The sequence below is a fragment of the Elephas maximus genome, chromosome 7 (assembly GCF_024166365.1).
Source record: "Elephas maximus indicus isolate mEleMax1 chromosome 7, mEleMax1 primary haplotype, whole genome shotgun sequence".
NCBI classification, from domain to species: Eukaryota; Metazoa; Chordata; class Mammalia; order Proboscidea; family Elephantidae; genus Elephas; species Elephas maximus.
The window spans coordinates 123,945,398-124,014,673 of record NC_064825.1 but is presented as its reverse complement, the minus strand read 5'-3'; the positions used below and the strand labels follow the sequence as shown (position 1 = coordinate 124,014,673).

Sequence of the window (69,276 nt, the reverse complement as noted above, 5' to 3'; positions counted from 1 at the left end):
GGTTTCACCTCCTCTCTCTCTCGTTCTGGTAGGTGAAGTCGCTGATCTTCGACCAGAGTGGCACCTACCTGGCCCTTGGGGGCACAGATGTCCAGATCTACATCTGCAAGCAGTGGACTGAGATTCTTCACTTTACAGGTGGAGACGGGCCTCAGGGTGCCCAGGGAAGTAGGGAAGCCTCACGGGAGTAGGCAGTTCAGGGGCAGGCATAGATTTGCTTAAGTGGCTTTTAAACACTCTCTAAGTGGCAAGTTACTTAACATCCCTGGAGCCTCAGGAAAGTGGGAATGGTAATACTACATATTCAGTGAGGTTGTTAGGGAGTTTAAATTAGTTTAAAAAAACATATACACACACGTACACACAGGCAGTCCCCGACTTACGACTTATTTGGGTTACGACGAACTGCATTTAACACCTGTAAGTTTTTTTCGTACATCTTATTCTTAGTAATGTGTACTACATACAGTGTTAGAGCACGTAATTTGCCCATGTTATCATTCTCAGATAGTCACTCACGGATGTTCAATCTTATGACTTACTGTTCAAAACGCTGCCATGGTTTGAACTGAAAACTAAAAAAAAATGAGGTTTTGGACTTAACGTCAGAGCTGACTTACGATGGGGTAGTTGTTGGAATGGAACCCCCGTTGTAAGTCAGGGACTACCTGTCTATATGTGTGTGTATGTATATACGTACAGGTAGCCCCCCACCAAGACAGGGTTCTGTTCCAATGATGACTCTGTTTTAAGTCGGTTCTGATGTAAGTCGAATACTTTTTTTTTTTTTCCATTATTACTGCCTTTTTAAAATTGTGTTTTAGGTGAAGGTTTACAGAGCAAATTAGTTTCTCATTAAAAAATTAGTACACATATCGTTTTGTGACACTGGTTGCCAATCCTGCAACGTGTCAACACTCTCTCCTTCCCGACCTTCAGTTCTCCATTTCCGTTTGTCCAGGTTTCCTGTCCGCTCCTGTCTTCTTGTCTTTGCCCCTGGGCTGGCGTGCCCATTTAGTCTCATATACGTGGTTGAGCTACATGCATTATCGTTTTATGGGCCTGTCTAATCTTTGGCTGAAGGGTGAACCTCAGGAGTGACTTCAGTACTGAGTTAAAAGGGTGTCCGGGGCCATACTCTCAGGTTTCTCCAGTTTGCCTTTTATTATCAGTGTTTTTTTAAGTCTGATCTTTGTCTTTGGGTTTGGAAATGTTGCATCTGAGAATGATAATATCAGGAAATCATGCTGCGACATTGTGTATACCACATATTACTAACGATGATGTCAGAAAAAAAAGGACGGTCGTAAGTGTTGTTTGATGGAACTTGAATACGTTGTAAGTCAGGGACTACTGTAAATGGTTAGCATAGCATCTGGCCCGTCACAAGCACTATGTGAGAGTTTGCCATTATCTTTATGCGTTATTGCATCTTAGTTCATTGCTGGGATTAGGACGGTGAATAAGACAGACTCAGTCTTTGTACTAGTGAAATTTAGAGTCAAGTTAGGAAGGCAGGTGTGGAAATGATTTCACAAATAATTATTTGATTGCAATTGTAAGTACTGGAGAAGAAAAACAAAAAGATGCTGAGACAGTAGGTGACAGGATTTTTCTAACCTCCTGATGGTGGCGGGACCCTGGGTATGTGATTGACTCCTTCCGAGCTTTGGCTTCTTCATTTTTAAGACGGGCATGTTGATACTGCTTGTAGATGGTGCCAGCTGGTTAGGGGAGGTAGCGTGCATGGTAACGGGCCTGACGTGCACTCAGGAGTTCAGTGAATGGTAGCTGCTGCCATCTGTTGATGGCATTGGCACGTTGTAGGCAGGATGCAGGATACTTCTCCCAACCTCCAGCCTCCACCCCGCCTCCGCCATTCAGGTCTGACTGTGTGGCCCACCAGCTTTAACCCTTCACTGGGCCTGGGTGTTTTGATTTGGGGGCAGCAGAGTTAGTTGCATGGCAGGCAGACTTTTTAGTAATGAGTTGGTTGACCCCAGGCGAGATCCTAAATCTAGAAGGAATTTGTTTTGATGTTCTGAATTACCCGAGTCCCAGGAGGAGTGGTGCCCAGCCTCGTCTGCCCCTGAACTCACTCTGCAATGTGTTAGGGGCCTGGGCTCCCTGGAGTTGGAACTCCATGAGCGTGAATGAGCTAATGGACTATTCTAGTTACAAGCAAGGAGTTAAAATTGAACATAAACGCCAGCCAGCTCAGCACTGAGGTTTTAAGCTGAACTGAGAACCCTGCAGACTTTTGAAAAAGAGCAGGTGGTGAGATGTGGCAGAACAAGACTGTGCAGATGTCATCTCTCAGTGCACTTTGCATGACTCAAAATCAATTCTCTTCCTGGCTGAATCGCGGTTGCCCGGAAGGCTCGGGTGAGAGGGAACTGATGTTCTCCTATTCATTCATTCCACCAATGAAAAATTGAGCGCCTGCTATGTGCCAGGCATCGAGTGATCCCTGGAGATAAATGGTGAGCAGGCCAGACGAGAACCCTGCCCTCGTAAGTTGGTAGTTGACAGGGGAAAGCAGTGACACTGATTGGGGAAGGACGTGATGGATTGGGAGCCTGTAATTAGGGGTCAGTGCTTAGACCCGAAGGCAGCCTTCTCATTTTTGCCTCTTTTCATTCCACAGAGCATAGCGGTCTGACCACAGGGGTGGCCTTTGGCCACCACGCCAAGTTTATCGCTTCAACAGGCATGGACAGGAGCCTCAAGTTCTACAGCCTGTAGGCCCAGTCCCTTCTGACGCAAGCTGGGCCGCATCTCAGTAGCGGGGTAGAATTAGGGCTGGGGGGTGGTGGGTGGGAGGAAGGGGAGAGAGACTACTAGGGGGAGGAGGGTCTGGGGATTGGGACATTCACATCATTTCACTCCGGTCTGAGTGGTGGCGTGAGCCATGGCAGCGTGGAGCACCCTAACCCATGCAGCCTTCAGGCCCTGTGGAAGCAGATGTGGATGGAACTGTCACCCTCTGTAGGCTCAGGGTCAGAGCCCAGGGCCTCTCCCGGATGGCATTCCTTGGGCTGGTGGTGTTGGCTCTTCCACACGCACTCTGTTTCGGTTCCTGTGAGGCGGGGAGAGGGCGATCGGAGGGAACTGTGAAGGGGATGGGCACGAGGGTGCCCGTGGGTTTTTGTAAGCAGCAATCTAGTTTCATTAAAAAAAGAACACAATAAATTTAACCACCTCCCGTGTCTGTCTTTAGCAGGAGCACCCTGAGCTGGGAGGGTCAAGCGGGAAGAACAGAGAGGCTTATGGAGCCTTTCCGTTCGCAGCTCTTACTTTTATTTTACTTTGGTTGCCTAACAGAAGTAAAACAAAAACACATCTACAAGCCGTCTGTCGGGAGGAATCTTCCCCGTCCCTGCAGGCCTTTGTGTGTGTTCACAGGCCGATTGGGCTGGGTTCTCACATGATCCTGGTGGGGAGAGGAGGTCCAGGGAAGATCATCCTTGTTTCACTGTGGAGGGACTGTGAGCATATCAGTAAGGGTCCTTGGGTTAAAGGTGATAGAAACCCTCCCCGAACTGGCTGGACTCAAGGCATTATTGACTCTGGTTACTGAAAGGTAGCAGTAGTGGCGGTTCCAGGATAGCCAGCCAAGAAAGTAAATAAACAAGGTCCGGCAGCACAGCGGCCATGTGAGGACTTCAGGTCGGGTGCTCAGGAACAGCCTCAGGCGTGATGCCAGTCAAGCTGAAACCTGAATGACAAGCTAGAAGAGGGGTGCGGTGCAGGCATGGGGAAGGTCCTGAGGCCGGCGTGAGTGAGCTGAGTGGGAGAGTAGTAAGGAGGTTGGGTGGTCATTGGGTGTGGTGCGGGAGTTCATCAGTACACTTGACAAGGGCAGTCCCAGTGGTGGTGGCGTTTGAGGAGAGTGGGAGTTGAGAGACCGGGAGTCAGTGACTAGCTAAGAAATTATACCCAGAAGGGGAGCTAGGAAACGCGGTGTGAACCGGAGGGGGCCGTGGGGAAAGCACAGTGGTCCATATTGTTGATGCTCCAGAAGCCCTCCAGGTGTGTTGTGCTGGGTCAGTGTTCTGTGGTCGAGGACGTTCGTGCATGCTGTATCCCTTTCTTGGAGGGTCAGGATGCTTGTTAGCAGGTCAGACTCTGAAAAGCCTTGCAATGAAGAAACCATTTAGCTTTTTGACTCAACCCAGGGAAGCCTTTGTGTGTAAGTACCTGTACCACGCTTTAAAAGTCCACGGAACTCACCTTTTGGAAAACATCACAGTTTGAGCTGTTTGTAAACAATGCCGCAGTGAACATCTTTGAGCGTCTTAGTTTGGGTCTAGTTCTCATGGATAACTTCCCAGGAGTACAGTGATGAGGCAGGGTTTGGAATGACTTGCAGGTTTTCCAACCTGGCCGGTCAGCTTTGTACCATTTTGAAAGTATGGCTCAATGTGTGGTTGTACTAGTGTTAGAGACCCCATCCGATTTGGGATATTTATGCCTTCTGATTGGAAAGGTACACACTTGTCCTTTTCTAAGGAAAGACCCATTGCACACTTCTCCTGAGGTAGGACAGACTTAACAAAGAGAAAGGGAGACCACCGAGTGGACGTGGGCTGAGATGTCTGCCATGGGCAGGTGGCATAGCTGCTGCATTTGAGGTGGGGGAGGCCTGGAGTCGTGAGGGGCAACCTGTGGCTAAGTTAGACCCCACAGCCAGCATACCACTAAAGCCACCAGACGGTTTCTGGTGCTAGATCTTAGTGTGCTTCTTCACGCTTGCCTTCATTTCCAGGGACACCAGTTAAGGAGGAGACACTGAAGGACAGGTTCTTGGGGGATACATGGGTTGAGGGAAGCCACCATGGTCACCCTAAGATTGTGTGAAGCCTGTGGTGTGTCCATGCATATGTACATTTTTCTAGAAGAACTGGGGCTTGGTCCCGCTCTCCAGGCCTCTGGGAGGCTAGTGTTTGGATCCTGAGGCTCTGAAAGACAGCCATCTCTGCCCAGCCATCTGTAAGCTCCAACACCAGCAGGTCTGTGTGCTGGAAGATATGCATACGGTTTCTCATGGAATCCTAACCATATCTTGGGCAGATTATTTCTCTGTGCCTCAGTTTTCTCATCAGCAAAATGGGAATAACATTAAGGATTAAGTGAATTAATACACGTCAAGTGCGTAGAAGAATGCGTGTACATAAATGATCCCTATTTCTCAGCAGCAGCTCCTGCTGCTGCTGCTACCACACAGTGTTTGCTCCCGAGCTTCTCCCTCCCAAAACAACAAAAGCCAGCCAACCCCTCCCGGGAGCCACCTGCGATGCTTCTCCCCACCTGCCAGGTGAGTGAGCCAGCTGTGAGCCCACGGACCATGCCTGCGGCATAGCTCTGAAGGTTGCACTGAAGGTCTTCATGCATTTTCTGTCTTAGCTAGATCTTCATCTTCTCAAGGGCTGGGACCGTGTCTTCATTGCTCTCGTTCATCTTTTTACCTTAGGTCACACTGCTGCTAAGTGGCTGGTCGAGGGACTCAACCCCGGAGCTACTTCCAAAGCCCGGGCACTCTGTCTCCTTGAACGTAAAAGCAGGGTGCTTGACAGGCTTAGTTATTTCAGCCAAACTGCATTGGAAACCCATGGCCCTGCCACACTCCAGACTGTGGCTCAGCTGCCTTGTAGGAGGACACCTTGGAAGTGGGTCTCGGTGGGGTGTTGGTGGATTCTAAAAGGCTCTCCTTTCTGGACTCGTCTGGCTAACAAATTTTGCACTTAGGGTCCACGAGCAGTCAGTCCTAAGTGTCCAAAGGGAAGTCTTTTGGTGGGGATCTTGTTCATGGCATCATTTGTGAACTTGTGCTGTTTGAGGGTCCGTGCCTGGACCTGTGCCGAAGGACACAGCCTCAAGCCTCCCGGGTCCCTGAACTGTTGGGAAAGAGTGAGGCTACATTTCTGTGCTCAGCATTGGAACACTAACCAAGGAGGCCACCTGGGGGCAGTGGTGGTATGTAAATCTCCCAAATAACGCTGGCACCATTGCTGAGCACCTCTCTCTGCCACACAGTGACCCTGCAAGGTGGTGGTGTCATCCCCACTTGGCAGATGAGGAGAGATAAGCTCAGAGAAGCACCTTGGCCTCAGGCCACCCAGTGAGTAACGGGGCTGGGCAGTTAACGCTGCCTGTTGCCTGGCTTCAGAGACCAAGCTGGTTACACTATCACCACTAGGACAGGAATGGGCCCCCTCCACAGCTTTCTAGAAGGATGGTGTCATGGTTAAGTGTGGCCTCTGGAGTCAGAAGTCCCCGTTTGAATCCCAGCTCTGTCACTTTCTCTGATGTGTGACTGTGTGTCTCTGTTTCTGCCTCTGAAGAGTGAGTTGACAACTAGTCCCTGTTGAGAGCACGTGGGAAGCATACCACAGATGTTGGCTTCCATTTTCCCCTGCTTCCCTAAGCCCTGGAATCCAGTGACATTGCTGGGGCTCATGGTGCCCCTTGAGGCTCGAGTGCCTGTGTTATGAAGGCTTGGTGTGCCTCTGCCTTCTCCAGTCACCTGACATTAGCCACAGGACAAGAGTCGTGATAGAGGTGCCACCCCAGAGAAACGGTGGGTGAGTGCTTTGAAAGGTAAATCTGGGGGGAGGTGCCACAGGCAGCATTTTGAAGACGTGTAAGTTCACCTTCATGTGAAGGCTGGACAATAAATAAGGAAGACCGAAGAAGAATTGATGCCTTTGAATTGTGTCGGTGAAGAATGTTGAATATACCATGGACTGCCAGAAGAATGAAAAAATCTGTCGTGGAAGAAGTACAGCCAGAAAGCTCCTTAGAAGCAAGGATGGCAAGACTGCATCTTACATACTTTGGACATGTTGTCAGGAGGGATCAGTCCCTGGAGAAGGACATCATCATGCGTGGCAAAGTACAGGGTCAAAGGAAAAGAGGAAGACCCTCAACGAGGTGGACTGACACAGTGGCTGCAACAATGGGCTCAAGCATAACAATGATTGTGAGGATGGCGCAGGACCGGGCAGTGTTTTGTTCTGTTGTGCATAGGGTCGCTATGAGTCGGAACTGACTCGACGGCACCTAACAACAACAACAAAGTTCACCTGGTGGGCACAGGGCAGAGGATGGGAGTGGGGGAGCCGGTGTAAGGAGCAATGAGGTGAGGAGGGACGAGCGAGCAGGCTCAGGACTGGCCAGGAGGAACAGGTGTGCAGTGGGGAAGGTGGGCCGGTGAGGTGGTGGGAGAAACCCCCCGCCGGCTGTATGACAGCAGGTGACAGCCTGCTGGTTGAAACCAGAAGAATGAAGTCTGATCTCACCTGAAGATTTTCAGAATTTAGAGCAAATCTTTAACTTTTTTTTTTTAATTGTGAAATACTCATTCGAAGGTATCTAAAACATACCTGTATAGTTTAGAGAAGAATAAACATTCTTGTAAACACCGAGTCGAAATCGACTCAATGGCAGTGGGCTTGAATTTTGGCTTTTGTTATTTACAACCTAGCTTGAAGAGAGCATTACCAAAAAACAGTGCTGTTGAGTCAACTCTGACCCACGGCGACCCTATGTGTGTAGCGTAGAACTGTGCTCCGTAGGGTTTTCAATGGCTCATTTTTTGAAAGTAGGTTGCCAGGCCTTTCTTCCAACGTGCCTCATTGTAGCCTCAAACTTCCAATCTTTCTGTTAATAGTCAAGCAGTTATCCGTTTGCACCACCTGTTCCATTGCTGTCTGGTCGATTCAGACTCATAGCGACCCTGGAGTACAGAGTAGAACTGCCCCATAGGGTTTCCTAGGCTGTGAAAGCAGACAACCACACCCTTTCTCTCCTGGAGCAGCGGGTGGGTTTGAACTGTCGACCTTTCAGTTAGCAGTCAAGCAGTTCACCACTGCTCTCCCAGGGCTCCTTCAGAGAAAACCACTACTCTGATATTTGTGTTGGTCATCCCTTTTCCTTTTATAGTTCCACGCCTACATTGTTTAGTTTTGCTGGGTTTTGAACTTTATACAGATGAAATCATTCAATCTGCCGCCTTTGACTTCTTTGCTCAACACGGTTCTTGAGATTTACCTGTGTGGGCACACGTAGCTGTGGCTCATTCACTCTTGAGCAAACGAAGACAAATGGCCAGACAGCTCACTCGGAGCTGCTGGACCAGCGCTTGCAGAGGCCCGCACACGCCTTTGGAGTCATCATCCCAGGGCAGGTGCCCGGAAGAGGGATCCAGACCCTTGGGTTGTGGGCTTGTAAGTTGTGTGGTTAGGAAGCCCAGCTCCTCTGGCGTGATCAGGGCAGGACGTACGACAGCAGTATGATGTAGCCGAACCTCGGCTCCAGACCCATTCTGCCAGCTCGGTGTTTGACTGGGCAGCTTCAGGCCCTGCGCAGTACGATCCAGAGTCGAGGGTCCAGGTTCTGCAGTTGCAGCACTTTGAGGTGACCAGCCAGCAGAGAATTCGCTGCATTGGCTCTACGGAAGCACGGCTCCCCCTCTCCGGTATAATTAGGGGGCTGGGGCACCACCCGGTAATTGATCAATGCCTGAAGCACTCAGTGAGGGCTGGATTCCAGGGAGCCCCACTAGAGGCCAACTCCTTTTGGGGGGTGGCAACCAGCTTAACCTGGGACACCTCTCATTCACTGTCGAATTCTGTTCTAGAATATACCACAGTGCATTTATTGTTGATAATGGAGCCCTGGTGGTGCAGTGGTTAAGAGCTCAGCTGCTAACCAAAAGGCCGGAAGTTCGAATCCACCAGCTCCTCGGAAACCCTGTGGGGCAGTTCTACTCTGTCCTGTGGGGTCTTAATGAGTCGGAATTGATGGCAACGGGTTTTTGGGTTTGTTTATTGTTGGTAATAGGTGGTTTTTAGGGTTTTTTGTTTTGTGTGTTTGCACGCTATTATAAACGGGAGTTAACATTTTGGTGCCAGGGTTATTCTAGGATATTATTCTAGATATTATTCTAGGATTTATGATGTCATAGATAACGTTATTAAGCAACGACAGAATTTTTCAGTGTGGTTATACCAGTTTACACTTTCATTAACAGTTAATGTGTGTTCCTGTCTCCTTACCCTCATCAACACTTGGTATGTTCTGGCTTTTTAATTTTTGGCAGTCTAACTGGTGTATTACAGTATATACTGAACACTTTATTGTGCTTTAGGTGAAAGTTTTACTAATCAAATTAGTTTTCCATTCAGTAATTTATACACAGATTGTCTCACGCATAGGTTATATACACATTGGTTGCAATCCTCGAAATGTGTCAGCACTCTCCCCTTTTCCACACCGGGTTCCCCGTTTCCATTCATTTGGTTTTCCTGCCCCTTCCTGCCTTCTCATCTTTGCTGTTGGGCAGGTATTGCCCATTTAGTTCGGTATTCTTGATTGTTCTAAGGAGGACATTTCTAATGGGTGTCGTTTTATAAGACCTGACTAGTATTTAGCTGATAGGTGAACTTTGAGAGCAGCTTCAGTTCTGAGTTAGAAGGGTATCTAGGGGCCATAGTTTTGGGGGCTTCCTTCAGCCTCTGTCAGACCAGTAAGCCTGGTCTTTTTTGTGAATTTGAATTTTGTTTTACGTTTTTCTCCCACTCTGTATGGGACCCTCTATTGTGATCCCTCTCAGAGTGGCTGGTGGTGGTAGCCAGGCACCATCTAGTTCTTCTGGTCTCAGGCTAATATTTTGAGGTTTACTTTTTGTGTCCACAGTTACTAATAGAGTTGGACATTTTTCAGCTTTTTTTTATAGGCCATTGGAGTTTATCTTTTGTGAAATGCCTGTTTGTACTCTGTACATTTTCCTATTTGGGTTTTCTTTTTCTTACTGATTTATTACATTTATATACATAATACACACACACATATGTATTATATATATATGTTAGTAATCCGAATGCATTGCAGCTGTCTTCCTGGTTTCTGCCTTGTCTTTTCACCCTTTATGACATCTTGTCATTTCTAATTGTGAGATACTCATTTTATTTATACCCTTATCTGTGAGAATTCTTTGAAATTTGGGCTGGACTCTTTCAGACAGGATTTACACTTGCTTTTGCCTGAAGCCTGGAGATCACTTCAAATTCATGATCACCCTGGGATCACTTTAAATTCAACCCGTAAGGTTTTTTTCAGATTCAACCTTGGAGGTTTTTTTTCTCCCAGTCCAAGAATTTGGACTGCACATACCAGAGAGGAAGGACTTGTGTTTTTAATTCTCAGGGGAGGATGGTTTTCATCCATCCAGCACCAAGATCAAGACAGACAAGTTGCCTTGCTGCTTCCTTACGCACAATGGGTTTATTCCTCACTCATTTGCACAGCGAACTCAGCCCCCTGGAGCCCCAGCTTTAACAGGAGACTAAATCTAGCCTCTCTATGCCTGGCAGTCCCTGGGCTTGATCTGCAGTTCCCCGGGCTCATCAGAGCAGAAGGCCACGGCCTCAGGGTTCTGTAGAAGCCCCCAGAGTAGAGGTGAGTTTTCCCAGAGTTTTTGCTTTTACTTTATTTTTGGCCTGTGTGCGTGGCTTTTTTTTTTTCCCCCTTCTTCACGTCAGTGCAGCAATGATTTAAACATACTTTAAAAATATCTAACCTGGCATTTTAGTTGTTTAATTTGGCAGGTTGATCGGGTGTCTAATCTTCCTACTGCTGGAAAGAGAAGTGGCACTTCTATATGAAAAGCCCTTACAGAAATGCCTGGGCTCAGAGCCACACTTGAAGGAGTTAGTTTGTACTTAATTAAGCTAAAACAACAGGCTGTGAAGTATTCACTGCCCTTTAAGGGCAGTTGATTTGATCGCCACGCATTGTGTAAGTATGAGTGAGCCTGGGGGGAGATGGGGAGGCAGGGGATTCCCTTGGGCCTTACATAGCACCACAACACCTGCCTACCTTCTCAACAGTCAGGAAGAGACCTCTGCTTCCTGCCACAGGTCAGCAAACAGTGGTTGGTTATCATCTACATCAGGTCTGACTAAGCTGCTCTCAGGGCTCAGGTATTTGCCCACACCATGAGGTGGTATGGGGGAAAGGAAGAAGTTTTAGATTGAGCGAGATTTGGCCTAGAATACACTATTTCTGTCTAGAGAAAGCATAGGAAACCTTAGTACTGTTCACGTACTTGTTTCTGTAAAATAACCCTTTGATGTAAATTACGGGCAAATTCTTTGTACGGTTTAAGTATCAACTTGGCAATGCTAGCTATCAAAAATCATGCACCTATAAACCCTTGGCAGTAGGAGGAAAACACTTGGGTTGTCATAAGAGTATCACAAGAAAGTACATGGATGCTTGTATGATTATATATACCAACGACCATGAAGATGGCACAGGACCAGACAGTGTTTATTGCTGTTGTACATAAGGTCTCTATGAGTTGGAGCTGACTGAACAGCGTCTAACAACATTGTTATATAGGGTAGGGAAAGGCCTTTGCACATTTCAAAGATAAAAGTACAAGAGAAAGAATATCCATTGCTACATAACCCTCTCAAATGGCAAGATGGCGGAATACCACAGAGGAAAACCAGTGGCCAGCTCAAAGGGAAATTTGCAGGATGAGGATGTTCACCCCCTTTGAACTCTGAAAGCTCTTTACAGACAAGAAAAGAAAGAAATGAAGACACAAAGAAGCAATTTATAAGATAGAAGTGGCCACAAAGATGCTCAGCCCCTAATCAAAGAGGTCCATTTTTAAATAGCAGTGCCGCTTGCCTACTGATGCTCAGATAGGCATTGATCTGTGGTTGCAAGGCTGTGAGAAAATAGGCACCCCCAGAACCTGATAATTGTGAGGGACGTGGTTTTTGACCCACGAGGACTACTTAAGAATTTCCTCTTTAAATAGTATACAGAGAATTAGATGCTTACATACTTGTATTCGCACATGCTATCCTTGACAGTAGACTCTGTTTCCATCAGAAGGAGATCAAGTATGTCATAGTTGAGCTACAATACATAGGATAAACCCAGGATAGTGCATCTATTAAAAATGACAGGAAGTGAGACAAGATGTCTACCCTTGTGTTAAAAAACGTTAAAGAGTTGATTATGAAATGTGCTTCCAGTAGCTAGCTATAGAGTACTGCTTTGTTTAAACAGAGCATCACTGCCATCCATAGGATCACCCTCTCATGCCCTTTGAAATGCCTAGAACGTACTTGTATGATGTAGGGATTAGAAGGAAAGATTGATGCTGGATGGAACCAGAACCTTGCCCCCAAGAGCAGATCAGCCTGGCTCCTCCAACCCACCAAACTAAGAATTCTCCCTTATTTCATACTAAGAATACGTTTCATACCAAGCGTACAAGCCAGGAAGGGTAGACTGGGAACCCCAACTGCAGATGGGAAGACTGAGGCCCAGAGAAGGGAAGTGAATTAACCTTCATAGCAAGTGTCTGGATCTTTCTGTCTCTGTGTTCCATTCTGCTACCTCCAGCTAGACAAGCGTGAAGTCAGCGGTTTCCCTTATCCTTCCATCATGAGCTGTAAACTCATCTTCCTACCAAAAAAGGAAAAAAAAAAAAAAAAATCGCAAGATAAGCTTTAGATTTGGGGCAAGAGGAAGAGAAACTCTAATTAGCAGTTAATAAACTGAAACCCAGTGCCGTTGAGTTGATTCTGACTCACAGAGACCCTGTAGGACAGAGTAGACCTGCGCCATAGAGTTTCCAAGGAGCACCAGGCAGATTTGAACTGCCGACCCTTTGGTTCATAGCTGTAGCACTTAAGCAGTACGCCACCAGCAGTTAAGAGCTCTCAGTAAGTGCTGGCTGTCAGGTATTATCCTACCTAGGCATTATCATCTGTTAACTCATTTAATCCAACACACCTATGGGAATAGGTATAATCCCCACTTTATAGATGGGGAAACTGAAGCTCAGAGAAGTTCAGTAACTCGCTGGATATTACCCAGCTAGTAAGAGGCAGAGCTGTGGTTGTGACTCAGGAAGCCTGGCTCTGGAGTCCCTGTATTTAACCGGTGCCCTGAAGACACAAGTGAGACAATGGTGGTTCGGTGGTAGAACTCTCTCCTTCCATGCTGGGAGGCCCGGGTTAGACTCCGAGCCAGCATACCTCATGTGCAGACACCACCCAACTCTCAGAGGAGGCTTGTGTGTTATGATGAACGGGTTTCACCAGGGCTTCCAGACTAAGATGAATGAGGATGAAAGGCCTGGCAATATACTTCTGAAATTCAGCCAGCAAAAACCCTACGGATCACAATGGTTCAATCCACAGCTGGTCAATGAGGGCAGTGCAGGATCGGACAGCATTTTGTTCTGTCGTGAATGAGGACTCCGTGAGTCACGGGCCAACTCGATGGCAGCTGACAACAACTGAAGACAGAAAAGATGGAGTAGGCTGGAGCTGGGGGCAGCATTGTGCCAAGGCCACAGGCCTGACTGGAGCTTTTTAGCTCTCTCCGTGGGCTTTTACCCGAGTCCAGAAAGGTGTCTGAAGCCAAGTTCAGGCTTCCCCTTGGACTTTTCCTTGTCCCCAAGGGGCTGACCCTACAATCTCCCTGCCCCCAAAACGTTACCCCTTTCCGGCCTAGAAGATCTGCAGATCAGTTGGGAAAGGTCTTTGCTACCAAGACAGAGATGAAGGCCCATGTCATACATGGCCAAATGGGTCAGCTGCAGACCGGCACTGGTACTGGCCCATCAGGTGGCCATGCCCATGGTAGCAGGCAGGGTCTCAGCCTATGCCAACAGTTCCTGTAGGACTAGTCATTGGAGGCCCAGGTGGGCCAGAGGTGATGGTGGTGAGAAGTCTAGCCAGGAGCCTTCAGTGGTAGGCTGGTAGGCTCAGAGTGGGGACCATGGAGAGCTCTGTCACCTCAGGATTAGTTCCCTTGGCTCTAACCAAAAACCAAACCAAACCCAGTGCTGTGGAGTCAATTCCGACTCATAGCAACCCTATAGGACAGAGTAGAACTGCCCCATAGAGTTTCCAAGGAGTGCCTGGCGGATTTGAACTGCTGATTCTTTGGTTAGCAGCCGTAGCACTTAACCACTACACCACCAGGGTTTCCTCTTGGCTCTAGGTTCCGCTTATCCAGGTGGCAGCTGGGCAGGGTGCTTTGAGGATGACCATTCAGGTCTGTGGTGTGTGTGGGCAGTTGACAAGCCTTCCTGGGCCGTTAGTCCCTGCCAGGTTCTTTGACTGCCATGTTTTTACCCTCCTGTACTTTTGCTCTTCCTGCTTATCGGCCTACTTTCCTTGCTGAGAAGCAGTCTCCCACATTCATTCTTGGGAGACACTTGGCTCCACCCAGGGCCTGGCAGACATTAAGTGTCTATAATAGAGGTCATAATTCTAAGAGACCAGAGCTGACCGCAAGCAAGAGGCAAATTCTAAGACAAAGAATTCTGTTCCTGTTGTCATAAATAAGTACCACACCTGCTTCCAGAAAGTTTGAAACAATAGTTTATTAAGCCCATTCACCCTTTGCTGCCTTCCTGAAGCTTCTGGGCCCGGACCTGGCTCAGGCCCATGAAGATGCCGACCACCAGGACCAGGGCAACAGCCAGCCCCAGAAGGATCACCCAGAGGAATAGCTTGGAGTTGGAGTTTCTGGTGGAGCCTGCCAGAGAGGTGGGATTTGAAGAACCACAGGCTGGACAAGTCCCCTCCAACACACCTGTCCATGCCAGACTTTTGTGACCACCCCAGGGGGAGCTACAGCTGCCTTTCTGCAGATAAGGTGGCCCCCATCTGTCTTTGCTCAGTTCCCCATTGAACATGGTTACCCCATCTCTTGCCCTCACTGGGGCTGGTGCTTCCCCATTTTTTCAGCACACTCCTGGGGGGGCCAGTGCCTGAGGGGACTACACATAAGCCCTCCTACCTGTTGGCCCCAGTGTAGGCTCCTTTCCACTAGAGTCCCGGAAGCCCACCGGCCCTGGAGAACTCGCGATGTCCCGGGGTCTGGCACTGTCGTGGTGACCTGAGAACCGTCGCCGTCCTGCCCAGAGGAGAAGGGTATCTTGGGTCTCCAGTCTTTTGTGCCACTGAAGCCAGGGAGGGGCCTGAAGGAATATGAAAGAACAGAGAACGCCCCCACCGCAGACTCACTGGTGGTCCCAGAGCTACATGGCGTAGAGCAAGTCTCCAGTGCTGAGGGGCGGCAGGCAGAAGCGCTGCAGAAGAAGTAGACCTGGTGGAAGGAGAACATCAAGGAAGGGGCTGGTTCAGCACCACCAGGCAGGAGAGACTACTGCAGGAGTGCAGGACCCAGGACAGGAGCCCAGAACACGCTGCCACCGGCCAAACAGGCATGAACCGAGATGGGCCGAGACTGCAGCCCCATGCTGATGAGGCATAGAGCCATGAGCGTCGTTTCCTAGTTTGGAATCCATGTCTACCTCTTTCCACTTGGTCCAAGTCTGCAGTAGAGGGCCCTGCTGACATGAGCCACTGTGCTCAGAGCCCCAACCTCAGCCTGCTTCTCCACCAAGGCCTCTGGCTGCAGAGCCTCCCCAGGAGGCCTGCATTGCTCCCTTCCACCCTGTGTCTGGTGTGGAAAGGGAAATCTGAGGGGGGTGGGGCTTGGCCAAGCAGCAGGAGAGCAGATGACTGCCGCCCTCTCCTCCTGCCTCCCCAGCGCAGGCACTGAGACCTTGTTTCTGTGCCAGCCAGCCAGGCCTCTGGGCCACAGTGATAGGAAAGGCCATCCAGTGGCTGGGGGAGGAGAGGGGGACAGGTTACCGCTGCTCCCAAAAGCACAATGCCAGGGGCAGCTCCCAAAAGGAGTAGGAGGAGTTGGCCTGAACTAGCACCCAGTAGGCCTGACCAGTGAACGCCCGTTTATTGAGCAGGTTCACATCTCTTGGCTCAGGAAGAGGCACCCTTACAGGAGCCCTGGTGGTACAGTGGTTAAGTGCTTGGCTGCAAACCTAAAGGTTGGTGGTTTGAACCCACCAGGTGCTCCGCGAGACAAAGGTATGGCAGTTTGCTTTCATAAAGATTACAGCCTAGAAACTCTATGGGGCTGTTCTACTTTGTCCTATAGAGTTGCTATGAGTCAGAATCGACTTGACGGCAGTGGGTAAAAAGTGCTAGCTAGCAAGTGAAAGAATTCTACTTCTGATGTAATAATATGCAAAATAATATGCAAGCTACCTAAAAAAAAAAACAACATAGGTCTGTGTATATTAATATGAAAATGAGATATTGTTCAGTAGAACAAATGTACCAAATGGCCTATGGTGCCATTGTATGTTATGTAGAAAGCCTAGATGAATATACCCTGAACTTAGCCACACTTAACCTTATGGAAGAGTTGCTAAGTTCAGAGCATATTTACGTTAAACACATCATTTCTAGAATCAGAAGGAAGGCCACCATGACTGGTGTCCACACTCTTAGCGTTTTCCTTCTTCCTTCCTAAGTTGTTTCCGGGCTGCCTCTGGACTAACACGAGGCCAGGACTCTGCTCATAGCCCCCACTCTGTTTTTACAACAGAAAAAAATAGTTGCCGACGAGTCGATTCCAACTCACAGAGACCCTACATGTGTCAGAGTAGAGCTGTGTGCTCCACGGGGTTTGCAGTGGCTGGTTTTTCTGGAGTAGATTTCCAGACCTTCCTTTCAAGGCACTTCTGGGTGGACTCAAACCTCTGCCCTTTTGGTTAACAGTCAAACAGGCTAAGCATCTGCATGGCTAACCAGGGGCCCTTTGTATAGCACTCAGGAAAATCCAGCCCCATCTGGGAAGCTTTGTCTGCATTCCCTCCTGGGGCATGGAGGGACCCACAAACCAGCTCAACCCCACTTAGCTGAGAAGCTCGGTGCTTCCTTACCGGCCCCCTGAGGGCCCTGTGGGAGCCCTTGTCCAGGAAGGCAAAAGTGGCCACAGTGAAGCGCTGATGGTGAGACAGGAAGGGCAGCATGGCCCCATCCAAGGGCAGCATGGCCCCATCCAAGGCCAGCACTTGGGTTCTGTAGCCATCACCGTCAACAGGACACCTGGAAGGAGAAGAGCCAAGGTGGCCTCCAAGCTGCAGGCAGGCAGGGATGGAGCCCTCCGTTGGCTCAGGCACCCACTGCCCCTCACCCATCTGACAGGATGGGCCACTGAGGCTGCTGGAAGGGCTTGGCGCTGGGTGTGGCCCAGCACTCATGCAGCAGCAGGGCCAGGCCAGGGTCTGTCCTCTGTAGGAGCCGGACCTCCACGTGGACTGGCTCCCGGAGCAGCTTCGAGATGGGGTAGTCCTCCTCCGCATAGTAGGAGCTGAAGGTCTCATCTGCAGGCACAAGGCTTGTGAGTCCCAGCCAGCTGTGTGTCAGGAGGCTGGGGCAGAAAGAGAAAGCTGGGGACTCCGTACCCTTGGCGATCCGAAGCTCAAGCCTCAGGGGCCCAGCCTGAGTCACAGGACCAGGTGGCGGGGGCGGGAAGACGGATGCTTGGACGGGTAGGAAGTCACTGGCATTGAAGATACAGCGGACGTGAAGCCTGAAGGCCAAGTGCGGGACAGCGAGGGAGAAGACACCGAATCAGCGTCCCAGCGAGTTAATGAATCGAGTCCTGACTATGTGGATGTGGCAGTGAATTGTCCAAGGAGGCAGCAGGCACCTGGGTGGTGCACATCGCTGCCAAGCCAGGTGGGGGAACTGGCCTGCTCCTGGTCTCTGTCCACCCTGCCTTCTCAGGTTAGCCCAGTGGTCCTCCTTCACTTTTTTCAAATATCCAAGTCTGCTGGGCCAGGCCCTGTTCTAGGGGCTGAGGTCCAGCAGGATGGAGAGGATGGGCCTGACTCCTTTCTAGGCCTCCCGTGCCTACCCTCAGACGTCTGCCTGTTCTGGTGTTTGAGGCCCTTGGAGCTGGACAGTTGGGCCTGATGGGCCGGCCTGGGAGCTCTGTCCTCTGACAGACCTGAGTTTGAATCTTAGTAGCCATGGGAATAAGTTGTTTATTCTAAGCTTGTTTCCTCATTTGTAGAATGGCAATCACCCCCTCCCTCTGAGGGCTGTGATTCTGCAGACTTTATCGAAGGGCTAAATGAGTTCACAAGATAATGCCCCAGCGTCTTCAGGTCTGCCATTGCGTATGGTATCTTCTTCCCTAGTCTAAGGGCCATGGCCCCCCTCAGCTTACTGGGCCAGATTCCTGTGTGTATGTGGGGGCGGGGGGGTAGGTAGGAGGTGTCCTGCAAGAGTGACCTGACCCCACCCTACTCCATCCACCTTTCTCTCCTATTTCTGAGTGCTCCACCTTTGCCTCTATGGGAGGAAGAGCCCTGGATGGCAGGAAGCCAGGGCTCAAGCCTGGCCTGGGTGCCCTTCGGAAAGACGTCCTATAGATGGAGGCTGAGGCCTGTGTAGTCCTATGGATAGAATTGTGTCCCCCCCAAAAGATATGTTGACGTCCTAAGCCCAGGTACCTGTGAATGTGATGAATGTGACCTTGCTTGAGAATAGGGTCTTTGAAGTGTTATCAATGAACACGAGGTCATATAGGAACAGGATGGGTCCTAATCTATCATCAGTGGTATCCTTATAAAGGAGGAGGGGAGACCCAGAGAGAGAAGAGAGATGGCCACATGAAGGTGCACCTGTAGAACAAGGAACGTCTTGGGCTACCAGAGGCTGGAGGGACAAGAAAGGATCTTCCAGACCTTGGCCGATCCTGACTCCTAGTGACCCTGCAGGACAGCAGAACTGTCCCATAGGTTTTCCTAGGCTGTAATCTTTATGGGAGCAGATTGCCAGGTCTTTTCTCCTGAGGAACAGCTGACAGGTTTGAACCGCTGACTTTTTGGTTAGCAGCTGAGTGCTTAATGAGGGCAGTTCTACTCTGTCACATGGGGTTGCTATGAGCTGAAACGGACTTGACAGCACCCAACAGCAGAGCCTTCAGAGAGAACACAACCCTGCCAACACCCAGTTCAGATTACTGGTCTCCAGAACCCAGAGACAATATATTTGTGGGGTTTTGCTCCGCCAGCCCTGGGAAGGCAGCTCAGTCTGTGTCAGCGACTCTACCTGATCTGAAGCCCTTTCTGCCTCCACTGCTTTCTCCTCTGAGGGGCCTCTTTTCTGCGGCTACAGCCCATTGTCCCTCGCACCGTCCCTCGCACCGTCCCTCGCACCGTCCCTCGCACCGTCCCTCGCACCGTCCCTCGCACCGTCCCTCGCACCGTCCCTCGCACCGTCCCTCGCACCGTCCCTCGCACCGTCCCTCGCACCGTCCCCTCTGTGCTGAATTCTGGCTAGGGGCCCATAGCTCTTAAATCTAAGAACCTAAAGCATGTAATAGGTTGGTCTCCAACCCCCAAAAGCAAATGACTCTTGAACCCTGATGCCAGCCCTGACCCATGGGAAGGGGAGACGGAAACACCTGAGCCTCAGCTTGGTGCCAAGCACAGAATTTTAACAGCCCTTGAATAATATCTACAGGAGCCCTGGTTGCGCAGCGGTTAGGCACTTGGCTGTTAACAAAAAGGTCAGTGGTTTAAACCCATCAGCTGCTGCACGGGGCGGGGGGGAAATGTGGCAGTCTGTTTTTGTAAAGATTACTGCCTTGGAAACTCTATGGGGCAGTTCTACTGTCTATAGGATTCCTGGGAGTCAGAATCGACTAGATGACAGTGGTTTTATTCTAACAGGCTGAAGTCAAGCGACTTGCTTCTGGTCACACGGTGACAGTGGAGACTCAAAGAGTGACAAGTGCAGATTCTCTCAGGGACACCCCCATGGACCCCCTGGGCACCTGGGGTGGGTGGCTACACCACCTGAGTCAGCAGGCCCAGCTGGTACCTTTCAATGAGGGGTTCTTCCCCCAGCTCCTCCCTCCACCCATCCTTGGAGAGCTTTGTCATGGGGTGTCCCTGCTTGATCTGTGGCTGCATAACCTCCGAGATCAGGAGGTGGCCACTGCTTATCCTCTTCCTGTGGCCTGGAAGGAGCTGCTTTCATTTGCTCTGAGCTTAGTTCTTGGAGGCGTAAAGGCAGGGCTCTTGAGGGCTCCAGCCCCCTCAGGTACTGCTACCAGCTTCCATCTGAGCCTTAGGTGCCATGCAGGGCAAGACCTCACTGAGCCCTCACGTCAGCCCGACAAAGGGGCATTGCCCCTCCCTGCCTACTAGCTGAGGGGAGTCCCTGGGTGGTACAAATGGTTAAGCATTTGACTACTAACTGAAAGGTTGGCATTTCAGACATACCCAGAGGCACCTCAGAAGAAATGCCTGACAATCTGCTTTCAAAAGGTCAGAGCCTTGAAAATCCTATTGGAACACAGTTCTACTTTGCACTTGTGGAGTTGCCATGAGTCAGAATCAACTGGAAAAGCAACTTTTTTTTTTTTTAGTAGTTGAGGAAGTGGAGGCTGGAAGAAGTGGTTTGTCTAAGACCACACAGCCAGGTAATGGAGCCTTGATCTGAACCCAGCCGACTCTAAAGCCTGGTCTAAGCCATTCATCTTGTGCTCCCTCTCACCCAAGCCGACAGCCCAGCCTGTTCAAAGAGGGCACCCCCTCACCGGAAGGTGCTGTCCCACGTGATGGAACCTCGGGGTCCCATTTGGACATCAATGTTAGACACCAGCTGGTTCTCATAGATGAGCTGGTTGCCAACCACCTATAGGAGAAGACAGCTGGGTGAGGCCCTCTCAGGTGTGGTACTGGGTACCAACCTCCGTTGTTGCTCCTACCTGGACTGTGGTGCCACAGCGAGTGAGAGGGAACTGGAAGACCACGAAAGCATCTGTCTTCTGGGCTGGGGGGCAGCTGGTGGGGGCATAGGCCAGGTGGATATTGGCCAGTGTAATTCTGTGTGACAAGGCTGTTTCTTGGGATACCACCAGGACGAGGTGGCCGTCTCTGAAGCACTGGATGGTAGCTGGGACAAAGGCAAATCAAAGAGGCAAATCAGGGCCATAGGGCTTAGTGTGAGTCCAGCACGGACACGGGGATGGACTGGATAGTTATCAGTACGTAAGCATCAGCCCAGGCTTTTGTTGGGAGACCTGGAGCCTTGCCCTGCTCCCCACCTATGCCAGCGTGAGCTTGAGCAAGTCCTCTTTGGACTCAGTTTCTCTCATCCATGGAAGAAAGGGGCCAAGCTATGCTCTAAAATTAGGGTCATCATATAAATTTATCATCTAAGCCAGGATGTTCCAGGTCTAAAACCAGAAAAACCAAGCCAGTTGCCATCAAGTCGATTCCAACTCACAGCCACCCCATGTGTGTCAGAGTAGAGCTGTGCTCCACTGGGTTTTCAGTGGCTGACTTTTCGGAAGTAGATGGTCAAGCCTTTCTTCTGAGGTGCCTCTGGGTGGACTTGAACCACCAACCTTACAGTTAGCAGCCAAGCATTTAAGCATTTGTGCCACCCAAGGACTCCAAAACTAGTTGCCGTTGGGTTGATTCTGGCTCACGGTGACCCTATGTGTTTCAGAGTAGAACTGTGCTCCATAGAGTTTTCAATGGTTGTGAGCTTTTGGAAAAAAATCTCCAGGGCTTTCTTCCAAGGCGCCTCTGGGGGGATTTGAACCACCAACTTTTTAGTTAGTAGCTGAGTTCTTGGCCGTTTGAAGTGAGTGATCTTAATAATTCTCTGGGACAATTGTTATGAGGCAAGCTGGGACGTGTGGTCATCCCATCTAAAGGTCTCTTCCTGCAGCCCGTCCCAGGAGCCAGGCTCTCCTAGGAGTAGGATATTAAGCTAGGAGTAGGATATTAAGCTGAGTGTCAGCCAGTTGGGGCAAGAAGCAGCTCTCCTACTGCTTCAGGCTCCAGAACACCGGGACCATGGATGACTGTACCTGTGTTGCCATAGTAACACGGAACCTCTCTGGTATTGTCATAGCAGCAGCCAGCTTGCTGACAGGCTTCCTTTGAATTTCTTCTCACCATGCAGGGGATGTGCCCAGCGGCCACCCTGCACTGCTCCTGGGTCAGATGGGTACCTAGGATTGGGACAGGGTGGTGAGGACCTGAGAAGGAGCCACACGGAGCTGCAGACTTCCAGGGAGATGAGAAAGTGTCCTCTCAGAGCCCAGTAAAGGGTAAAGGGCTGCAGGAAGCCCGAGGCTCTAGACTCAGAGGGTCTGGACACCCAGAGAAGCCCCACACACCTGTGTAAGCTGGCTTGTCGACATCCCCATGTTTCAGGGTGCTCCGCTGGGGTTGAGCCAGGGTAGGGACCACAGGTCCAGGTCCCAAGGATGTTGAGGCAGGGGCCAGATGGATGGAGCTGTGATCTGGGTACAGTGGACTGGGAAAGGCGTGGCTGGAGTCAGGGGAGGGGTGGCCAGAGGTAGGGTGAGGGGGAAGAGTGTAAGGAGTGGAAAGTGAAGACATGGTAGGTAGCACCAGGTGGGAGTCCGGAGTCCAGGAGCTGTCAGGCTTGGGACAAACCAAAGTGGCATCTTGTGCTGCGTCAACACGGCCATTGGGCAGCAGAGCTTCTACAATTACCTTCAGATAGGAACGTCCGCCCTGTAGGTGAGAGGCAGGCCAGGTGAGGCCACCACTCAGCATCCCAGGCAGAGGTGAGGCCAATGACAGCCAAGGTGGAAGTATCCATGCGCAGCACTGAGTCTTCCTCACCCACCAACTCACTGAGTGACCTTGGGCTTGATTTTTCACTGCTCTATGAGGGGCCTTCCCAGCCGAACGCTACATTAGGCCAAACTCGCTCCCAGCCTTGGGTTCTCCGAGACCAAGGAGCAATCCCTACCTTCTCCAGCACGTGGCAGCCTTTGTAATCAGCAGAGAAGACCACGGGCCCCTGGGGTTTGGAGGTGATCCAGTGGTAGCAGATGGAACAGTTGTTCACGTCAAACTGGTTTCCAAATTCATCTGGGGTGGAGGAGAGGGAGGTCAGAGTGGCTGAGGGGTGAAGCCAGGTACTGTTAGGGTCTGGTGAGAAAAACCCCCACTCGGGAGGCACAAGACCTGGGTTCCAGCCTTAGCTTCACTACCATCTTGCTGAGTGTCCTTGGGCAAGCCCTTTCCCCTCTCTGGTCTCAGTTTCCAAGTCTGTAAGGTGATGATTGGCTTCAGCTGGTCTAAGGGTCTTTCTAGCTAAGATGCCCTGTTGACACCACATAGCAGTCCCCACAGGAAGGGCTCTCCCAGGGCAGGGAAATGGTGAAGTTGAGAAAGGATAAACTGGGCCTCAGGCACTGGGCTGGGTGTTTTTGCTTCAGGTCTTTTAAGCTCAGTTATCTACATTCTATGGACAATGAGGCAGCTGGGGCTCAGAGGGTGAGTGAGGTTTCTCAGGTGCTCACCATGAGGGCAGAATGAGGATTTGAACCCAGGGTCTTGTAGAAAGGGCTGAGCCTGTTTGCAGGTTTACTGGCTATTGCAGTCACTTGGGAGGGTGTTCACTACCCTGTCAGCCCAGAGTAATCAGGGCTTCCTCTGGGTGTGAGGCTCACCCCATACACCCCTGTGCAGTCCACAAGGCAAGGCTGGGTCATCTCCCATTTGACGGATGAGGAAACAGAGGCTCAGAGAGGTCTGATCAGTTGCCCAAGATTACACAGGTTAGAACCTGCAAGTTCAAATCCATTCCAAACACATGCCCCCTTTTTGCCATGCTGAAGCCTGGTGTGCTGGGCCTGCAGCAGCCTGGGCATCAGCTAGGAGGGGCAGAAATGCAGACCCTTGGCCCTGACTGTGGTGTCCCCCAAAGAATAGATATATTGAAGTCCTATCCCGGTACCTGTGAACATGACCTTGTTGTGAAATAGGATCTTTGGAGATGTTAACAGTTAACACGAGGCCGTACTGGAGTAGGGTGGGTGCTAGTCCAATCTGAGTAGAGAGATGCAGAGAGACAGAGGGAGGGTAGACGTGTCTTCACACGCCAAGGAATGCCTAGGGCTGCCAGAAGCTGGGAGAGACAAGAAAGCCTCGTCCCCCAGAGACTAGAGAGGCACAGCCCTGCTGACATCCAGAATCCACACTACTGGTCTCTGGAGCTGAGTGAGCAAACGTTTCTGTTGTGTAAATCCACCCAGTTTGGGGTATTTTTTTACAGTAGCCCTAGGGAACTAATACATTGTCCCAGACCTACCTGGTGCGGTACGACAAGTCGATTCTGACTCACAGTGACCCACAGGACAGAGCAGCCCTGCCCCATGGGGTTTCCAAGGCTGTAATCTTTGTGGAAGCAGACCGCCACATCTTTCTCCTGCAGAGCGGCTGGTGGGTTCTAACAGCTGACCCTTAGGTTAGCAGCTGAGCACTTAACCGTTGCACCACCAGGGCTCCTTGTTGATTCAGAACAACTGAATCAGAACTTGCATTTCAACAAGGTCACCAGGTGATTGCCATGCACAGTGATGTTGGAGAAGTGCCACCCTGGTGACCAGGGAAATGAAGGCTGGCATGTTGCCTTCCTCTCTCCTCCTTCCCCTCCTCCTCCCTAGCCGTGCTGGTGGGACAGACACCCCCAGGCTCCAGGGAAGCTTTCTGCTTTTCTTCTCCTGCTCTAGGGGAGGTCCCTGGCTCCCCAGTGCAGCCTGAGGTCTAGGGGGGTAGGGCAGGGACTCGGCCAGTGGGCACTCACCCACCACCTTGAAGCGGACCACCCGGCCTGGCCCGGGAAACACCAGCAGCTGCATGCCCTGGACCCCGCAGTCATAGCTGTGCTGCAGGCCTGGGAGGCCAGGCTCAGGCTGTGGCCGCTGGCTCAGCCCAGGCCCCAGAGTAGCCACCACCAGCAACAACAGGACCACACAGCAACCCCAGGCCATGGCTAGGACCCCTGCCCCCAGGCACTGTACTAGGAAGGCGAGGCCTTATAGGTGGAGGTGGCAGGTGGGAGCCTCTGGGAGCAGAAGGAGCCCACCTGGGGGGTGCCCACCTGGCCACCAGGGGCTGTGGTGAAACTCCTACCCTGAAAGCAGGGGAAGGCCCCCTTCCAGGCTGGGGCCCTGAGAGGCTGGTTGGAAACCTGTGCTTAGCCCTTCACCCCTGCTTCCTGCCTCACAGCTGGGGGCTGGGAGCAGCCTGGATGCCTGCTCAGCAGGAGTGGTTCTGCCTGGGGAGGGGGGAGGAGGAACTTTCTGGCAAAGGTGGACTGAGACTGCAGGTGGGTTGTAGGACAGGATAGATAGCTGGAGGGTGGCCGTCTCCGAGACCCCTGACCATTCCCTTCCTGCCTGGTCATGTCCTCATGGTCCTGCCTTCACATCTGGGCCTTGGGGACCCGGAGCTGCAGGGGCAGTGGTGTGGCCAGCAGGCCCTCTTACTTCACTCCCCACTCAGGCAGGGCTTTGGGGGCTGGCAGAATGAGACCACGGAGTCCCTGCCCCTGCTCACAGCCAGTGGCGAAGACAGGTGAGTAAGCAGACTAGACCCCCTCATTGGGCTTGCCTCACAATTACGTGAGAGAACACGACACTGGCGTTACTCATGAAGGAGGCCCTGCCTGGCGTGAACAGTTAAGTGCTCAACTACTAGCTGAAAGGATGGCAGTTTGAACCCACCTGGAGGCACCTCGGAAGAAGGGCCTGGTGATCTGCTTCTGAAAGGTCACAGCTGTGAAAACACTATGGACCAGTTCTACTCTGCACACATGGGGTCACCTCGAGTTGGAGTCCACTTGAGAGGAACTGATAACCACAACAACACTAATAAAAATAACCTGAATGAACAATGAAGTGTAATGTGGTCTACTGGGTGGGATCCTGGAACAGACATTAGCTAAAAGCTAAGACCATCTGAATAAAGCCCAGAGTTCAGTTGACAATAATTGTATCGGCATCGGTTCATGAGCTGTAACAAATGTACCCGACTCACGGAAGGTGTTCATGGTAGGGGAAATTGGATGTGGGGGATATGTGAACTCTCTGCACTATTCTCAATTTGTCTGCAAATCTACAACTGTTCTAACAAACAAAATTAAAAAAAAAAAAAAAAAGATGAGGCCCCCTCCTCACACACACAGCTGTGCTCACCAGGTGCCAGGCACAGTGCCAGGGGTCTTGCTTGTATTAATTAGCTTGTTCACCCACACAGCCATGCTCTGAGGCAGGGACCCTCATGATCCCCACTTTATAGCACTGATTCATGTAAGTGGCTGGCCCAGAGGACCTGGCAGAGAGCCAAGCTCAGCCAGTGCTAGTATCCAGCAGTTACTGTCAGTCATAGCAGCAGGGAGAGCATATGGCTTGATATCCAAGGGTCTGGTTCTACTCTAACCTCTACTATTTTCTAGCTGTGACCTGGGACACATCTTTTATTTTGCTGAACTTCAAGTTTCCCATTTGTAACATAGGGATGGTATTGCTTACCTTGCAGGGTTGATGGGAAGACATAAATGTAAGAGATAAATGATGTGTGTAATAAATTACACTTGGCCATAATTTAGCGCTTGGTAATGATTAACGGTCGCTGTGACTGGAACTGATGGGGAAAGTGTGGTGGGACAGACACTCGGGAACAGCATGGGGAGAAGTATCTACCCCAGCACTGGAGATGGCAGTTGGGAGTGGTATGGCAGGAAAAAAAAAAAGAAGTGCCACGGAGGCAGCTCCAACTTGTGGCAACCCCATGTGTGTCAGAGTAGAACTGAGCTCCATAGGAGATTCTTTTTTTTTTATAACTTTTATTGTGCTTTAAGTGAAAGTTTACAAATCAAGTCAGTCTCTCACACAAAAACTTATATACACCTTGCTACATACTCCCAATTACTCTCCCCCTAATGAGACAGCCCACTCTCTCCCTCCACTCTCTCTTTCCGTGTCCATTTCGCCAGCTTCTAACCCCCTCTACCCTCTCAGCTCCCCTCCAAGCAGGAGATGCCAACGTAGTCTCAGGTGTCCACCTGATCCAAGAAGCTCACTCCTCACCAGCATCTCTCTCCAACCCATCGTCCAGTCCACTCCCTGTCTGAACAGTTGGCTTTGGGAATGGTTCCTGTTCTGGGCCAACAGAGGGTCTGAGGGCCATGACCACCGGGGTCCTTCCAGTCTCAGTCAGACCATTAAGTCTGGTCTTTTTATGAGAATTTGGGGTCTGCATCCCACTGCTCTCTGGCTCCCTCAGGAGCTCTCTGTCGTGTTCCCTGTTCGGGCAGTCACTGGTTATAGCCGGGCACCATCTAGTTCTTCCGGTCTCAGGCTGATGTAGTCTCTGGTTCATGTGGCCCTTTCTGTCTGTAGGAGATTCTTAATGTCTGATTTTTCGGAATTATATCACCAGGCCTTTCCTCCAACATGCCTTTGGGTAAACTTGAACCTCCAACATTTTGGTTAACAGTCAAATTTGTTAACTGTTTGCACCACCCAAGGATTCCATATTGGACTGAGGCAGAAGGAATTTGGGGAAAGCAGGGATGGAGGGCTGGAGGGGAGACAGCCATTCTTAGTAGCAGAGTAGAGAGAGGTACAGTAAATGGTGGACTTCAAGCTGGCTAGAGGTTTGCAAGAGACAGAAGAGCTGGGCTGGGCTGGGGAAGAGCTGGGACTGGAGGCAGGAAGGGGCTAGTGAAGTGTACTTTTACTGAGGGACAATGGGAATATTTTTCATTTTGAAATAATTTCAGACTCACTGAAAATAATTTCCGTATATTCTTCCCTCCATTTTCCCAAATGTTAGTTGTTAACCTTTATTTACCTTTGCCTTCTCTATGTATGTATGTATGTGTGTGTGTGTATCCACACATACACTGGTGGTTTGATTCCCGGCCAGTGCACCTCATGTGCGGCTAGCACCCATCTGTCAGTGGAGGCTTTTGCGTGTTGCTATGATGCAGAACAGCTTTCAGCGAAGCTTCCAGACTAAGACAAACTAGGAAGACAGACCTGGTGATCTAATTCCAAAAATCAGCCAATGAAAACACTATGTATCACAATGGTTGGATCTGCAACCCATCATGGGGATGGCACAGAACTGGGCAGCATTTAGGTTGGTTGTACAGGGGGCCTCCATGACTTGGCAGCTGAAAATAACAACCTATATACACATACACACACAGTGTTTTTCTATATCACCCACGAGTTGGTTGCATTCATGATTCCCCTCTATCTGTGAATATTTGTGCATACTTTTTAAAGAGCACGTAACCACAGTGAAGCTATCAAAATCAGGGGACCAACATTCATATTATGCTACTGTCTAATCTACAGACCTTATTCAGTATTGACCAATTATCCTAATCATGACTTTAATAGTAAAAGAGAACAGTTCTTTTCCTGGTCTGGGATCCAATCCAGGATCAGGTATTTGCCGAGTGTCTTTAGCCCCCTCCAATCTGGGACAAGAGCTTTCAGTTGGAGGTTCAAACCTACCCAGCAGCTCTGCAGGAAAAATACTGGGTGATCTGCTCCCATAAAGATTACAGCCTAGAAAACTTTATGGGGCAGTTCTACTCTGTCACATAGGGTCTCTATGTGAGCCAAAATCAACTTGATGGCACCTAACAACAACCACCACCACTGGGGACAGCTCCTCTGTCTGTCCTTCATGCCTGTGACAGTGTTGAGGTGTACAGCCCAGTTATTTTGCAGAATGGTGCTCCCTTTGGGTTTGCCTGGTGCATCTTCATGATTAGATTCAGATTGCGAAGATTGACAGGCCGCTCCTGAAATGATGCTGTGTCCTTTTTAGTGCATCCTTTGAGGACACAGCTGGCACTGGTTTGTCCTATTACTGGTGATGCAACTTTGATCACTTGCTTAAGATGGTGTCTTAGTTATCTACTGGTGCTACAACAGAGATACCACAAGTGGGCAGCTTTAAGAAACAAATTTATTCTTCCACAGCCTAGAGGCTAGAAGTCCAAATTCAGGGTGCCAGCTCCAGGGGAAGGCTTTCTGTCTCCGTTGGCTCATCAATCTTCCCCTGGCCTAGGGGTTTCTCAGCACAGGGACCCCAGGTCCAAAGGAAATGATCTGCTCCCAGAGCTTCTTTCTTGATGGCATGAGGTCCCTCTCCTCTCACTTTTCTCTTTTATATCTCAAAAGAGATTGACTCAAGATACAACCTAATCCTGTAGATTGAGTCCTGCCTCATTAACATCATAATCTGTTGCTTTTGAGTTGATTCTGACTCCTAGAGACTCTATAGGACAAAGTAGAACTGTCCCATAGGGTTTCCAAGTAGTGACAGGTAGATTTGAACTGCTGATCTTTTGGTTAGCGGCCGTAGCTCTTAACCACTGTGATACCAGGGGTTAGGATTTACAACACATAGGTAATTACATCAGATCACAAAATGGGGGGACAACCACACAATACTGGGAATCATGGCCTAGCTAACTTGACACATATTTTTGGGGGACACAATTCAAACCATAACAGATGGTGTCTGCCAGGTTTCCCCACTGTAAAGTTACTATGTTTCCCCCTGTAATTAACCAGTATCTTGTGGGAAAATACTTGGAGACTATGTAATTATCTTGTTCCTAATCAAACATTTACCCTGTAGTGGGATGGTTGCCAACTGGTAGTTCTCTAACTCCATCATTCCTTCCACATTTATTAGTTGGAGTTCTTTTTTTTGTAGTGAGAGCTTTCCCACATTGTGAGGGTTAACTGGCATATTCCCAGGCTTGAGCCCAGTCCAGGGCCTGGCTTGCCTGCGCTGGCTTCTTGCCTTCCTTCCTAATGGAAAGCTATCAGTCCCCAAGGTGGTGCCCACTGCAGGCATACACAGAGCCGGAGAGAATTGGACCAGGCTGTAGGTAACAGTGGATCCAGAAAGTGTTGCTGTGAGGAATTGGGGGCCTCCGGGGTCCAACACTGGAGATTCATTCTGTTCAGCAAACATTTATGGGGCCTCCTGCTCTGCTTTGCTGATGGGGAATTAAAACAGGAATAGTCTCTGTCCTCATGAGAGTGGGGAGCAGTTGTGTGAAAAAGTTGTCAAGGAGGGCAAGGGTGGCAGTATGTAAAGTGAGGTAAAGATGTGGGAGGCAAGGCTCTGAACCAGTTCGTTCTACTCTAGATATTCTGAATCAGAAGCTACATTTTAACATGATCCCCAGGTGATTCTTTTGTGTAATACATTTTGAGGCCCACTGCTCTTCTGGTGGTTCTTGGAATTGGTTCCTAACCAGCAGCAGTAGCATCGCCTGAGAACTTGTTAGAAGTGCAAATTCTTAGCAGGGGTTCAAACGTGAAGGAACTGGTTTGAAACTCTGGTGGAAGAGAGGGACCAGCAAAGGCTTCCCAGGGGAGTTGGCCCCTGGCTAGAGTTTTGAAGGGTAAATAGGAGTTCACTAGGAGTCCAAGGGAGGAAATGCTATTCCCAGTATAAGCAAGGGCACAGAAACAGCCTGGTGAGTACAGGGTGTGGGGAGGCAGTAATAAAAACTTGGCTGATGACAGGCTGTGGGTAGGGAGTAGCAGAAATGAAGGTGGAGACCCAGGTGGAGCCAGATCGCTGAGGGCCTTATTGGCCATGTGAGGAGCTGGGCCTCCTCCCGTGGGTGATGATGGCTCCAGTCAGCAAAAGCCAGCCCTCCCACGAGACGTCACGTGGGGCCCTGGCACCCCTCCCCTCTCCTGTGTGTGGGCAACTGAGGGCCTCCTGAGTAAGGGGCTGGAGGATTCCAGGGCAGCCTCACCCACTCCCTGCCATGCATCTCACTTCCTCTCTGGCTGTCTTCTTTGAAGAGGTCATAAAGGAACATGAAAAACCTGCTCCCTAAGGCAGGGCCAGGGGGAAAAGCCCATCTGGGCTGGGACCCATGGCTCAGGAAGACGTGGCCTGTTCCCTCAACTGTGCTGGTGTCTGTCAAACACAGTGATGCCATCATATCCTCTGAAGGCGCCGGCAGGATGAGCAAACCAGCTCCTGGCAAGTCGATGTCAACTCATGGTGACCCCATGTATGTCAGAGTAGAACTGTGCTCCACAGGCTTTTTAGTAGCTGGTTTTTTGGAAGTAGATTGCCAGGCCTTTCCTCTGCAGGATGAGTAAGGAAAGGGGAAAGGAAAAGGCATCCCAGGCCGCAGCCACAGCATGTGCAAAGGCACTGAGGCGGGTGAAGATGGTGAGTGGATGAGGTAGCCATGGCCATAGAGAGGTGGGTGTAGGCACTGGCAGAGGCGGGGCTGGATCGGCAGGGGCCTTGAATGCCGCAGCTAGGCGTCTGGATAGCTCTTGTAGGTGGCAGAGACACAGCGGAGTTCTGTGTGCGAGGAAGTGACAGGCTCAGCTTTGTCTCCTGTGGCAGTGCATAGGACCGATGCAGACATGGCCCCACTTCAGCTCTTTCTGGCTATCATACCATGTTCCAAGCCATGGAGGAGGCTGTGCTTCAGAGACACGGGCCTGTGCCCTGGGGGTGGCTGTGTTTTGCCCCAAGTCTCATGGGTCAGAATGTGGTGTTGAGTTATTGGGCTGGGCAAAGCATGGCTGGGGCTGAAGATCTGCCCCCCTCTTCCCCGCCCGCCCAGGTACTGCTGTTCAGAGAACCAAGGCTGAAGTGAAACTTTTGTGGTCACCCAGCCCCTCCCACCTTGAACCCCTGCCCACCCCCAACCCCTCATCTGTAAGGAGGCCCTGGCAGCTGGGACAAAGCCATCCTCCCTTTTCTCTGCTCCTCAATTCCAGCTGGCAAGGCCTGGCCCCAGGGACTTCCTCAGCTTAGCACCATCGCAGAGGATGACAACAACAGAGGTAACAGTAGCAGCGGGTCCTCCTGTGTCCCACCCTGCAGGCTCTGAGCCAAGTACTTTGTGTGTCGTCTGCTTTAATCCTCACAGCAGAGATGAGGACACAGGCTTGGAGGCAGGGGCACCTGGCGAGGCCCCTCAGCTGCAAGCCCTGCTGCCACCTCACAGCTGTGTCTTGCTCCGAGCACGCCAGCCTCCAGGGCCCTGGGGTCTCCTTCCACCCCACCCTTACACTGTGGTCACTGGACCAGCAGCATCAGCAGCCCCAGAACCTGTCAAAAATGCAAGTTCCCAGGCTCCACCCAGACCAGGTGGATCAGACACCCCGGGGGCAGCTCCAGCAATCTGGGTTTTCATCAGTCCTCCAGGTGATTCTGATGTGTGTTTAGGTTGAGAATTGCTGGGCTATGCGCTTCTTAAAAAAAAAAAAAAGTTGCCACTGAGTCGATTTCTATTTACAGTAATGCTATAGGACAGAGTAGAACTTCCCCATAGGGTTTCCAAGTAGCAGCTGGTGGATTCAAACTGCTGACCTTTTGGTTAGCGCTTCCAAAGGCCCCGTTGCCCTCGTCTGGACTGCCAACTCCCAGCGCAGGGCCTGACACCTCAGAGGCTTCCACCTTCCTAGATTCAATCTGGGTAGGTGCTATGAATTGAATTGTGTTCCCCCCTACCCCTGCCACCCACCATATGTGTGTTGGAATCCTGACCCCTATACCTGTAGACAGAATCCTATTTGGAAATAGAGATTTGTTTGCTATGTTAATGATGCTGAAGTAGAGAAAACATATTTTCTTTAGTGTTTTAGTATTGAAGTAGAGAGAATTATTTTCTAATGTTTTAGTATAACTGTATAAGCTAGTCTTTAAAACGTAATTACTTGCTCTGGAATCTGTCCCACGATTGTTCCTTTAAAGAAAAATAACCCAGTGCCGTCGGTAATCAATTTTTAGTTGCTGATTAAACTATGTTCCTTTTTTTTTTCTCTCCCAAGGAAAAAAATACACAAAACTGAGGTAGCTGAACAAAGCTTAGATCCATCTTGTGACAGAAACCAGGATGGCATGAGGAGACTCGCAGGACTTCAATAATAGATCACTTTATCATCATGTCTACCTCAAAGAAAAACCAACGTTTCTGAAAACCTCTAAACCCTGACTTTCCCCCTGTAAAAACCCTCCAATTAGTCCTCTAGGTTTAGACAGAATTTGAGAGAAATTTAACCCTCTCTGTCTCTTGAATACGGATATTCAATAAAGCCCTCTTACTGCTTACCTCCTCCTGTCTCAGTACTGGCTTTGCGGTAGGTGGCACGAATCCACAATTTGCGGTAACATTGCCACTCATTGAAGGGTGAGTCCTAAATCTAATCACTTCTGAGTATGGAAATCCTGGTGGTGTAGTGGTTAAATGCTACGGCTGCTAACCTGAGTATGAAAAGAGCGCATTCAAACACAGAAGCAAACACATACAAGCCAAGGAACCAAGGAACATTTGGGGCAACTGACAAGGAAAAAGTCAACTTGGCAGACACCCTGACTGGACTTTAGCCTCCAGAGCGGTAAGAAGATAAATTTCTGTTCTTTAAAGCCAACCACTTGTGGGATTTGTGTTACATGGTAGAGCTAGGAAACTAAGACACCACTAGGTAACTAGATACATGTCTTCTGGCTGGACGAAGACTCCTGTCCTCTGCTCCCAGTGAGCCAGCCCTCACCCAGGGCCCGCCACTGCTCCTGTCCATTCATGAGGCTCTTCTTCTTGGGGTGCCCAGGGCTGGCTCTTGGCTCCTGAAATTTCAGGGGAAGAGGCACAGGGCCAGCAACTTCCTGCTGCTGGGATCCTCCACCCTGGAGGCTCTGAGACATGGGCTCTCGGAGTATGTGCTGGGAGCGCAGCCAAGCCCCTATGAAAACAAACAGCACTGCAGACTTCTCTGGAAAATGCCTTGGGGCCCTGCTTGTCTGAAGTATATTTTTTGATTCCTTTTGTTAACTTTTCACACACTATCCTCAGGGAAAGGGTTGGGAGAGGAGCCATGACAGTGATTACAGGTCAGGAAACGAGGCCTGGGAAGGGTCAGAGGAATGAGGGTTTCACCAGGCTGGCCATGAGAAGTTGTGCAGAAGGCTAACTGCACAATCCAGTCGAAGGTGTGCTCTGTCTGCTCAGCCCCACACCGGATGTACTGATGCAGATCTGTCTACAGGGGGTCGTTGTTGGGCACCATTGAGTTGATTTCAACTCATAATGACCCCATGTGACAGAGTAGAACAGACTCATCGGGTTTTCTAGGCTGTAATCTTTATAGAAGCAGATTGCCAAGTCTTTCTCCTGTGAAGCACCTCAGTGGGGTCAAACCCCCAGCCTTTCAGTTAACGGTCAAGCCCGTTGCACCACCAAGGCTCCTTTATATTGGGGTTGAGGCTGTGCAGAAGGGATACTTTTTAAGAATTCATATTTTACTCTGTGAAGTTATTTGCCCCAGGTCCCATAGCTAGGGAGCAGCAGTGCCAGATTCACATGCTGGCAGTTGGCACCTGTGTCCCTGGGCTTAACCACTGTACTACACTGCCTGCATGGTCTTAGAAGACATCCATGTGTCAGCTCGGTGGGATGTGGTGTGGTGGAGGGGGCTGGGGATTGTCTTAGTATCCAAGTGCTGCTATAACAGAAATACCACAAGTGGGTGGCTTTAACAGAAATTTGTTTTCTCACAGTTTAGAAGGCTGGAAGTCTGATTTCAGGGCACTGGCTCTAGGGGAAGGCTCTTTCCCTATGTCCACTCTGGGGGAAGGTCCTTGTCTCTATTCTTCGGTTTCTTGCTGATCATGTGGCAGGTATCTTTCCCTCCCTTTGTGTTTTACTTGATTGCTTAATCTGCTCTTTTATATCTCAAAAGAGGTTGACTCAGGACACACCCTATATTGGTACTGCCTCATTAACATCACAAAGAAAACCCATTCCCAAATGAGGTTATAAACACAGGTATGTTTTTGTCGTTAGTTGCCATCAGGTTGGTTTTCACTCCTAGGGCCAAATGAAACACTGCCTGGTCCTATGCCATCCTTAGACTTGTTGCTATGTTTGAGACCATTGTTGCAGCCACTGTGTCAACCCATCTTGTTGAGGACCTTCCTCTTTTTCGATGGCCATCTACTTTACCGAGGATGATGTCTTTCTCCAGGAACTCGTCCCTCCTGATAACATGTCCAAAGTATGTGAGACCAAGTCTTGTCATCTTCCCTTCTAAGGAGCATTCTGGGTGTACTTCCAACACAGATTTGTTCGTTCTTCTGGCAGTCCATGGTATATTAATATTCTTTGGCAACACCATAATTCAAAGGCATCAATTCTTCTGTCTTCCTTATTCATTGTTCAGCTTTTGCATGCATATGAGAAGAACACTTAATTGTGCTCCTGTGGAACCTGTACATAGACCAAGGGGCAGCTTTTTGAACAGAACAAGGGGATACTGCACGGTTTAAAATCAGGAAAGGTGTGTGTCAGAGTTGTATCCTTTCACCATACTTATTTGATCTGTATGCTGAGCAAACAATCCAAGAAACTGGACTATGTGAAGAACACAGCATCAGGATTGGAGGGAAGACTCATTAACAACCTGTGATATGCAGACGACACAACCTTGCTTGCTGAAAGTGAAGAGGACTTGAAGCACTTACTGATGAAGATCACACCACAGCCTTCGGGATGGATTACACCTCAACATAAAGAAAACTAAAATCCTCACAACTAGGCCAATAAGCAACATCAACAAAAATCCTCACAACTGGACCAATAAGCAACATCATCATAAATGGAGAAAATATTGAAGTTGTCAAGGATTTCATTTTACTGGAATGAGCAATCAACGCCCATATAAACAGCAGTCAGGAAATCGAATGACATATTGCATTCGGCAAATCTGCTGCAAAAGGCTTCTTTAAAATGTTAAAAAGCAACTCGTCACTTTGAAGACGAAGGTGCACCTGACCCAAGCCATGGTATTTTCAATTGCCTCATACGCATGGGAAAGCTGGATAATGAATAAGGAAGCCCAAAGAAGAATTGATGCCTTTGAATTATGGTGTTGCCGAAGAATGCTGAATAAACCACGGACTGCCAGAAGAATGAACAAATCTGTCTCGGAAGAAATACAGCCAGAATACTCCTTAGAAGGGAGGATGGCAAAGCTTTGTTTCACGTACTTCGGACATATTATCAGGAGGGATGTCCCTAGAGAAAGACATCATGCTTGGTAAAGTAGAGGGTCATTGAAAAGAGGAAGACCCTCAACAAGATGGATTGACACAGTGACTGTACCAGTGGTCTCAAACACAGCAACAACTGTGAGGATGGCGCAGGACCAGGCAGTGTTTCATTCTGTTGTACACATAATTGCTATGAATTGAAATCAACTCGATGGTACCTAACACAACAACAACAGCAACAACAACATGAGGGGACTGAAAACACCACGGCTTGGATCAGGCGCACCTTAGTCCTCAAAGTGACATCTTTGCTTTTTAACACTTTAAAGAAGTCTTTCGCAGCAGATTTGCTCAACGCAATAACCACAGGTATAGGGTTAGCATTTTCCCCCGCATATTTTTGAGGGACACAATTTGATTCCCAACAGGGGCATTTCCCCAGGGTGGAATGGAACATCCCCGACTTCTAGGGAGGGCAGCCAGCTAGGCATTCTCTTTTGGAAGGCTGAGCCCTCTTGCCTGGAGGACAGGAAGAATTGTTCTACTGCTAATGATTTGGATAGTCAGGGTCTTTACTGACATGCTCTCTGGGGCTATGGTGAGAGGAAAATTAGGAGCTCCAGTGTAGCAGGAAGAAGATGGTGGGGGCGGAGGGGAGAAGGGGGCAAAGCCCAAGGCAGGGGTTTCACACCTGGAGAGGGACCCGAGGGAAGGGCTGTGCAAGGGGACTGTTGCCCAGGAACCCTGTGGTGTGGAATCCTGTTAACCACCAGCCACCCTGTCTTGCCAGGAGTGGGAACTTCACACTCAACAAGGGCAGGCTACCCCATGAAGACCCCAGTGGAAGGAGAAGTGGGGGCCAATGGCTGGACTCTGGGGGTTTGGGGTGGGGAGTGCTGCTTACCAACATAACAAAGAAAACTGTATTCCCAGACAAGATTACACTTGCCAGTACAGGGGTAGGATTCTACCACATATTTGGGAGGGATACAACTCAATCCATAACACTGGCTTTCCAGGGATTTTGGTTGAGAATTCCACAATAATTCCTCATCCCCAAAGCCTCAGGTACTAGGTTGGCTTGATGACTGTGACTCAGCTGGTCTTCACGGGTGAGTGGTGGGAACCTGGCTATACTGCCTGTGTCTTCACACTCTAGCCCTGAACCCAGAAGGAGTTATGGCAGCCCCCACAGTATCACTCACCCATGACCAGAGCACCCCTCTCTGGACATCATGCTGGCCACCACTCCAGATCTCTGTGTCACTACAACACGCCCTCCTTTGCTGCCCCCAGACCTGCTAACCTGCCATTGCCCCCCGCCCCTGCCACCTGATTTGCATTACAGCGAGCAGATGCAGGGACCTGCCACCCCATCACAGGGCTGCTAAAATCTCCTGCAAACAAATTCATTCCTTCTTGCATTGAATACCTGTCTTAGTCATCCAGTGCTGCTATAACAGAAATACCACAAGTGAATGGCTTTAACAGAGAGAAATTTATTCTCTCACAGTCTACTAGGCTACAAGTCCAAATTCAGGGCGCTGGCTCCAGGGAAAGGCTTTCTCTCTGGCTCTGGAGGGAGGTCCTCATCATCAGTCTTCCTTTGGTCTGGGAGCATCTCAGTGCAGGAACCTCAGGTCCAAAGGATATGCTCTGCTCCCAGCACTGCTTTCTTGGTTGTATGAAGTCCCCATGTCTCTCTGCTCGCTTGTCTCTTTTCTATCTCAAAAGAGCTTGGCTTAGTCTTGTAGACCTCATCAGTATAATTGCCGCTAGTCCATCTTATTACCTTATAGTGATAGGATTTACAAAATATAGGGAAATTACATCAGGAGATAAAATGGTAGACAATCATACAAGGGAATCACGACCTAGCCAAGTTGACAGATATTTTGGGGGGACACAATTCAATCCCTGACAATACCCAAATATAAGCGGGGGCCCCGTATGGGCCAGTCTCTGCAAGGTGATCCCAGGGAAAGACGGCCAGGCCAGGAATCAAACATAATTTAAAAGGAAAGCCAGTTCCTACCTGCAGTTGGGGTGAACTTTAAAGGAGATCTAACTCACACCCACATTTCTCAAAAGGCTCTCTCTTCCCAGTGAAACTTGCCCTATAGCCTGCCTTGGAGGATCTTCAGTCTTTCTCCCTGCTCTCCTCACCCTTCTCTCAGCTCTTTATTAGGTAGATAGACTTAGCTTCTGACTTTTTTTTCCCCCTCCCTTTACTCTTTCACGGGAGGGCAGTGATAGTTCAGTGGTATAACTCTTGCTTTCCACGCAGCAGACCTGGATTCGATTCCAGTCAATGCACGTTAACACACCTGTCAGTGGAGGCTTACGTGTTGCTACGATGCCAAACAGGTTTCAGTGGAGCAGCCAAACCAAGACAGACTAGGGAGAAAGGCTGGCAAATGACTTCCAAAAATCAGCCAATGAAAACCCTGTGGATGACAATGATCTAATCCCTTTGTTTATGGGGTCACCATAAATCAGGGGCTGATCCGCCAGCAGCCAGGAAGAATGACAACAGCACTCTTTCTGGAGTCCCTGGGTGGTGCAAATGGTTAACATACTCGGCTGCTACCTAAAAGGTTGGAGGTTCCAGCCCACCCAGAGACACCTTAGAACAAAGTCTTGGAGATCTACTTCTAAAAAATCAGCCACTGAAAACCCTATGGAGCGCAGTTCTACTCTGACACATGTGGGGTTGCCATGAGTCGAAGTCAACTGAACGGCAACTGGTTTTTACTCTTTCTATAAAGTTTCCATTGCAGAAAGCTCTGGAAGCGGCCTGGTCATGATTACAGTCTCCTTAGAGGTTAGGTGAGAGTCCGAGTGGTCAAAGATAAACAGTCTTCCCAGTGAGTGAGGGGGAAGGAAGGGAAGGAAAAGGGAGGAAGATTGTAACATGGTTCCCTACAGTGCAGTGAACTACTTCCTACGGCCCTTCTAGCCATGGTCTTCATGACTCAGATAATGACTGAGTGGGACCATACAAATAAGGCATACGGATCCTGTAATGGTTGGGGTTATGTGGCAACTTGGCGACACCATGATTCCTGGTATTGTATGGTTGGCCTCCATTTTATGTATTGTAAATCCTAGCCTCTACATGTTAATGAGGCAGGATTGGTGTGGGGTGGATCTTGAGTCACAGCCTTGCAGGCGGGCATGACTCAAGTCCCACTCTTACTTACGTTATGCCCTTCCCTGGGGTGTGACCTGTGTCCAAGGTATATATATGTGGATGCCCTAGTGGGGCTCTTTCTCTCTGCATCTGGATCCCGCATCTGGTTTGTGATTGTCTAACCTTTGGTTCTTGGGACTTGAGTCAGAGGCCTGCCGTCTGACCTGCTGATTCTGGAATTCACCAGTCTCCACAGCCCCAGGGGCCAGCGGCCTATCGTGTGACCTGATTCACCAGTTTCCAAAGACTTGTGAGCCAGCAGTCTGTGGCCTGACCTGCCGGTTTGCGTGTTTGTCAGCCCCTACAGGCATGTGGGTGGGGAGAAGCCTATGTCTGATCTTGGATTTGGGACTTGCTAGCCTCCACAACCTCATGAGCCATTTCCTTGATATGGTTATGAGTTCTGTGAGACTTTGCAGGAAATTATGGACCCCAAAGACAGGAGGGAGAGTACCGAGGGGAGGAGGAGTAGTTGATGTTAGAGATGATGAGTGGTACAGTAGTTTGGAAAAGTTGGACATTTGGGACATCTTTAAGTCCCACTTCATGGGAACCAGCTTATAAATTATCCACTGACTCCCGTTAATAAAATATTATCCCCATCACCCAGTCATAACATGTTATTCATTCTTCCCATATAACAGCAGTCTCTCAGTAAGAGTTTATGACATGCCAGAAAGGGCCACATGAACCAGCGACCACATGATCCTGAGACCAGGAGAACTAGATGGTGGCCGGCTACAACCGATGACTGCCCTGACAGGGAACACAACAGAGAACCCCTGAGGGAGCCGGAGAGCAGTGGGATGCAGACCCCAAATTCTCATAAAAAGACCAGACTTAATGGTCTGACTGAGACTAGAAGGATCCCGGTGGTCATGGCCCCCAGACCTTCTGCTGGCCTAGGACAGGAGCCATTCCCAAAGCCAACTCTTCAGACATGGATTGGACTGGACGATGGGTTGGAGAGAGATGCTGGTGAGGAGTGAGCTTCTTGGATCAGGTGGACACTTGAGACTATGTTGGCATCTCCTGCCTGGAGGGGAGTTGAGAGGGTGGAGGGGGTTAGAAGCTGGCGAAAAGGACACGAAAAGAGAGAGTGGAGGGGAGAGCGGGCTGTCTCATTAGGGGGAGAGTAATTGGGAGTGTGTAGCAAGGTGTATATGGGTTTTTGTGTGAGAGACTGACTTGATTTGTAAACTTTCACTTAAAGTACAATAAAATTAAAAAAAAAAAAAAAAGGAGTTTATGACATGCCAGGCCTTGTATCAAGCCTATGCCTAAATGGAAGATTCTTGTGATGTCAATACCAGGGATGCCCTTGTTCCGACATGGAGGTATTGAGTTCTTAACATATTTTTATTGAGTATCTACCAGGTGCTGCAGATGTAAAGACTGAAGGTCCCTGAGCTCAGGAAGCTTGGTTAGCAAACAGAGTAAAGAGTTAGAGAACAAGTAAATGCAAACATACAGCTCAATCGCCTCGTATCCCAGGGGTCTGAGCCCATTTTAAAGAAAAGCTGTATAGACCTGGCCCTACAGCCCACTCTGATTTTTTCCCCCGGAGGGGAAAGAAGCTGGTTCTTACTGAGCACCTACTGTGTGCTGGGGACTTTCAATAACCCTCGTCATAGTCTGTGAGGATGACGTTATTGCTCCCAATCACAGATGCTCAGCAAAGGGCAGTCACTTGCCACCCACCTGGGGTGCAAAGGCAGGACTAGCAGCCGGGTCTTCTGCATTCTTCCCACCGCCCCCCTGCCTTCCTCGGGGTCCCTCGTGGACAGGTGCCCACACTGCCCAGGGGCCTCGGAAGAGTGTGGGAATTTCTCCTCTGAGGATTATGAGGTCAGAAGAGGATGGCACAGGGACAGTGGACGGATGGACATCTTCTAGCTCATGCACACCACTTACACACTGGTCACCCCTACACATACTTGGGCTCACACTTTCTTGCGCACACACACACCTATCGCTTGTACCGACCCCTGGTCTTCTGCAAAGTCCCTTCATGAAGGGAGAGTGTGGTGGGCAGGGCTACCCGAGACTATCTCCCTTCCCCATTGATGGAGATTAACTTTATCTGAACGCCAGAGTGACAACTAACTCTCTGGCTGTCCCCGCCTTTCCCCCCACCTCCTCACGTGTGCACGAGTGCGCGCACGCACACACACACACACACACACAGGCACACACGCACTCTGGCTGACAGCGACTTCCTTCCTCAGCCTTACTCCCTGGCCTCTGCCCTGTGTCTGCAGTCCTGTGGCTTTGGGAGCTGACAGCTGGTGGGCTGGAACCCAGCACTCCCTTGGTGCTCAGGTAAGGAAGGATGTAGCCCAGGGGTGGGCAGTCTTGGTCCTCTCAGGGCACACAGGGAGAAGTCACAGTTTTACCGGGAGAAAGGGACTGGCAGAGGGTTGAGTTTACCAAAGACTGGAGGGGACCTGCTGCCTGGAGGAGGAAACATGATGACATTATCTTAGGCATTAGCTAGATCCCAGGCACAATGGTGGACCATTAAGCCTTCCCTTTCAATATTTACAAGCAATCTGGGTGGGTGGATTATAGAACAGGCTTACCCAGTGCCGTGGAGTCGATTCCGACTCATAGCGACCCTATAGGAGAGAGTAGAACATCCCCATAGAGTTTCCAAGGAGTACCTGGCGAATTTGAACTGCTGACCCTTTGGTTAGCAGCCGTAGCACTTAACCGCTATGCCACCAGGGTTTCCAACCACAGGCTTAGTTAGGGTAAATGACCCAAGTTCAAGTGCCACGGAGCAGAGGGGCTGGGATTCAAACCCAGGTCTCTGACTCTAGCCCCTTGTTGAAGCAGGGCCCTAGCTGCTGGATCCCTGAGAGTTCTGGGGGTTTGGAGACCATCTCCATGCAGCCAGAGGGACTGAGTTAGATGGTTCCTACAGGACAGGGCAGGACCGTGCTGAGTACCCCCATCGGATGTGGGAATACAGGTGCAGAGAGGGGTTGGCACTCACCTGTCTGCTGGGAGTGGAGTCTAATTCCACCCCTGCAGCTGGGGAACACGGGGCAAGCGGTTGTGCCTTTCCAAACCTCAGTTTCCCCATCTGAAAAATGAGCTCTCGTAAGGTTATTATGAGTGAAATTGCTCTGCAAACTCTAAAGCATAGGAAGTGTGACCACTCTTGGGGCACATAGGCCCAAATGCTCCCCTCCAATCTACCTTCAGACTGCCAGCTCCGATGGGCTCACCTGCCAGGAAAATTCTGACTTGATATCTTAGGAGCCCACCCTAGAAAGGACTGTGGTCTCTGGAAAGGTGAGGATTTCCTTATCCTGGCCATCAGTGTAGGCGCTCCTTGGAAACTCTGTGGGATGGTTCTACTCTCTCCTGTAGGGTCGCTATGAGTCGGAATCGACTCGACGGCATTGGTTGGGTTCTGGGGCCAACAGTGTATGCTCTGGAAAGACCAGTACTGAAGACCCACCCCTCTTCTTCCCTCCTCCTCCATCCTCTCTTGTTTTGAGCAGAGGAAAGAGCACAAAAAACCCCACAAAAATCCAAAACCAAACTCCATTGCCGTAGAGTTGGTTCCGACTCATAGCGACCCTGTAGGACAGAGTAGAACCGTCCCATAACTGTTGCTCTTCTACATGCTTGTTTTGTTTGGATGGCTCTGAGCAAGTTAAACTCTTGAGTATCAGTTTCTTCATCCGTAAAATGGGGGTAGAGAGCAGTACAAGCACCTTCTTCCTGGAGCCTACGTAAAGGACCTACCACAGTCCCTGCTGCGTCCTGGGTGCCCAGGGCAATCTTCGTTCCCATCCCTGCTGTCCATCCCCTACCTCCTACAGGGAGCCCCCACCCTGATTTCCTCAGCCCTCACTGAACTCAACCAGTTTAGGTCCAGTGGTCTCTCTGGTTCTAAGTGAGGCTGTGCGCATGCAGGTCCGGGGTGCCTGCACGCCCACTAGAGGGCTTCTCCAGCACCTACCCAGAGTAATTGCTCAACAAATGTATGCTTTGAATGAGAGAGTGAATAAATGAATGAACAGGGGTGGGCTTCCTGGCCCCTTGTCAGATGGGGCAGGCAGGGCAGCTATGGCTAACTCTGGGCAGAGGAGAGGCCCAATCTGGCAGTTCCTCCTGCCCAGCCCTCGCCCTGTTCTTATCTATTTCCTCTCCAGCTATGAGAGGAGAGGCCGGCTCCACCCTGTGCAGCTAACACACCGGGCCAGCTAGCATTGTGGGAGCCAGGGGCCGCAGAGAGGAGCTGCAGAGATGTAAGGTCTAGGGGTGTTGGGGGGAGGGGTGGCACCCCTAAAGGCATAGAATCCTCCCCTCCCCCCCATCCCCTAGTCTAGCCGAACCCTTCTTTCCCTTATCATGAGTCTTGCTCATCTCCCAGGGCTCCGGGCATTGGGAAAAGTCCTGCATGGTTAATCTCCTTCCTATCTCTCCTTTGTGCGCGTGAGCTAGTTGCTTAATGGTAAGCACATTGACATGTATTAGCACCCAATGGTTTGTGCTCAACTGCTAAGCCCTGGCGGCGGGACCACCAAGCGCTAGGCTGCCAACTGAAAGGTTGGCAGTGGCTTCAAAAGATAAAGACCTGGAGATCTGCTCAGCCTAGAAAACCCTATGGGGCAGTTCTACTCTGTGACTTGGGGTTGCGATGAGTGGAAATCGACTCGACAGCACCTAACAACAACTAACCTACAGGTTGGTGGTTTGAACCCACCCAGTGGCACCAGGGAAGAAAGGCCTGCTGATCTACTTTGAGAAAACCCTATGGAGTACAGTTCTGCTCTGTAATACATGGGGTCGCCATGAGTCAGAATCAACTAGCTGGCAATGGGCTTAGTTTTTTCTTTTTTGCTAATATGTGCCAGGCCCTGTTCTAAATGTTTATTATATATTATACCCGTCACTGGCGAGTCAGTTCTGATTCATCGCAACCTTACAGGACAGAGTAGAACTGCCCCATAGGGCTTCCTAGTCTGTAATCTTTATGGAACAGGCTGTCACATCTTTCCCCTTGGAGCAGCTGATGGGTTCAAATCCCTGACCTTCTCTTTAACAGCCGAGCGCTTTAACTGCTGTGCCACCAGTGTTCCTTTTTTATATATTAACTCATTAATTCTCCCAAGAACCCTAATGAGCTAGGCACTGCTATGACTCAACCCATGCTACCCACGAGGAGACAGGATCAGAAGGTGAAATGCCTGCCCAAGGTTGCACAGTGGGCAGGAGGTGGTGCTGGGATGTCAGCCCCCAACTCACTGCCTTTGCTCAGCTTCACTGATCCCCCACCGGCTCATCTGTAAGGTGCATAGGGCAGATACGTCTCTCCTGGCTCCCAGCCCAGCCCTCTCTCAGGTTGCCCTGCACTGCCAACCTCAGCCCCTCCTTCTCCCCGCTGCAGAGTCCTGCGATGGCGACCAATGCCACGAAGCTGCTCTGCCCCCTCCTGGAGCAGATGAGCCAGCTCCAAAGCCACAGGAACTCCAGCATCCGCTACATGGACCACGCGTCGGTGCTGCTGCACGGCCTGGCCAGCCTGCTGGGCCTGGTGGAGAACGGACTCATCCTCTTCGTGGTGGGCTGCCGCATGCGCCAGACAGTGGTCACCACGTGGGTGCTACACCTGGCGCTGTCCGACCTGCTGGCCACCGCCTCCCTGCCCTTCTTCACCTACTTCCTGGCCGTGGGCCACTCATGGGAGCTGGGCACCACCTTCTGCAAGCTGCACTCCTCCATCTTCTTCCTCAACATGTTCGCCAGCGGCTTCCTGCTCAGCGCCATCAGCCTGGACCGCTGCCTGCAGGTGGTCCGGCCCGTGTGGGCGCAGAACCACCGCACGGTGGCCGCGGCCCACAGGGTCTGCCTGGGGCTCTGGGCCCTGGCTGTGCTCAACACTGTGCCCTACTTCGTGTTCCGGGACACCATCCCAAGGCGGGACGGGCGCATCATGTGCTACTACAATGTGCTGCTCCTGAATCCGGGGTCTGACCGCAACGCCACGTGCAACTCGCGCCAAGCGGCCCTGGCCGTCAGCAAGTTCCTGCTGGCCTTCCTGGTGCCGCTGGCCATAATCGCCTCGAGCCACGCGGCCGTGAGCGTGCAGCTGCGCCACCGCGGCCAAAGGCGGTCCAGCCGCTTCGTGCGCCTGGTGGCCGCCGTGGTGGCGGCCTTCGCGCTCTGCTGGGGTCCCTACCACGTCTTCAGCCTGCTGGAGGCGCGCGCGCACGCCGACGCGTCGCTGCGGCCGCTCGTGGGGCGCGGGTTGCCCTTCGTCACCAGCCTGGCCTTCATCAACAGCGTGGTCAACCCGCTGCTCTACGTGCTCACCTGCCCCGACGTGCTGCGCAAGCTGCGGCGCTCGCTGCGTAGCGTGCTGGAGAGCGTGCTGGTGGACGACAGCGAGCTGGGCGGCACCGGCAGTAGCCGCCGCCGCCGCGCCTCCTCTGCTGAGTCTTCGCCGGGTCCCCGTCGCCTGTCCCAAATCAGGCCCGCGCGCCTCCTTGGCTGCCTGAGGGGCGAGCGCGGCGCGTCCCCGCCCCGGGGCCGAGTGTGCTCCCTGGAGGAGCGGGGCCCGCTGAGCCCGGAGCCCGGCATCGCTTCCCGCTAGGAGGACGCTCCGATTCTCCCCGGACGGCGGAGCTAGCAGCCCGCACCGTGCGCAAAGGCCTCGTGAGCGTACGCGATTTAGATGCAGCTGTCCCGGCCCCAGCCTCAGTGACCCTAATAGGTAGTTGGAAGGACACGACCCAGGAATCTGCATTTTAAAGCGCACCAGACGATGCAGGAAGAAACAAAGCAAGTTACCGCAGCGCTTCAAGAACTTCGATTTGATGCACGCACGGCTACCAGCCGGTTAAAGTGCAGACTCGGATTTACCTGGGGCTGGGGCGGAGGGGTGCTGAGATTCTGCGTTTCTAACTAGCTGCCCCCGGGAGGTCAGGACAGCTGGTCTGTGGACCGCGCTTGGAGTAACACTGGGTTAAAATCATAACACCTTTCAAACGAGGACAGTGGACACCCAAGGGCACTGGGATGCAGTTCCCTGGAGTTCAATGCTTCCACATGACTGGGGAGAAGTTATTTTTATATTCGACCACTAATGTATTTTTGGAGTAGAAAAGTGAGATCTCAGAAATCCGGTTCCAGTCTAACCTTCACTTCAGTCAACATTTATTGAGCTTTATCCCACTCTTGGAGCCCTGGTGGCACCAGTGGTTAAGCGTTCGGCCACTAACTGAAAGGTCGTCAGTTCGAATCCACTAGCCGCTCGCTCCTTGGAAACCCTATGGGGCAGTTCTGCTGTGTCCTGTAGGGTCACTGAGAGTCAGAACTGACTAGGGCAACAGGTGTGGTTTGTTTTCGGTATCCTCTTAGGAGGCAGGTACTATTGGTCCCAGTTTTTACAGAGGAGGAAACAGAGGCACAGGGAGATTAAGTAACTTGCCTAGTTTCATGGCTGATGAGGAAGTCTGCACTCTAACCTCCAACCATTAGATGCTCAATACATACTTGGGAAGCGAAAGAACACCCTTTGGCTTATCCAAGGTACTTATGCTAGTAGCTGCCCTGGGGCCCTGGTTTCGATTTTCTCACTCAGTACTGCCCAGAGCGTTTATATAGCAGAAACAACACAGGGTACCTTGGTTAAATGTTTGTGAAACACTGGGCAATCAGTCTGATGGGCTGCTGCTGAAGGTCTTCTGTCTTCAGTGCTAGGATGCTCACTGCAGCCTCTGAGACCTCAGTCCGTGGCACTTCTAGCTAACTAACTCCTATCCTGAGCCTTGTGCAGGCCTGGTGTTTTGTGGGGTGCCCTCTGGGCAAAGCTGGGAATTGCAAGATCTTTGCAGCGCCCACCAGCCAACCACATAGGCCCTGGGAAGGGCAGCCGTGGCTCCCAGCTTGTAGATGAGAGGGTACCTGGCACCTCCTTCTAGCACTGTACTTCCCATTGCACCATAACTTTTGTCTAGTATGTATTTCCTCGACCCACTGTGGACTTGGGGACAGAGATGGCCAGTTTTCAGCTCTGCATCCCCAGGACTGGCCTGCAAACGCTGGGTGGGTGGAGCATTAGTGGAACAGCTAGGATGAGAAACACTGGTCTCCCTCAGCATCTGGGTCTCATGCCCCTTCTGCCACCCCCAGGCTGGGGTTCCCAAAGGCTGGGCTGGCTAGCTCCTTGTTTCTGCCCAGTCCTAGCCCTAGGCAGTGCCTGGCCCACAGCTAGCACTCAGCCACCTGAACAGCTGGCATCCCATCTCAACGCCTCACCCCATGCCCCCTCCAGCCCTGACCAACTTTCCTTACTGCACAGCACTTTCACCACCTGACATACGACATACTTTCCTCGTTTATTATGTTTTCCTCTGTCAGAATGAAAGCGCCTTGAGGGTGGGGACTTTTGTCCGACTCCCCGTATCTAGAATTCTGCCTGCTCACAGTGGGCAATCGGTAATTTTGTTGTAGATGGACAGGCATGAGTTAATCGGATCTGGGGGGCTGCTGTGGACCCTGACACAGGAAAGAAGGTCCTGCAGTGAAACCCTGCTCCCTGCAGTCTCCCCATTTTAAACTTTCAGTGTTGAAGGTGACAGGGGGGAGGTGTTGAGCTTGCTGGCTGACAGGGTCAGTGGGATGCAGAGGTACCCAAAGCAGCCCTTGGGAAGCTGGGGCGGGAGGAATAGGACAAACACATTTGGGGGAGTCACCCTTGGTCACCACCTTGGTGATAAGCCAGGAGAATTCACTGTTCTTGGTTTGAAGACATTGGAGAAGGACCAGAAGGAAGACAGGGAGCTGAACCTCTTTCCCCCATCAGTCTCTACCAGGCCCTTTCTGGGCCTCTATCCCCCTAAAACCTGTCCACAAGGCCCCAAAGGCTCAGGAGCCCCATCTGGGGTGGGGTGCCTATTTTGGAGCTGCAGAGTTGCTGTGCCAGGCTCAGCAGAGGTGTCTGACCAGTGGCCTGAGGCGGGGGCTGTATCTCACACGGTGGGTGGCCACGGAAGGTCTCAGGCTGTTCTGTGGTCAGTTCTTGGCTGCTGGCCGCTGGGGTGGCTGCTTCTGCAGCAGGACCAGGGTGTCCCGCTTCTCAATGGTGCGTAGCTGCTTCTTCTTTGCCCGCTTGAGCTTGGCGGGGTTTCGGATCTGGGGGTGGTGTGAGGGGAGGACGTTAGTGTAGGGAAGGGGAGACCACCCTGCAGAGCCTGGGACTGCACTGCAAGGGTGGGGATGGGCATATCCTGACCGCACTGTCCGGCCTGGCTGTGGTTCTGGCCCCCAGTGCGGGGAGGGGGAAGGACTCACCACTTGGACAACCTCTGCCCTCCGCTCATTCTCCAGGCGGCGCCTCAGGTTCTCGGCCCGGCGCTGCTTTTTCTCCTGAGCAGGACACACAGGGAAGGACAGGAAGGAGAGTTGAGCTTGGGAGCCTTGGTCTCTCAGACCCCAGAGCAATGACAGCTACTGGAATTCCCAGAAGGGGAGGGGAAAGACCCTTCTCTCCTGGCTCCAGGCTCTTCCTGGCCATGTGGGTGGAGGCCTGGGAAGGGGAGAGGCCCTGGAACCTCTGGGGAGAGCCAGCACCAGGGCTCACCACGGTGGAAAGTTCCTGACCCCACCTAGCAGGTGGGCTCTTGGGCAGGCAGCTCAGGACAGGACTGGATGGGCTAGGAAATGGGGGCTTCCCACCTGGAAACCCATGTGCACCCAGCCTGTGGCCCCGCGACCCCTCCTCCAGGGTGCCACATGGTCAGGGGCCTCTTGGCATTGGCAACCCAGGGCAGCAGGCGTGGCCTAGGCCCCTGGGGAGGAAGGAGAAGTGAGACCTGGGCCCCTGGATCAGGGGAAGTTCTGGGTAGGGGGCTGGGCAGGGCACCTCTGGGAAGGACGATGAGAAGAAGGCTCCATCTTGCTCAAGAGGGTGCAGGGCCACACAGGAAGTGAGATAAGGCCTCAGAATACAGTGGCGGTCACCCCGTCCATACAGCCTCGGCCACAGGCCAAGCAGGGTGACTTGAAGGAGGGACGAATGATGGAGTGCCAGTGGTGAGGCCAGGGACGAGGTGTCTGACCCCTGATCCTGCACTCCCCCTGTGGTCCTAGGGTCACTGGCTGAGGTCCCGGGAGGCAGACCTTGATCACCACCACTGCCACCGGTTGCTCTCTGCAGGCGGCCTGCAGGGCATTGCCTTCTCTCCCACCAGTCCCTGGCCCATGTGGGTGAGGCTGCGGCCCTTGACAGGGGCTGCGTGAAGACTGAAGATGCTGGGTGTGAAACTCTAAGGGGCATTCTTGGCCCTGGGATAGGAGTTGGTGATAGTCGGTGGAAGGTGTGGGGCTGTCACTTTGCTGATGTCTGTGCTTCTTGGAGAATGACAGCAACAATACTGGGGATGCATCTTTCCAATCTGTACGCCTTCCTGCCCGAGCAGGTGCTAAGGAAAGGGACCTTGATCCCTGTCTCACAGACAGCTCCCATCCCCTGCGAGGACTGCCAGGGCTTCTTCCTGGGCATCCCCACTCTGGTGCCAGCACCTGGCGGACACATCCCCAGTCTCCACTCCCAGGCCTCCTCCCTGTCCCTGGGCCTCCTCAGGCCCAGGCTACCTCACCGGGCATCCCTACCCCCATGCTCTCAGATTGCATTTCTGCTTCTGGCCAGGTGCCCTACGGGCCCTCAGGTAGAAGAATGGCTCTTGACCAAGCCAGGCTCCTCTTGGGCACATCTCTGAGCCCCCCTTCCCCTTGTTTCAGCAGGCATCAGCTCAGCCCCTGGAGCTCCAGCCTCGGCACCCCAGAGCTGGCCCCTCACCTGCCGGCGCCTCTCCTTCTCCTCCTCCAGGTGCCGGGCAAAGTCCTTAGCCAGCTTCCTCTCCTGCCGCTCCTTCATCTTCCGCTGCCAGGATGTACGCAGAGGCTTGTCCTGAACCATCTGGGAGAACCTGGAGGGGAAGAGCGGGCTGCTCACAGGGTCTGTGGAAACCCTTGCCCCTCTGAGCTCTGGCCTGAGTCTTCCTCTCCAGAACCCAGTGAGAACCACCTTCCCGAACTGCCTGCTTACCTGGCAGTCAACCCTGATGCTCCAGGGGCTGCAGAAACTTGGGCGGGATACACCCCTACCATTTCTCAACTGTTTTTGTGCCTGAGGTGGATACTCTTGTTCTTGACATTTACAGAGGAGCAAACTAAGGTTAAATACCTTGCCCAAGGTCACCTTGTCCCCAGGTGGCAGTCTGGACTTGAACCTGTGTCTGCGAGCCCAAACCCCCCAGCCTCTCCTGCAAAGCTCTGCTGCTTCTGCAAGTGGAGTCTGCCCTGTGCGTGAATGCCTCTGGAGACGGGGCACTCACTCCCTATAGAATAGCAGGGATGCTCGGAGCTCTCCCCAAGGACTGAGAATCTGTTTCCCCAGCTGGGGAGATGTGAAAATACAGTGGGCGTTAGGGCTAGCAACGAATTCTTGAATTCCTTAAGAGTGATACCAGCATGTAGGTATAGAAGAAATGAGATTGTTTCTATTAAGATGCACACCGCACGGGCCTGATAAGCATTTTATCAGTAAAATGATATTTTTAAGACGTGTATTAAAATACTCTGGCGGGGGGGGATGCTGAGGGCCAAGATGAATCTGTTGCTGTCATCAGTTGTCATCCAGTTGACTCCGACTCCTGGCAACCCCACGTGTGCAGAGTAGAACTGCTCCATAGGGTTTTCATGGCTGTGACCCTTCAGAAGCAGACTGCCAGGCCTTTCTTCTGAGGTGCCTTTGGTGGGTTTGAACTGCCAACCTTTCGGTTAGTAGCTGAGTGCTTAACCGTTAGTGCTACCCAGAGACTCCGATGGGAATATGGGCGTTCACTCAATTTTCTCTCCTTTTCTGTATGTTTGAACATTTCCATAATAAAATAAAAACACTGTCTCTTGGTGGCCTCCATCTACTGGTCTATGTTCTTTCTGTTCTCACCTGAACGAGCTTGTTTGGGTGTCCCACAGGACTTATTTTCTCCTGTTTAAACCCCCAGGTCTCTTCAGCAGATCCCCTCCTAGTGGCCTTTCCACTCCTCCCACCAATTTTGTGACTTCCAAAAGAGCTCCTGTTCATCCACGCCCATTCCGTGGAGCCCTGACTGCCCCAGCGAGTCTGCTGGCCCTGCCCCGGCCTCTGGATGCCTTGGTACAGGCTGGGTAGCACCCACTGCCACCCACTGGGAAGGGTCAATACTCCCTTCTGAGCCGCCTTCTCCACTTCGTGCTCTGGGCCTGGGAATCTGGCTGGAGGCAGGCACACAGAGCCCAACCCTTGACCCCAGCCTGGTTCTGCCCTTCCCTGCAGCTCTGTCTGCCTCTTTGACCCCAGCAAGCTCCCCACGGAGCATTCTCCCCATCCCCAAGGGCCCGATGATAACCTACTAACGGTTGCATGGGAGAAAGATGTAGTGATCTGCTTTCCTAAAGATTTTAGTCTAGCAAACCCTATGGGGGCAGTTCTACTATGTCACATGGGGTTGCTATGAGTCGGAACCGATGCAAAGGCCGCTGGTTTAACATGGGGTTGATGGCTCCTCCCTGGATTGTTGTGAGAATTAAAGGCATTGTAAGGAAGGTACTCAGCATGGGGCCTGTACCGCAGGCACTCACGAGCAATGGCTGATGTATTATGGGAGCCCTGGGTGGTACAGTGGTTAAGAACTCGGCTGCTAACTGAAAGGTCAGTTGTTCAAACCCACCAGCTGCTCTGTGGGAGAAACATGTGGTAGTCTTCTTCCATAAAGATTACAACCTTGGAAACCCCATGGGGGCAGTTCTACACTGTCCTATAGGGTCGCTATTCAATCTATATGCTGAGCCAATAATCCAAGAAGCTGGACTATATGAAGAAGAACAGGGCATCAGGATTGGTGGAAGACTCATTAACCTGTGTTATGCAGATGACACAACCTTGCTTGCTGAAAGTGATAAAGACGTGAAGCACTTACTGATGAAGATCAAAGACTACAGCCTTCAGTATGGATTACATCTCAACATAAAACAAAAATCCTCACAACTGGACCAATAAGCAACATCAAGATAAACAGAGAAAATACTGAAGTTGTAAAAGATTTCATTTTACTTGGATCCACAATCAATACCCCTGGAAGCTGCGGTTGAGAAATCAACGTACTGCATTGGGCGAATGTGCTGCAAAAGACCTCTTTAAAGTGTTAAAAAGCAGAGGTGTCACTTTAAGGACTAAGGTGTGCCTGACTCAAGCCATGGTGCTTTCAATTGCCCCATAAATGCATGTGAAAGCTGGACAATGAATATGGAAGACTGAAAAAGAATTGATGCCTTTGAATTATGTTGCTGGCAAAGAATATTCAATATACTATGCCCTGCCAGAAAAATGAATAAATCTGTCTTGGAAGAAGTACAGCCAGAAAGCTCCTTAGAAGCAAGGATGGTGAGACTCTGTTTCATGTACTCTGGACGTGTTATCAGGAGGGACCAGTCCCTGGAGGACATCATGCTTGTTGTCATGGATTGAATTGTGTCCCCCCCCAATATCTGTCAACTTGACTAGGCCATGATTCCCAGTATTGTGTAAATGTCTACAATTTTGTCATCTGATGTGATTTTCCTATGTATTATAAATCCTATCTCTATGATGCTAATGAGGTGGGATTATTGGCAGTTACATTAATGAGGCAGGACTCAATTAGGCTGTGTCTTAAGTCAATCTCTTTTGAGATATAAAAGAGAGAACCGAGCAGAGAGACAGGGGGACCTCGTATCACCAAGAAACAAGAACCAGGAGAATAGTGCGTCCTTTGGACCCGGGCTCCCTGCACCTAGAAACCCCTTGATCAGGGAAGACTGATGACAAGGACCTTCCCCCAGAGCCGACAGAGAAAGCCTTCCCTTGGAGCTGCTGCTCTGAATTTGGACTTCTAGCCTACCGACTACGAAAGAATAAACTTCTGTTTGTTGAAGCCATCCACTTGTGGTATTTCTGTTACAGCAGTACTAGATAACTAAGACACTTGGTAAAATAGACAGGTCAGTGAAAAAGAAGACGACTTTTAACGAGACGGACTGACACAGTGGCTGCAACAATGGGCTCAAGCATAACAATGACTGTGAGGATGGTCCAGGACTGGACAGTGTTTTGTTCTGTTGTTCACAGGGTCACTGTGTGTCGGACACAACTCGAAGACACCTAACAACAGGTCACTATGAATTGGAATTGACAGCACTAGGTTTGCTTTCGGGTTAAAGATTGGGTAAGGCACCCTGGTGGCATAGTAAAGTGCTTGGCTGCTAATTGAAATGTTGGTGGTTCAAACCCACCCAGCAGAAGGTCAGCAGGAGAAAGACTTCTGCTTCTGTAAAGATTAGAGCCAAGAAAACCCTATGGGGCAGCTCTACTCTATGACAAGGGGTTGCTATGGGTTGGAATCAACTCGATGGCACCTAACAACAGGATTATGGGAGTTCAACAAATGATGTCTGCAAAGAGCCCAGCAGAAAGCTTGGCACAGCTGGCACTCAAGAAGTATTATAACGCCTCTTCCTTAAACACTCTCTCCTTCCCCCATAGTTCCACAGCAATGCATTCCTGACTGCTGGTGTTTCCCATTAGCTAACATGGGAAATGAGCTCGTTCCAGGCAGTGTAAACTCTTCCTTCTTCAGATAAGCCTCTTCATTCCTTCATTCAACATGCGCTTTTTGAGCACTCACTATGCCGTTAAAAAGGAGACAAAGAAGACCTTGTGGCTGCCCTTAAGGAGGCTTCAGTACAATTCAAGATGGGTCTACAGGGAATGGGTAAAGAGGTTTCACACACAAGCTTTGGAATTTGATGTGTGCTTCGGTTCTGCTTCTACCACTCCTTTAGCCTCCCCAAGCCTCATTTCCTCATATGTAAAAGGTGGGTAATAATAATACCTGCTTCATGGGGCTGATCTGCAGATTAAATGTGATGCATGCTCTTCCTGCTGTTTAAAAGGCCCTTATTCTGGCCAATCCCTACTAAAGTGCTTAGTACAGTGGTAGAATTCTCACCTCCCATGTGGAAGATCTGGGTTCGGTTCCTGGCCAATGCACTTCATGTGCAGACACCACCTGTCTGTCAGTGGAGGCTTTGATCTGTTGCCATGATACTGAACAGGTTGCAGCAGAGCTTTCAGACTACGACAGCCTGGGAAGAAAGGCCTGGGAACCTACTTCCAAAAATCAGCCAGTGAAAATCCTACGGATCACATCGTCAGATGTGCACCTAATCATATGGATGGCACAGGACCAGGCAGCATTTTGCCCTGTTGTGCACAGCTTGCCATGAGTTGGGCAACTAACTCCATGGCAGCTAACAACAGTAACAGGGTCCTATATAATCAATGTTCTGTAGTAATTTTTTTCATAAAGTCAAATAACTATAACAAACAACAGCGGGTGAAGACCTCACAGCTTTATAAAGTGATGGCTGGTTTTCTTGCTTCTGTTTCCCTCACTAGAGAGAATGCCTTCTGAATGAATACACAAATGAGGTGCTATAGGAGGGGGCCATAGGGCCCCTGAGGAAAGGCATCACAGAAATAACCTCTAGGTCATGGCCTCACCCTCCCAGGATCCCAGAGCATTTCGCAATATTCTGATTATAGCGACCCGTTTGTGTGACACCCCCACTAATGTGAGCTCTCTCCAACCCTGGGGCTGTCTCCTCCTCCTAAAGCCCAGGCTGCACCGGGGCAAAGGAGGAGTCCCAACACCACAGAAGACCCCAGCCTGCACACCCTGTGCCCACTTCACCTCTTCTTGGAGCGATCCTTCCACACCCGCCCTGACTTGGGCTTCCCCTTCGGGATCATCATCGGAACCTCCTCCACCTCCTTCTTCAGCATTTTGGACGCTGGGGCCTGGGCTGAAGAACCTCTTCGCTTCTTTGCCCCGACGCCGCCTGGCACCGTCTCCCCAGCCAGGGTCGGCTTACTGGGATCATGCGGACCCCGGGGGGAGCCGGGTGACTGAGGTGTCAGCTCCTGTAGTGGCTGCGAGGGCTCCGGACCAGTCGCTTGCTGGCCGCGGAACGGCTCTGGTGATCCTAGGCCCGGCTGCAGGTGATGTCGGGGAGATTCAGGGGCCTGCTCCTCCTTACTCTGGGCCAACTCCAAGTCGGGTCCAGTCTGGCTCCGGAAGGGTGTTGGTGCGTCCGCCCCAGGCTCTGGCTGACGTTGGGGGGACCCCGGGCCCGGCTCCTCCTTACTCTTGGATAACTCCGGGTCCAGTTCTCCCTGGCACTGGGAGAACTTTGACTCCTCACATGGCTTCGGCTGACGTAGGGGGGATTTAGGGCTCGACTCCGGCTGTCTTCGAGGTGACTCCAGGCCTGGGTCTTGCTGACAGTGGGGGGACCCTGAGCCTGGCTCTGGCAGCCTTTGAGGAGACCCTAGTTCTACATCCTGTCGGAGACTGAGTGATCCCGGGCTTGTCTCTTGCTGATGTTGAGGGGATCCCAGGCCCGGCTGTCTGGGAGGACTCCGAGGGGACCCGGGCTCCTTCGTTTCCTCTGGGTTTGACTCGAACTCCACAAGGGCCCGTCGCGCCCGCAAAACTGAGGAGGGGCTCGCTGGGGATTCAGGCTTTAGTCCTCCCAGCCTCCGGCTGCGCCTTACCGGCGTATCCATTGCCCAGCCAGAAAGTTTCCAAATCGGAGCCCACGTGCTGCCTCCGCCGGCTCTTGCACTACCGGCGCCCTCCTATGACGTCAGGAGCCTTACGTCATTGCCGGTCAGGAAGGGCTATTAGCTGGGCGGCCATGTTGGTGAGGGGCGGAGAGGCGGGACTGACGGCCCGGGGCGGGAGCGCTGGCTGTATCAGGCGCATGCGCAGTGCAGCTTGGTCCATTTGGTGTGCGACTTTTCCCAGGGACTAGCGGTTGCCTTTTCCGCAGACACAGTTACGCGCTAGACTTCCTGGGAAAGGGGAGCGTGCAGGCAGGGAAACGGTGGGGAACTCATTTCCGAGAGAGAAGCCACTGCCGACGAGTAGATTCCGACTCATAGCGACCCTATAGGACAGAGTAGAACTGCCCTGTAGAGTTTCCACGGAGTGCCTGGCGGATTTGAACTGCCGACGTCTCCGTTAGCGACCGTAGCACTTAACCACTATGTCACCAGGGTTTCCCCGAGAGAGAAGAAGGTTGGGAAAAAAGGCCCGGGGTGCCGGTAGACAAAGCTGGATGGAAACTGCAGCGCGGGGTGGGGGGGGGGGGGTTGGTCCTACCGTCTTTGAGCTTCAGTTTTCTCATTTGTAACACGGATCCTGCGCTAGTTTAGTGCATTTTTTTTTTAGAACGATCCGGTCGGAGTACTCTTTTTTCTTCTTCTTTTTATTTGGTAAACATGTAGGTAACAAAACATTTGCCATTTCACCAGTCTTTACACGCACAATTCAGTGGCATTAAATGTGTTCATGATATTGTTCAGCCATCGCCATTCCGGATTTTCCCAAGAAGCTCAGTGTCCCCAGTGCCTTGTCTCCTCCCTCCCCGCACCCCGCCTCCCGCAGCCCCAGTAGCCACTAATAAACGTTGATCTCTATACACTTGGCTATTCTAGATGTTTCATGTAAGTGGGATCATACAGTATTTGCCCTTTTGTGACTGACTGACTTTGCTCAGCATAACGTCGTCAAGGTTCATCCACGGTGTAGCATGTATTAGAATTTCATTTATGGCCGATGGGCGCTGAGCTTAACTCTCAGAGGGAACGTTGTTTGGGGGCCCTGGAGGTGGGAAGTCTCTAAGTCTTAAGTTGTGTGTTAGATATTCGCACACATCCTTGCCTTCATGTTCAGATTCCTTGCTCAAGTATAGAATCTATGGCTCTCCCTTTTCCACAGCAGTTATGAATGAAGTTGAGGTACCTTTGTCCTGGGCTCTTCTGGACCCTTGGCCAGCTGCACGGACTGGTTTTGCCCCTGGGTGTACATCTGACACCTGGGCCTTTCTACCGTGCTCACACTTGCTTTTCGGCAATCACCTGTAAATGTACTCAGTTTACACTGGGGCCCTCACTAGTGGCAAGTGTTTTTTTCTGTGTGCCCCCACTGCCAAGTGAAGATTTTTCTCAGGTGCCCCTTTGTGTGACACACAGAAGAGGGCTTTGATTTACTAGCAAACGGGTGGATTACCCGGTAAGCACAGGTAAGCATAGGCTTAGCTGTGCTTACCTAGTAATCTGTAGTGAACAATTTAACATGGTTTCACCACATCTTTGTTCATTACGGATTACTAAGTAAGCACAAGTAAGCTTGTGCTTACCTTGTTTACTAGGTACTCTGTTGCTATCAGGGATTGTACATTTGAAAAGAGGCTTTGATTCTGTAGGGAGGTGCTGTAAGGTTGGGAGAGAGACGGGTGCCAGCCATACCTAGGAGCAGATTATTTGATGTGGTGAAAAAATATGAAACTGTTCACTACAGATTAGTAAGTAGGCACAAGTAAACCCTTGTTTACCTTGCTTACTAGGTAATCCAGCACTACTTATGACACTCGTTTTCTTGGGAAGAACGTCTCGAAAGTGGCCCAACTGTACCCCAGCTCTTCTGCAGTGGTATTTTTGGAAATACCTGGGAGCAGCCACCAGGGATGCCAGGGTTTCTGTCCCATGTTCCAGGGGCTTCTTTTAGAACCACTGTTTCTACATCTGAGGGGTCATGCCAGGGCTCAGGAAGTTGTCGAGAAGCCTCGGAGGCAGAGGAGGAATGCCAGGGCAGACAGTCACACATTGAGCACGGTCCTTGCCCACTGAGTCGCTGCTGCCTCTGGAGCAGATGGGGGCCCAGAGTGTCAAGGGTAGGAGGACTACTGATCAGGGAAGAAGTGTGGAGGAGGAAGACCCAAGCAAAGGTTCCTGGAGGGTGGAAAAGTGGATAGAGAATGCTTTAATGCTTCTCACCCCTCAGCAGGACCCATACAGCCTCCAAAATGCATCCTGCTGAGTTCAGCTCAAGTCACTAAGGGCTTCTGCCTTGTCCCTTCATGTTGTCAGAAGCAATTGTGCTCTGGGCTGTAACCACGGGTCAGTTGGCAGTCCCTGCCTCCCTGGCCCCTCTCAGAGGGTCTGTGCACGAGGCTCAGGGCCCTCTAGCTCCTGAGCCCAGGAAGTCTTGCAGGGTGCTTTCGGCCAGTTCAGCTCCCAAGTTGAGACACCTCCTCACCTGTCTCTCCCAGCCCCCAGCTCTCAGAAGAGCAGCTCCATCAGCTCCTTAACCTCCTTGATCCTGGCTGGAGACCGGAATGGCCTGACACCCAGAGCCAGGCACAGCAGGCATTACCAGGGCTCCCAGGGGACTGACTCCACCAGCCTCTCATCTCTCCCTCTTCCCTGGACTCCTGCCTCTGCTGCAGGGATCGCTCTGAAATGCCAATTTGGATCAGATCCCAGCCCTGCTTAAAATGCTTCAGAGGGTAATCTCAGGTCCCCGCCAGGGTGGTGTGTCCCTCAAATAATGCCTGGAGGTGCTTAATCAAACTCACTCTGGCCCAGAACCCTCTGTTGCCCACCTGAGCTCATCTTGTCATTATACATGCTGCACAGAGGCCCATGGAAGACTCGGGAATTTTTCAGAGAAGCTTGGTGTGGCATTCACTACTAGGACCCTCTTTCCTTATACTAGGAGTACTTGGGTGGGGCAAACTCGTCTACTAACACAAAGGTTGGCGGTTCGAACCCACTCAGAGGCACTGCAGAAGAAAGTCCTGGTGATCTGTTTCTGAAAGGTCACAGCCGTGAAAACCCTATGAGTACAGTTCTAGTCCGCACACATTGGGTTGCTGCGAGTTGGAATTGGGGCAGATTAACCAGTAAGCAAGATATGCATGGGCTTCCAGTAAGCAAGTAAGCACGGGCTTAATTGTGTTTTTACCACAGATGTGGTGAAAAACAGGTGAAATTGTGTACTACAGATTGGTAGGTAAGCACAAGTGAGCCTGTGTGTACTTTGCTTACTGGGTAATCCATCCCTGGTTGGAGTCAGCTGGAGGGCAACTGGTTGGCTTGGTTTCCCTTACACTCTGTTTACTTCCTACTGCAGACATCCTTGATCCCTTGTCTTTGGGTGGGATGACGTTGAGGGGGGCTCTCTACAGTCATCCCAGCAGGAGTGAGCCCCAGTGGCCCACTAAAGCAATCTGGTCACTAATATACCTTCTATTGGCTTCCTTCCCTTCCCTCTCTCACTTCCTCCCTCCCTTGTATGTGCTTGCTGGATATCTTTCTGAACAGACTCTTTGCACTCAAATCCTTGTCTCAGAGGAGACAGAAGCAGACTGTCTGAAAACTCCAGGGTATACCGCTGCTGCTAAACAGCAGTCATTGAGCAAAGCGTTCTTTCAAGTGCTCTACACTACAAGCTCACTTAATTCCCACAAGAACCCTATGAGATCGTGTGGTGCAGTGAATTACTTACTACGGCCCTTCTAGCCATAGTCATCGTAACTCCCACCAAATGACTGGGTAGGACTATGCAGATGAGGTGCTTGTGGCCCACCAAGGGGATTGGATAGCTTGCTAATAATGTAAATAAGGTGCATGGCACCCTTCTGGGGCAGGACCATGCAAATAAGGCGTATGGAACCCTAACGAGGGAATTGGTCAGTTTTGCCATCCCGCTAGGCTTAAAGGGAGACACGGAGACAGAGATAGGGAGCTGTAATATGGAAAATAGAGAGAGAGAGCTGCACGAGATGGCAGGAATCAGGAGATCAGCATGAGATGGCTGCGCTGGGCCTTGCCAATCCATGGAGCTAAGAGGTGTAACACTTGCCCGAGAAGGCCCCCAGCAGGGCCTGGTGGCAGAAGAAACTATCTTGATGTTCCTGTTACTTCCAAGTTGATCCCAATCCTGAGTAGTATCCTGTTGTTTCCCTAATAAACCACTTAACTGTAAGTACAGTTTGTGAGTTCTGTAAGACACTGCAGTGAATTACCGAACCCAAAGATGGGAGAGAGAGTACTGAGGGGCGGGGGAGTAGTTGATGTTGGAGATGATGGAGTGGTACAGCGGTTTGGAGAAACTGGGCATTTGGGACATCTTTAACCTCCTCCTCATAGGAACCAGCTTTGTGCTGATCCTTATAAAATAAATTATCCATTCAGGTGGTAGTATTGTTATTACTACCATTTTGTTGTTGTTAGTTGCCATCATTGAGTCAGCTTTGACTCATGACGGCCTTATGTACAACAGAACGAAACATTGGCAGGTCCTGAGCAGTCTTTGTGACTGTTGATGTGTTTGAGTCCGTTGTTTCCACGACTGTGTCAATCCATCTTATTGAGGGCTTCCCTCATTTTCGCTGACCCTCAACCAACTGTGATGTCTTTTTCTAGACATTGGTCTTTCCAGATTCTATGTTCAAAGTAAGAGAGCCAAAGTCTCACTGTCCAACTTCTCAGGAGCTTTCTGGTTGTATTTCTTGTAAGACTGATTTGTTCATTCTTCTGGCAGTCCACAGTATATTCAACATTCTTCGCCAAAACCACAGTTCATGTGCACCAATCCTTCCTCGGCGTTCCTTTTTCACTGAGGCAATTGAAAAGACCAAGGGTTCGGTCAGGCTCACCTTAGCCATCAAAGTGACATTTTTGCTTTTTAAAAATTTAAAGAGGTCTGTTGCAGCTGATTTGCCCAGTGCAACACGTTGTTTGATTTCTTGACTGCTTCTTTCATGGATGTTGACTCCCATTTTACAGATAAAGAAAAACTGAGGCTCTGAGAGGCTGGGACACTGATAAAGGTCACACACCTAATAAGTGATGGAGGTGGGATCCAAACCTATGCTGTCTGACTCCAGAGCCACAACTCTTGAGCATAAATTTCCCTGTTCTCCAGGCGAGGGAGCTGAGGCACAGAAAGGCTGAGGCACTTGCCCAGAGTCACACAGCTAGCTTGTTGATGAACTGGAATTATGGTTCTGAGCCTCCTGCTTGACTGCCTTGAGGACTTGCTTGTCCCTCACACAGAGCCTGGTCTGTGGCACTGGGAGGTGGCTCTGTATGTACATGCGAGGCTAAGTTTGCTGAATAGTGGTACTGGCTTATTTATTTACGTATGTGAGATCTGCGGGCTGCAGGAAACTGAGCTCCACAGATGGACCCAGGTGTCTCTTCTCTGAGCCATGGATTCTCTGCCAAGCCCAGAGTGCTGCAGTTTGAGGGTTTGACAGTCCCCAGATGGTAGGGGCCTGTGTCCCCACAGTCCCCTGTTCAGCATCAAGGATCAGAGACGGACAGGGAAAGGGTGTCAGCAGCAGCACGCACTGAGCACTGACTCCCCTGGGTGCTCGCATTCACCGTCTTGAATCCCCTGAACACCAGCTCCATGAGGGTGATTGCCAGGGCCCAGGCCTTGGTGCATGGCTGTGCTTGATAACTATTTGTTGAACGAGTGAATGTACCCTCATTACAACCCTCGGGGATAGGATGGTCATCTGAAGCCCAGAGAGGTTGTGATTTGATACAGGGTGGCAGAGTCAGGACTGAAACCAGGGCAGCCTGACTCCAAAACCAAGCTCTTAACCTCCACATCCTCCAGGCCCAGACTGGGAGATGGAACCAAGAACTCGCAAGGATTTCTTCTGTCTGGGTGTATCTGGCAGCTGGAGTGGAGCTGAGTGTGGCTGGGAGGGGCAGGTGGGCTTAGATCCGACAGCATCGCTGGGATGGGGCTGACAATGGCTATTCTTTACTGGGCCATATGAACCCAGGGCTCTCTTTGTTCCACTCAGTGTTGTTGTTGGGATTCAGACTCACAGCAAGACCATGTGACAGAGTAGAACTGCCCCGTAGGGTTTTCTAGGCTGTAAAACCCTGGTGGTGTAGTGGTTAAGTGCTATGGCTGCTAACCAAGAGGCCGGCGTAGTGGTTAAGTGCTACAGCTGCTAACCAAGAGGCCGACAGTTCGGATCTGCCAGGCGCTCCATGGAAACTCTATGGTGCAGTTCTACAGCAGTGGGGTTTGGCTTGGTTAATCTTTACAGGAGCAGATTGCCAAGTCTTTTTCCCAGTGAGCCACTAAACAGGTTTGAACTGCCCACCTTTCAGTTGGCAGCCAAGTGCTTAACCATTGTGCCACTCATGCTCCTTCTTCCACTTACGGGGTCTCTTAAGTGTTTGAAGAACATTTTCCTGTGGCTTCCTTAGAATTGTCTTTCATCCAGGTTGCACATGTCTTGTTCCTCCTGCCGTCCCTCCCTCGACAACTCAGTGAGCCTTTGGGAAGGGTAACAGTTCTCCCCAACCCTTTCAGCCTGTGGTACCCAGAGCTCCCTGGAGCGCCCAGGTCTGCCTGCCCCACAAACCAGATAAGCCAGTTGCTGTCAGGTCAACTCCAGCAACCTGTGGAATCAAGGCCTTACTTCCCGAGACCTTTTCGCCTTCCACTTGACCGGGTAAGTCTGTACTAAAAAAATAAAAAACAAGAGTGGCCATCAAGTTGATTCTGACTCAGGGCAAGCTTATGTGTGTCAGAGTAGAACTGTGTTCCACAGGATTTAAAAAAAATTTTTTTTATTGTGCTTTAAGTGAAAGTTTACAAATCAAGTCAGCCTCTCACACAAAAACTTATATACATCTTGCTACATACTCCCAGTTGCTCTCCCCCTACTCTCCCATAGCCCACTCCCTCCCTCTACTCTCTCTTTTCATGTCCATCTCGCCAGCTTCTAACCCCCTCCACCCTCTCATCTCCCCTCCAGGGAGGAGATCCCAACATAGTCTCAAGTGCCCACCTGATCCAAGAAGCTCACTCCTCACCAGCATCCCTCTCCAACTTATTGTCCAGTCCAATCCATGTCTGAAGATTTGGTTTTGGGAATGGTTCCTGTCCTGGACCAACAGAAGGATTTTTTTTTTTAATCGTGGTGAAAATATATATGACAAAAACATTTACCAATTCAACAATTTCTACGTGTCTAATTCAGTAACATTAATTACATTCTTCATGTTGTGCAACCATTCTTGCTGTCATGGATTGAATTATGTCCCCCTCAAAATGTGTGTATTAACTTGGTTAGGCCATGATTCCCAGTATTCTGTGGTCATCCTCCGTTTTGTGATTGTAATTTGACGTTAAAGAGGATTAGGGTGGGATTGTAACACCCTTACCAGGTCACATCCCTGTTCCAATGTGGCCTGTACCACCTTTTATCTCTCAAGAGATAAAATGAAAGGGAAGCAAGCAGAGAGGGGGGACCTCGTACCACTAAGAAAGCAGTGCCAGGAGCAGAGTACATCCTTGGACCCAGGGTCCCTGAGCAGAGAAGCTCCTAGTCTGGGGGAAGATTGATGAGAAGGCCAATAGAGATAGAAAGCCTTCCCCTGAAGCCAATGCCCCAAATTTGGACGTTAAGCCTACTTTACTGTGAAGAAATAAATTTCTCTTTGTTAAAACCCTCCACCTGTGGTATTTCTGTTACAGCAGCACTAGATAACTAAGACAGTATCCGTTTCTGAATCATTCCACTACCGTTGACATAAACTTAATGCCCCCTAAGCAAAAACTCTCCCTTTTTTCCTCCTTCTCACCCACTAATAATCTTTGGTTTCTATGTAGCTGCTTATTTCATATAAGTGAGATCTTACAGTATTCTTTTGTGACTGACTTATTTTGCTTAGCATAATATTTCCAAGGTCATCCATGCTGTGGTATGTAACAGGACTTCATTTCTTCCACTGGGTTTTCAATGACTGATTTTTTGGAAGTAGATTGCCATTCTTCCTAGGTGCCTCTGGGGGGGACTCAAACCTCCAGCTTGGCCGGGTCCCCCAGGCAGCAGGCCACCACGTGGATATCCAGCTGTAACAGTCTTGTTCTAGCTGCTGCCAGCCTGTCCCCTGTAACCCCGCACAAGTGCACTGGCTTTTTTTGGACAAGGGCAGGATTTTTACTTTGTTTCTGTTTCCAGATCTCTAGGGCTCCAGCTCTCATCCTTCAGTATTTGCTCCCCCCTTGCATGTGCGAGCAGCTGCTTTTAGGTGCCTCGAATCAGTTCCTACTGAGACATGCAGCAGGAAAGGGTTCTTATGTCAGTCCTTATTGTGAGTGCTTATCTTGGAGGCTCATCTTTTCCGTGTGATCCTATCAGTTCACTATGAGCTTCCTCCTTGAGAGGAGGGGGACCAGATCGAAGCAGACGGGTAAGCGGGAAGGGCAGGAGTGGTACGTGGGACCCCACGTTAGAGGCCTCCCAGCCGTCCCCATGGGGCGCTGCCAAGGTGCAGAGAAGCGACTGGCTTGGAAGGAACCTGTTTGCAAAGCTCTGGCACACCTGGTGCAGCTCAGGGCGGAGGAGAGCACAGCTTATCTCCTGATCCTCTTGCTGCAATTGCAGGTTTCGCTCAAACAGGAAGGGGCTCATCCTGTTACCTCCAGGGGAAGATAAGACCTCCCCCACCTCCTCAGGCCCTTGCCTGCCTCCTCGGCCTGTCCTCCTGCCCAGGCAGGCCAATGGAGGAATGGGGTGGGCTGGGAAATGAAATTTAGCGGGAGAATGGGGAATAAACACCTGTGCCAGGTGCGAGACAAATTCCTCAGGAAGGGGGTGTGATAACTCAAGTCCCACCACACCGTCTCCCCAATGTTTCTCAAACTTTACTGAGCATCAGAATCCCATGGAGGGCTTGTTCAAACGCAGGTCCTTGGCCCCCTCCCCACCCTTCACCAGAAATTATGAAATAGCAGTAGTCCAGTGGTAGAGTTCTCACCTTCTATGTGGGAGACCTGAAGCTGGTGGTGCACTGGTTAAGAACTCGGTTACTAACCAAAAGGTCAGCACTTTGAATCCATCAGCCACTCCTGTGAAACCCTACAGGGTAGTTCTACTCTGTCCTACACATTTGCTATGAGTCGGAATCGACTCAGTGGCGACGGGGAACAGGGGATGTGGGAGACCTGGGCTAGATTCCTGGCCAACGCACCTCGTGTGCAGATACTACCTGTCTGTCAGCAGAGGCATATGTGTGTGTTGCTATGATGCTGAACAGATTTCAGGGGAGCTTCCAGATTAAAACAGACTAGGAAGAAAGGCCTGGCTATCTACTTCCAAACATCAGCCAGTGAAAATCTTACAGATCTCAATGTCTGAGCTGCAACTGATCATGGGGATGTTGTGCATTGGGTCAACATGAGTTGGGGCAGCTGACAACAGGGCTGAGATAGGCCCGTGAATTTGCATTTCTAACAGGTCCCCAGTAGCACTGCCACTGCTGGTCCACGCACCACACTTTGAATAGCAGCGTTGTCCTGGAGGGGAAGTAGCAAGGCCTGAAGAACTTTGCTCCTTTGCCTTCCACACAGGACAGGGCCTGAGTTCACCGTTATCTTGTTTATTTACTCACCAAATGCGTATTGAGTGTTAACTCTCTGCCAGGCGCTAGAGACACAGCAGGGGACAAGACAGCCGTGATCCCTGCCTCAGTGGAACTCGCAGTGTCTTGGGGGTACAGATATTAAACATTTGACTTTCAAGTGGTCCTTCAAGGAAGGCTGAGCAGGAATTATTTTCCCTGTTTTATAGGTGAAGAAACGGCATCTCAGAGAGGTTACATAACTTGCTGTGAGCCATGCAAATGTAAGCAGCGAAGCCAGGATTTAAATTCAGGACTTCTTAACTTGAAATCTTGTCCCCACCCTCTGGCTGCAAGCCATCTCAGCTTCATGGGTCTGGATTTTGATGGGAGAGCTCTGGATCCTGGAAGCATGTTGCCAGCAGGGCATAGATGGGAGCTTCAGCCTTGTGTACACAAGGAGAGATAGACAGACAGACAGACAGCTGTGTACACACATCCACACCCATACCCACACTCACACCCAGACACTCTCAGTTCCTAAGATCTGGGTGATTATAGAGTTTCACAGTGAGTCACTCTTCTCCATTCCTCTCTGCTTACTGTCCCTCTCTTCTCATTTCCTCTAACATTTGGCTCCTCTACAGCCCTGGCCCTTCCATAGGGCCGTATCTGCTCCAGTGGGAGGTTGTTGCCCCCAGCCAATGTGGTGGCCTCATCTCCATGGCAACCCCTGAAGATGTTTCCTTGGTGACCAAGGAGGAATGAGCCAGGAGCAGATTAAGTGGCTCCTTCCTGGAAGCAGGTCCCTGGGTGGCACAAACTATTTGTGCTCAACTATGAAGGCCTGGTGTTTGTTGTTTATTTATGAAGGCCTGGTGTTGTAGTGGTTAACAGCTACAGCTGTTAACCAAAAGGTCAGCTGTTCGAATCCACCAGGTGCTCCTTGGAAACTCTATGGGGGCAGTTCTATTCTGTCCTATAGGGTCGCCGTGAGTTGGAATTGACTTGATGGCAATGGGTTTTTTTTTTTTTCTTATGAAGGACATCATGCTTCTTGGTAAAGTAACAGGTCAGTGAAAAAGAGGAAGACTGTTACCCATTTGGGATCTGTGCCCTGGAGCAGTTGAGCCAATGAAATGTACTTCAAGTCAGAAAGAGAGAGAAAGTTTATTAGGGGGTGACACCACCGGGGGGTCTGGCAGCAATGCGGTCTGTCTTTATAGAGTACCTAAAAGCAATTTCTATATCAGAGTTTATATATCATTTTTGCAAGGATTACATAGTGTCCTTCAAGCATGTAGCCCAGAGATGGTCGGATGAGTATACATCACAAAACAACTACAGGGAACTCTTCATTAAACCAAAGATACGCATGCTGGATATCTGGGCTCTAATCTTTATGTTTGTAACAGGCAACAAAAAAACTTACATAAAAAGCTCTCGGCTATTGGAACTGTCCTGTCAAGTTTACTCTGACCGAGATAAGGAGCAAGAAGAAAGTTGCAGACCAAAAGCGTCAGGTAGCCTTCCTAGCTGCTGTCTTGTAGGCTGAAGGCCTTCTCCCAAGAGAACAAAGAGAAGGGAGACCAAGCCTGCAAGAGCCAAGAAGTGCCCACACCCCTTTGGAAAGAGACCAGTGGAACTGGTATAATAAGAAAGGACATTGGAAGCGAGAGTGCACAAAATACCAAGCAAAACAAACAAACAAACAAACCATATAGGCTACTTAGAGTATCATTATGGCATTAGTTATGTCATGCTATCACCCATTTTGAAAAGGAGAAAACATGTTGCAAGCTATTAGGGTCACAAAGCCCCTCAAGGAGATGGATTGACACAGTGGCTGCAACTATGGGCTCAACAGAGCAATGATTGTGAGGATGGTGCAGGACTGGGTAGTGTTTTGTTCTGTTGTACATAGGGTCGCTATGAGTAGGAATCGGCTTGACGGCACCTAACAACAACACTGACCTAAAGGTTAGTTGTTCGAACCCACCCAGCAGTACCATAGGTAAAAGGCTTGGTGATTTGCTTCTGTGAAGATTGTTGTTAGGTGATGTCAAGTCAATCGTGACTCACAGTGACCCCATGTGACAGGGTAGAATTGCCCCATAGGGTTTTCTAGGCTCTAATCTTTATGGGAACAGGTCACCAGGTCTTTCTCCACTGGGTGTGTGCAAACCACCAACCTTTTGGTTAGCAGCTGAGTGCTTAACTGTTGTGCTACCAGGGCTCCTTAACAGCCAAGAAAACCCTATGGAGCAGTTCTACTCTGTCACATGGGGTCACTATTAGTCAGAATCAACTCAATGGCAACAGGCTTTTTGTTTTGTATTTTTTTCCCCCTGAAGGATGATCACCTCAGCCCTTTGATGGGAAATCTCTACTCTCTCTGCCCCCCGTGCACATTACCTGGGGCTGTGTATCTCTGGAGCAGTAGACTAAAAGCCAAACCAAAGCCGTTGCTGGTGGAGTCGATTCTGACTCACAGTGAAAGGGTAGAACTGCCCCACAGGGTTTCCCAGGCTGTAATCTTTTTTTTTTTTTTTAAAGCACAAATTTTTATTGTGCTTTAAGTGAAAGTTTACAAATCAAGTCAGTCTGTCACATATAAGCTTAAATACCCGTTACTCCATTCTCCCACTTACTCTCCCCCTAATGAGTCAACCTGCTCCCTCCTTCCAGTCTCTCCTTTCGTGACGGTTTTGCCAGTTTCTAACCTTCTCTACCCTCCCATCTCCCCTCCAGACAGGAGATGCCAACACAGTCTCAAGTGTCCACCTGATACAAGTAGCTCACTCTTCATCAGCATCTCTCTCCAACCCATTGTCCAGTCCCTTCCATGTCTGATGAGTTGTCTTCAGGAATGGTTCCTGTCCTGGGCCAACAGAAGGTTTGGGGACCATGACTGCCAGGATTCTTCTAGTCTGAGTCAGACCATTAAGTCTGGTCTTTTTATGAGAATTTGGGGTGTGCATCCCACTGTTCTCCTGCTCCCTCAGGGGTTCTCTGTTGTGCTCCCTGTCAGGGCAGTCATCAGTTGTGGCCAGGCACCATCTAGTTCTTCTGGTCTCAGGATGATGTAAGTCTCTGGTAATCTTTATGGAAGCAGACTGCCACATCTTTCTCCCACGGAGCACCTGGTGAGTTCAAACCATAGACCTTTCGGTTAGCAGCCGAGGGCTTAACCACGGTGTCACCAGGGCTCCTCAGTGGACTAAACCCAAAAAACCCAACCCATTGCGATTGAGTCGATTCTGACTCGTGGAGACCCTATAGGGCAAAGTAGAACTGCTCCGTAGGGTTTCCAAGGAGCGACTGGTGGATTTGAACTGCCGACCTTTTTGGTTAGCAGCCATTCGGTGGATTAAAAACCAAACTCACTGCTGTCAAGTTGATTTCAACACACAGAGGTCCAATAGGACAGAGTAGAACTGCCCATAGAGTTTCCAAGGAATCGTTGGTGGGTTTGAACTGTCAACCTTTTTGGTTGGCAGCCATAGCTCTAAACCACTGTTCCACCAGGGCTCCCAGTGAACTAAAGCCAGCTCCAAATCTGTGGAAGGTGGGCCATAGAATGTCAGGTTGATGAGATGAAGCCTCTCCTGAGTCAACGGTGTTGCTTCTCTGTTCCTCTCACGAAGCTTCTAGAACCTTGAGCTCCCCAGGTGCAGGACAGAGTAACTGCCCCTCCAAACCCACTGGATCAGTAAGGCTCATTCTTTGGATCTCAAACCCCATGGCTCGCTCTGCCAAAAAACCATTATGGAAACAAACAAATCACTTTCCCCAGAGAAGACTATCCACATGTTTACCCATTTAAAACTATCTCATTTCCGTTAAGTCTTAAGGACGTAAACACCCTAGCAGTATTGATGAAAACACATCTTATTTTCCGTGGATTAAAAACCACAAAAATGTTCTGATTCCACTGGTAGTTTACATGCTAGTCTATTC

At 50.6% G+C, this 69,276-nt stretch overlaps 4 protein-coding genes and 1 long non-coding RNA gene across 6 annotated transcripts in view; 3 read left to right on the top strand and 2 right to left on the bottom strand.

Annotated features, from left to right (window-relative positions):
* PRPF19 (pre-mRNA processing factor 19) overlaps positions 1-2,825 on the top strand; it is an 11,496-nt gene extending 8,671 nt beyond the window's left edge. The window contains exons 15-16 of the mRNA XM_049892121.1: positions 33-138; positions 2,648-2,825. Of these exons, the coding sequence (XP_049748078.1) occupies positions 33-138; positions 2,648-2,745 (204 nt within the window). The 3' untranslated portion in view covers positions 2,746-2,825. The remainder of the gene's footprint in view (positions 1-32; positions 139-2,647) is intronic.
* Positions 2,826-14,437: 11,612 nt separating this feature from the next.
* Positions 14,438-24,705, bottom strand: ZP1 (zona pellucida glycoprotein 1). Its single transcript, XM_049891844.1, has 12 exons — positions 24,519-24,705; positions 22,677-22,798; positions 22,072-22,435; positions 21,760-21,903; positions 20,647-20,834; positions 20,476-20,573; positions 17,324-17,451; positions 17,053-17,242; positions 16,799-16,964; positions 15,072-15,153; positions 14,845-14,961; positions 14,438-14,580 (listed from the first exon to the last, which is right to left on the bottom strand). The coding sequence occupies exons 1-12, from the start codon at positions 24,703-24,705 to the stop codon at positions 14,438-14,440; spliced, it is 1,929 nt and encodes a 642-aa protein (XP_049747801.1).
* A 5,947-nt stretch (positions 24,706-30,652) lies between these two features.
* Positions 30,653-32,830, top strand: LOC126079009 (uncharacterized). The gene is made up of 3 exons (XR_007518182.1): positions 30,653-30,788; positions 31,516-31,581; positions 32,572-32,830. It is a non-coding gene; the product is annotated as an uncharacterized LOC126079009 (long non-coding RNA).
* An 8,378-nt stretch (positions 32,831-41,208) lies between these two features.
* On the top strand, positions 41,209-46,118 carry PTGDR2 (prostaglandin D2 receptor 2). Of its 2 annotated transcripts, none has more exons than XM_049892120.1 (2): positions 41,209-41,303; positions 44,389-46,118. In XM_049892120.1, the coding sequence occupies exon 2, from the start codon at positions 44,398-44,400 to the stop codon at positions 45,592-45,594; it is 1,197 nt and encodes a 398-aa protein (XP_049748077.1). In that variant the 5' UTR covers positions 41,209-41,303; positions 44,389-44,397; the 3' UTR covers positions 45,595-46,118. The 2 variants fall into 2 exon arrangements, with proteins under 2 accessions (XP_049748077.1, XP_049748076.1); XM_049892119.1 differs by lacking the exon at positions 41,209-41,303 and adding an exon at positions 43,208-43,246.
* Positions 46,118-55,716, bottom strand: CCDC86 (coiled-coil domain containing 86). Its single transcript, XM_049892118.1, has 4 exons — positions 54,779-55,716; positions 49,804-49,933; positions 48,297-48,371; positions 46,118-48,137 (listed from the first exon to the last, which is right to left on the bottom strand). The coding sequence occupies exons 1-4, from the start codon at positions 55,651-55,653 to the stop codon at positions 48,018-48,020; spliced, it is 1,200 nt and encodes a 399-aa protein (XP_049748075.1). The 5' UTR covers positions 55,654-55,716; the 3' UTR covers positions 46,118-48,017.
* Positions 55,717-69,276: the final 13,560 nt, after the last annotated feature.

What these genes read in the sequence shown, in the direction of transcription:
- PTGDR2 (XM_049892120.1), top strand. Translation starts at nt 44,398, where the DNA reads ATGGCGACCAATGCCACGAAGCTGCTCTGCCCCCTCCTGGAGCAGATG.
- ZP1 (XM_049891844.1), bottom strand. Translation starts at nt 24,705, where the DNA reads ATGGCCTGGGGTTGCTGTGTGGTCCTGTTGTTGCTGGTGGTGGCTACT. An exon ending in GTGTTACTATGGCAACACAG is followed by an intron (nt 20,835 to 21,759) that starts GTACAGTCATCC and finishes CCTTTGTCCCAG; the next exon opens with CTACCATCCAGTGCTTCAGA. An exon ending in TGAGCTTCGGATCGCCAAGG is followed by an intron (nt 17,243 to 17,323) that starts GTACGGAGTCCC and finishes TTGTGCCTGCAG; the next exon opens with ATGAGACCTTCAGCTCCTAC.
- CCDC86 (XM_049892118.1), bottom strand. Translation starts at nt 55,653, where the DNA reads ATGGATACGCCGGTAAGGCGCAGCCGGAGGCTGGGAGGACTAAAGCCT. An exon ending in AAGGATCGCTCCAAGAAGAG is followed by an intron (nt 49,934 to 54,778) that starts GTGAAGTGGGCA and finishes CTTCCCCTCCAG; the next exon opens with GTTCTCCCAGATGGTTCAGG. An exon ending in AGAAGGAGAGGCGCCGGCAG is followed by an intron (nt 48,372 to 49,803) that starts GTGAGGGGCCAG and finishes TGTCCTGCTCAG; the next exon opens with GAGAAAAAGCAGCGCCGGGC.